The following is a 72,089-nucleotide window of genomic DNA, read 5'->3' on the forward strand; positions in this document are numbered from 1 at the left end:
AAAGTAACAGTTGCAAGGCTATATACAGACAGCGGTTAGTCAGGCTGATTGAGGTAGTATGTACATGTAGGTATGGTAAAAAGTGGATTTAGTGCATATATGATGAATAGAGAGTAACAGTAGCGTAACAGAGGGGTTGGCAGGTAGGGATACATGCATATATTATTATTATTATTAATATTATTATAATATGTCAAAAAGGTAGGCAATAGTACGCAATCCACAGTAAAAGAGTCCTATATCGACATAACCTGAAAGGTCGCTCAGCAAGGAAGAAGCCACTGCTCCAATACCCCGCCCATAAAAAAGCCAGACTATGGTTTGCAACTGCATATGGGGACAAAGATCGCACTTTTTGGAGAAATGTCCTTGGTCTGATGAAACAAAAAAAAAACTGTTTGTCCATAGACCATCTGTTTGTCCATAATGACCATCATTATGTTTGGAGGAAAAATGGGGGAGGCTTGCAAATCTCAAGTCGAAGAACACCATCCCAACCGTGAATCACAGGGGTGGCTATAGAAAATGCATCATGTTGTGGCGGTGCTTTTCTGCAGGAGGGTCTGTGGTGCACTGTGGAAGGCTACCTGGAAATGTTTTTTATTTTAATTTAACCTTTATTTAACCAGGCAAGTCAGTTGGCTTATCATGACGGCCTAGAAACAGTGGGTTAACTGCCCGTTCAAGGGCAGAACGACAGATTTGTACCTTGTTAGCTCGGGGGTTTATCAAAGTCCAACACTCTAACCACTAGGTCTTGAGGTTAAATAATTTAAAGGCAATGCTACCAAATAGCTGAGTGTATGTCTGACCCACTGGGAATGTGATGAAAGAAATGAAATAAGGTGACATTTTCTCAAATGGACTAACTGACCTAATTCAGGTAATTGTACTAGGATTAAATGTCATTGAAAACTGAGTTTAAATGTATTTGGCTGGTATACAAATCTTTTCTGAAAGTCCTCAGAGTCTGCAACACCAAAGGCACCAGAACAAAGTCAAAAAGGTCAGGGACAAAGTTGTGGAGGAAGTACAGATCTGCCATCACAAAGCCCCGTATTGCGTCAGACAACAACATTCAATACGCTGATACGGTGCGAGTTCATTAGAACGTGCGTTGAAGATGTCGGTTCCCATAGCAGAATTCCCTGGAAAAGTGTGAAACTGAAGGTGAACCAGCAAAGAGCTAACCTGAATACAAACAGTGCAGCTATTCTCTTCCAGTAAAGGCTATCAAACAAGCTAAGCGCCTGTCAGGAGGAATCTCAATTCAACGGCTCACCAAGAGGTAGCAGGGTCTACAGTCACGGAGGAGCCCAGTCACGGACCAGGATGTCTTGCTCCCAGGCAGACATTCACCCAATACAGTTATTGCCCTTCACTGCAGCCGAAGTGAGTAAGACATTTAAACGTGTTAACCGCAAGGCTACCTGAAATGTTTTTTATTTTATTTATTTTTTTACCTTTATTTAACCAGGCAAAATTTTATTTTCAATGACGGCCTAGGAACAGTGGGTTAACTGCCTGTAACCCATCAAGAGGCAGAACGACAGATTTGTACCTTGTTAGCTCGGGGGTTTGAACTTGCAACCTTCCAGTTACTAGTCCAACATCTCCTCCCCGCTGATCTCAAACTGGGGCCCCACTAGGCTACTCCTGTACTCCCTTTGACCCAAGTTCAAACAATTTGGCGGAAAGGCAATGCTACAACAAATACTAATTGAGTGTCACACTGTAAAACAGATTTGGACTGACCCACTGGGAAGTAGTGATGAAAGAAATAAAAGCTCACACAGAAATAGCAGCGCCTTCAACCTCAGGAGGCTCTTGTACTGGCAAATTTTTCTGACATTTCACGTTAAGGCTCTAAAATAAAGTGGTGATCCTAACTGACCTAATTCAGGTAATTGTACCCCGCTGCCATCCAGAAGGCGATTAAATGTCAGAAAAACAGATTTGTGAAAAACTGAGTTTAAATGTATTTGGCTGGGAAAGGTATATTTAACCACCGACTTCAACTGTATATACACCTTTTCTGAAAGTCCTCAGAGTCTGCAACACCACTAAGCATCGGCACCATGAAGACCAAGGAGCTTTCCAAAAGGTCAGGGACAAAGTTGTGGAGGAAGATTTACAGATCAGGGCTGGGTTATAAAAACACTTTGAACATCCCAAGGAGCACCATTAAATCCATTATTAAAATATTGAAAGAATATGGCATCACAACAAACCTGCTGTCAGGTGTGCGCTACTGGTAGCGAAGTCAGGTGCAGGAGAGCAGAGAGTTGTGAATAGGCGCACACTTTAATGAGGCAGGAGAAACCAACAGATGGACGCAACTGCATCTAAACCTCCAGCCCATAGACAAAAGTGAAAAACACGCAAAAACAGTCACAATTATTTATGTTTAACAATAAACATGTGAACAAACACGGTAAAAGCAAACCAGTCAACAATAAACACGTAACACAAACAATTCCACACAAAGACATGAGGAATAAATACATGTAGATTGATTGGGGAATGAAAACCAGGTGTGCAGAGAACAAGACAAAACAAATGGATAAATGAAAAACGGAGCGGCGATGGCTAGAAAGCCGGTGACGTCGACCGCCGAACACTGCCTGAACAAGGAGAGGAGCCGACTTCGGCGGAAGTCGTGACACCTGCCAAGAGAATGCCGCCCACCAAAACTCACAGACCAGTCAAGGAAGGCATTAATCAGAGAGGCAACAAAGAGACCAAAGATAACCCTGAAGGAGCTGCAAAGCTCTACCGCGGAGATTGGAGTATTTGCCCATAGGACAACTTTCAGCCGTACACTCCACAGAGCTGGGCTTTAGGGAAGAGTGGCCAGAAAAAAGTAATTGCTTAAAAGAAAATATAAGCAAACACATTTGGTGTTCGCCAAAAGGCAAGTGGGAGACACCCCAAACATATGGAAGAAGGTACTCTGGTACTCTACTCTGGCGCAACCCCAATACCTCTCATCACCCCGAGAACACCATCTCCACAGTGAAGCATGATGGTGGCAGCATCATGCCGGGGGACGTGTTTTTCATCAGCATGGACTGGGAAACTGGTCAGAATTGAAGGAATGATGGACGGCGCTAAATACAGGGAAGTTCTTGAGGGAAACGTGTTTCAGTCTTCCAGAGATTTGTGACTGGGACGTAGGTTCACCTTCCAGCAGGACAATGACCCTGAGCATACTGCTAAAGCAAAACTTGAATGGTTTAACAATCCAATTGAGAAACTGTGGTATGACTTAAAGATTGCTGTATACCAGCGGAACCCATCCAACTTGAAGGAGCTGGAGCAGTTTTGCCTTGAAGAATGGGAATAATTCCCAGTGGCTGGATGTGCCAAGCTTATAGAGACATACCCCAAGAGACTTGCAAAAGGTGGCTCTATGAAGTATTGACTTTGGGAGGGATGAACAGTTATGCACGCTCAAGTCTTATTTCTTGTTTGTTTCATAATAAAAAAAAATATTTTGCATCTTCAAAGTGGTAGGCATGTTGTGTACATCAAATTATATTAACAGCCCCAAAAATCTATGTTAATTCCAGGTTGTAAGGCAACAAAATAGGAAAAATGCCAAGGGGGGTGAATACTTTGGCAAGCCACTGTAGCCTAGGCCTATGGCCTATAGTAATCAACACCACACTAACAGAACTTGATACTGAGCGTCCAGCAGAGAATCAGGGATTGGGGTCATCATCGAGCACACATGAGATACTATAACAAGCAACTCATTATCAACCCCTTAGCGATATGACATTTAATCTAAATTCAAATTTAAAATGGATGACCCTCCCCCATTTTCCTCTGGGTAATTGTGTACATTTCGACCACTCTTTTCGTCAACAATGTATATGGATTTGAAGCTACCCCACCTAGCATCAGATTGACTGGTTCATTCTTTACTCACCTTAAAGATATGTAGCGACAGTAATGTAGTGACAATAATGGAGTGACAGTAATGTAGTGACAGTATTGTTGTGACAGTATTGTAGTGTCAGTAATGTAGTGACAGTAATGTAGTGACAGTAATGTTGTGACAGTGTTGTTGTGACAGTATTGCAGTGACAGTATTGTAGTGACAGTAATGTAGTGACAGTAATGTAGTGACAGTAATGTATTGACAGAATTGTTGTGTGTTCTGTGCAGGGCATGTTTTGATGAGCTTCAGACGAGTGGTGCCATCGTGTGGCTGGTGTTGGACTACCTGTGTGACGGTCTCTACATCTTGGACACAGCCGTCAGGCTACGCACAGGTCAGAGGTCAATTCTCCACAATTTGTTTCTGTCGTGTTTCTGTTCTCTTTCTTTGATTCCTCACGTTCCCCCTGTTCTCACCTCCTGAAAGAGTCTGTCTGCCTACCCTGAGTCTGTCTGCCTACCCTGAGTCTGTCTGCCTACCCTGAGTCTGTCTGCCTACCCTGAGTCTGTCTGCCTACCCTGAGTCTGTCAGCCTACCCTGAATCTGTCTGCCTACCCTGAGCCTGTGCCCTAACACTGACTGTGTAACTCTACCTGTTTGTTTATCAGGTTTCCTGGAGCAGGGTCTGTTGGTGAAGGACCTCTCTAAGCTGAGAGACAGTTATCTGAAGACGGTTCAGTTTAAACTAGACCTGTTGTCTATCCTGCCTACTGACCTGTTCTACCTATCTCTGGGAATACACACTCCTCTCCTCCGCTTCAACAGACTTCTGCGGTTCAACCGCATGTTCGAGTTCTTCGACCGTACAGAGACCAGGACCAGTTACCCCAACGCCTTCCGCATCACTAACCTGGTCCTTTACATACTGGTACGTGCACACACACGCACACCCACACACTGGTGGGAGATATGTGGTACACACACAAGCATGCATGTGTAACCAAGTTGAATTAGTTAAACTAACAGCTCAGCTAAAAATACCACCACCTGCGCCATTTTTTGGTGGCGCAGCTGTCTAAGGTGTTTCAAACAGGGTGGTCACATGGGTTTGCGAGGCTGAGGATTCAACATGGCATACCAGTTTAGGCTCATCAGGAAGGAAGCTATACTGATAAGCAAACAGCATTAAACCAATATATAAACACACACAGACTCTAACATCAAAAAGGAGCTGATCGTGGACCACAGGAAACGGGGGAGCGAGCACACCCATATCCACATCAATGGGGTTGTATTAGTTTCTCAGTGTCCACATTATTAAGGAATTATCATGGTCCACACACACTCACACAGTTGTGAAGAGGGCACAACAGCGCCTCGTCCCTCTCACTAGGCTGAAAATATTGGCATGGGCCCTCGGATCTTCACAAGATTCTACAGCTGCATCTTGACTAGCTGCGCCACCGTTTGGTAAGGCAACTGCAATGCACCCAACCGTAAGGCGCTGTTGTGACAGTAATGATGTGACTTCAAAGGGTGGTGTGATCGACCCAGTACATCACTGGGAAGGTGGTGTGAACCACCCAGTACATCACTGGGAAGGTGATGTGAACGGCCCAGTACATCACTGGAAATGGTGGTGTGAACGACCCAGTACATCACTGGAAATGGTGGTGTGATCGACCCAGTACATCACTGGGAAGGTGATGTGAACGGCCCAGTACATCACTGGAAATGGTGGTGTGAACGACCCAGTACATCACTGGAAATAGACCGCTAAATAGCTCATCAAATGGCTACCTCGGACTACCTGCATTGACCCTTTTTCCAGCTAACTCTTTTACACTGACTCTACCCACACACTCAGACATACATACACACATACATATACTGACACCCCAACACACACACACTTGAGTAATTTAGCAGACCCTCTTATTCAGAGTGACTTACAAGTGCGATTAGGTTAAGTGCCTTGCTCATGGGCACATCGGCAGATTTTTTTACAAACCAGCAACCTTTCGGTTACTGGCCCAACTCCTGACCGCTAGGCTACCTATCATTGGATTTAGGGTAAAAAGTTGGTTGAAAAAAATACTGAAATGCCCTTACGTTGATGACTTTTTGCAAATCCAATGATTAATCTAATACCCTGAGTCTGTCTGCCACTGATTCAATGTTATCGCATGGATTTGAGGGGTTGAAATGTCTAGGAAACAATCTTGATTCAACCATTTTCTGCCCAGTGGGTTGTTGGAAAAGGACCCATGAGTTAGCTTTTCCTGTTAGTCTGTTAGTCTGATCACCTGTTGACTAATTCATGTTGATTTGATTTAACCCTGCTGTCTCTCCTCCAGGTGATCATCCACTGGAATGCCTGTATGTACTACTCATTCTCCAAGGCCCTGGGACTGGGGTCTGACTCCTGGGTGTATCCCAACCAGACAACTCTGTCGCGGGGTTACATCTACTGCCTCTACTGGTCCACCCTCACCCTCACCACCATAGGAGAGACACCGCCACCCGTACGAGATGAGGAGTTCCTCTTTGTGGTCTTTGACTTCCTGGTGAGTGTATAATGTAACCGTATACCATATACCCTATTCCATAGATAGTGTACCATTTTATTTCTGACAAGGAACCAATTGACCTAGATAGTGGATTACTTTATGTCTGACATTGAACCCTATCCCCTAGATAGTGCACTACTTTGTCTGACATGGAACCCTGTTCCCTAGATAGTGCACTACTTTGTCTGACATGGAACCCTGTTCCCTAGATAACGGACTACTTTGTCTGACATGGAACCCTGTTCCCTAGATAGAGGACTACTTTGACTGACATGGAACCCTGTTCCCTAGATAACGGACTACTTTGTCTGACATGGAACCCTGTTCCCTAGATAGTGCAGTACCAAGGCTATTGAGTCAATAAGAATGCAGTGATTGACAGAGTCGAAAGCCTTGGTCAGGTCGATGAAGACGGTTGCACAGTATTGTCTTGATTATGATATTATTTAGGTTATGATATTTGGTTACGATATTGTTTAGGACCTTGAGCATGGCTGAGGTGCACCCATGACCAGCTCTGAAACCAGATTGCATAGCGGAGAAGGTATGGTGGGATTCGAAATGGTCAGTAATCTGTTTGTTGACTTGGCTTTCGAAGACCTTAGAAAGGCAGGGTAGGATAGATATAGGTCTGTAGCAGTTTGGGTCTAGAGTGTCTAGCACTTTGAAGAGGGGGATGACCGCAGCTGCTTTCCAATCTTTGGGGATCTCAGATGATACGACAGAGAGGTTGAACAGGCTAGTAATAAGGGTTGCAACAATTTTGGTGGATCATTTTAGAAAGAGATGGTCCAGATTGTCTAGCCCGGCTGATTTGTAGGGTTCCAGATTTTGCAGCTCTTACAGAACATCAGCTGTCTGGATTTGGGTGAAAGAGAAGTCGGGGAGGCTTGGGCAAGTTGCTGTGGGGGGTGATGAAATGTTGGCCGGGGTAGGGGTAGCCAGGTGGAAAGCATGGCCAGCCGTAGAAAAATGCTTATTGAAATGATCGATTGTCGTAGATTTATCGGTGGTGACAATGTTTCCTATCCTCAGTGCAGTGGGCAGCTGGGAGGAGGTGCTCTTATTCTCCATGGACTTTACAGTGTCCCAAAGAGGTAGAGACCCCTTATCTTGGTGCTAGGTGCAGAGGAATCCTCTTATCTTGGTGTACTCTGCAGCGCAGCTAAGACCTGTGTTAACCCTAACAAGCTGCTTATTACTTTCAGTCTGCTATTCTGTGGTGATGTTCTGGCCCAAACACCACAAAGCAAGCTAAAAAACTATGCCCAAACTGCGGTGAGTCCTTAAGGAAGAATTCAAATGCGGTGGCTAATGACATTTGTGATTTGTTTGATCTTAAAGTGTGGAGATATCCAACACTTGTTATATGATGAATCTGTACAGTCTCAAAGTAACATTTCACTTGTTTGTAATGTATGCTGGGTAAATGTGGTTCCAAACATTGGAATGCTGGACACAAGCGGGGATGATGAGTGAAATCTAGATGAGATAGTCGATGTATCAGCAGTGGGCACAGAAGATGACATGTTTGACTGCTTCAATCAGAGGTCTTCACTTTATCCATGTGAACGCACGGAGCCTGCTGACGAAATTAGAGGAATTAAACCTACTGGCTTCTAACACCCGGGCTTCAGTAGTTGCTGTGACTGAGAATTGATGGGTCAACTGAGGACAATGAGGTTGAGCCACCAGGTTTTAGTATTTATAGAATCATCTGAAACTGAAACGGTGGCAGTGTGTTTTTACTAGGAAGAATGTGCATTTTAACCCTCGTTCAGATCTGAAAATGGATGGTCTTGAGGTTGTATGTGTAAAAACACTTCTTCCTGAATGTCATCCTGTACTTGTTGGTCTGTGCTATCGGCCTCCTAAGCAGAATCATTTCCATGATTGGATTGAATTGCTGTGATCACAATGTATTGACTGATAGAGAATGTATTCTGCTTGGTGGTTTTAATACAAATGTGCAGTTACCACCACAGAGACATACACTAGTAAATGCCCTGTATGACTTTAATCAGTTATTTGGACTAAAACAACTGATTGTTGAGCCAACCCGGATGTGTATTGACAGTAAATCAACTTTGGATTTGATTATTGTATCAGACCAAGAGAACATCTGTCAGTCAGTAGTCTTAAATATTGGTTTTAGTGATTATATGGTATCCTGCTGTACCCGTAAGGCATCCTAAATGCTACTTGAGCAAGGTAATAACTACATGAAGGTACGGTTTATGTCACAATACTCAATGGAACGTTTTGTAGAAGGACTTGGAAATTTGGATTGGTCTCATGTACTGTGATGTCACGTCCCTCAACTAACCTGTACCCCCACACACTGACTCGGTACTAGTGCCCTTTGTATATAGACTCATTATTGTTATGTTGCTGTGTTACTTTTTATGATTTTTTACTTTAGTCTATTGGGTAAATATTTTCTTAACTCTTCTTGAACTGCACTGTTAAGGGCTTGGAAGTAAGTACTTCACGGTTGTTGTATTCGGCACATGTCAAATCAAATCAAATCAAATTTTATTTGTCACATACACATGGTTAGCAGATGTTAATGCGAGTGTAGCGAAATGCTTGTGCTTCTAGTTCCGAAAATGCAGTAATAACCAACAAGTAATCTAACTAACAATTCCAAAACTACTGTCTTATACACAGTGTAAGGGGATAAAGAATATGTACATAAGGATATATGAATGAGTGATGGTACAGAGCAGCATAGGCAAGATACAGTAGCTGATATCGAGTACAGTATATACATATGAGATGAGTATGTAAACAAAGTGGCATAGTGAAAGTGGCTAGTGATACATGTATTACATAAGGATGCAGTCGATGATATAGAGTACAGTATCTACGTATGCATATGAGATGAATAATGTAGGGTATGTAAACATTATATAAGGTAGCATTGTTTAAAGTGGCTAGTGATATATTTACATCATTTCCCATCAATTCCCATTATTAAAGTGGCTGGAGTTGTGTCAGTGTGTTGGCAGCAGCCACTCAATGTTAGTGGTGGCTGTTTAACAGTCTGATGTGACAACTTAAAGTTTGATGTTGATCAAGCTTGGTATCTTTTAAAGATCTGTTTCTGTCTGCACTCAACTCTCTGACTCCAATGAAACAAATTAGAATCAAACAGCGGTCAGGGAAATGGATCACTTGGAAGATCTTAGACCTCATAAGGAAAAGGGAATAGCCACCTGGCCAGATTCAGAAGGACACATCTACTTCAAGATTATGATGGTTAAAGTAACTGTAGAAACCAGGCAAGATACAAAATGGATAAGGCCAAATCCTAACATTACATAGACACTGTGAATGACACCTTACATCAGCCTCGTAAAATGTGGAACATTTTCAAAGACATTGGCTCAAAAGCTCCCCAAACTGTAAAATCCTGTAGTAATGGCCTGGATATTGATGATGTTTCATGTTATGACCAGGCAAAGGTTGCTAATTACTTTAACCCATTTTTAACCACTATAGCCTCATCTGCTCTGGACACTATGGCCAGTCTTTATTATCAACTTTTACCACAGCAAAGGATCACTAATGATTTGTTTGAGATGTGCATGGTAACAGAGGACAACATTTCCAATCTACTATGCTTAATGAGCACCAACAAAGCAACTGGGCTGGATAACCTTCCTGCAAGATTCATAAAGGATAATGGTGGTGTCACTGCTAAAATTATAACTCATATTGTAAACCTTTCTATTACTAGTGGTACGTTTCCCAAGCATCTCAAAACAGCCCGGATGGTTCCACTCCACAAGAAGAGCAGTAAAACAAATGTAGGAAACTACAGGCCCGTGTCAATCCTCAGAACCTCATCCAAAGTTGTTGAGAGATGAGTTTTTAATCAACTTGAAGGATACCTTCTGGAGAACAATCTTCTTTATGAACTCCAGTCTGACTTTAGAACAGCTCATTCCACTGATACGGACGACACAACAGTGGTAGGCTTGATTACCAACAACGACGAGACGGCCTACAGGGAGGAGGTGAGGGCCCTCGGAGTGTGGTGTCAGGAAAATAACCTCACACTCAACGTCAACAAAACTAAGGAGATTGACTTCAGATTGTGGACTTCAGGAAACAGCAGAGGGAACACCCCCATCCACATCGATGGAACAGTAGTGGAGAGGGTAGCAAGTTTTAAGTTCCTCGGCATACACATCACAGACAAACTGAATTGGTCCACTCACACAGACAGCATCGTGAGGAAGGCGCAGCAGCGCCTCTTCAACCTCAGGAGGCTGAAGAAATTTGGCTTGTCACCAAAAGCACTCACAAACTTCTACAGATGCACAATCGAGAGCATCCTGGCGGGCTGTATCACCGCCTGGTATGGCAACTGCACCGCCCTCAACCGTAAGGCTCTCCAGAGGGTAGTGAGGTCTGCACAACGCATCACCGGGGGCAAACTACCTGCCCTCCAAGACACCTACACCACCCGATGCTACAGGAAGGCCATAAAGATCATCAAGGACATCAACCACCCGAGCCACTGCCTGTTCACCCCGCTGCCATCCAGAAGGCGAGGTCAGTACAGGTGCATCAAAGCTGGGACCGAGAGACTGAAAAACAGCTTCTATCTCAAGGCCATCAGACTGTTAAACAGCCACCACTAACATTGAGTGGCTACTGCCAACACACTGTCAATGACACTGACTCTACTCCAGCCACTTTAATCATGGGAATCGATGGGAAATGATGTAAATATATCACTAGCCACTTTAAACAATGCTACCTTATATAATGTTACTTACCCTACATTGTTCATCTCATATGCATACGTTGATACTGTACTCTATATCATCGACTGCATCCTTATGTAATACATGTATCACTAGCCACTTTAACTATGCCACTTGGTTTACATACATCTCATATGTATATACTGTACTCGATATCATCTACTGTATCTTGCCTATGCTGCTCTGTACCATCACTCATTCATATATCCTTATGTACATATTCTTTATCCCCTTACACTGTGTATGACAGTAGTTTTTTTGGAATTGTTAGTTAGATTACTTGCTCGTTATTACTGCATTGTCGGAACTAGAAGCACAAGCATTTCGCTACACTCGCATTAACATCTGCTAACCATGTGTATGTGACAAATAAAATTTGATTTGATTTGATTTACTTGCCGTATCCACCTTTTTGACCACATTAAGCAGGAAGAGACAACAGCTAATCAGCTAGCATAACAACAGCAGGTAAAATGGCGTTGACTAGACAACGGGGCCGACAGATAAAACATAAACAAGCAGAATGGAGTACCGTGATTAATGGACAGTCCAGCGTGCATCAGCTATGTAGCCAAGAGATCAGTGTCCAGGGGGCAGCGGTGGATGGGGCAGGGAGCTGGACAGGCGAGTGTTATCCAGGTTGAAAAAAAAGTTAACAATGACTAAATAGCTTGTAGCTAGTTAGCTGGTTGGCTTCTGGAGGTTCTTGAGTGTGTTCTAAAAATTAAAAATAATAGCGATTCCGTGTCACATTGGGTGAGGCAGGTTTCCGGAAAGGTATAAACAGATTAAAAATCAAAAAGAGATAGAAAGTGAGTATGGGTCCGGTGCGTGTTTGGGACGCGGCGATTCAGACGGTTAGCAGGCCTGTGCTAACAAGCTAACAGTTCGTAGGCCCGGGCTAAACAAGGTAGCAGTTAGCGGACCGGGGCTAGACAAGCTAGCAGTTAGCAGGCCGAGTTTAGCAAGCAGGGAGATAGCGAGGGCTAGAGAGTTGGCCTTTGGGGGACGTCGTGATGGGGTGAGTCTGTTTATTCCTCTTCATGCGGTGACATCGATAGACCGGTCGTGGGCCCGGGTATTGTAGCCCAGGAGTATGCTACGGTGGTAGTACAGGTGCGCTGGCCAGGCTAGCTTCATGCTAAGTGGGTGGAAGCGCTAGCCAGGAGTAATCATCCGGGGTTGCGGTTTAGCTAGATAGCTAGTTGTGAAGATCCAGCTGAAAAATGTTCCGTTTGCGGTGGGAATCCGGGGATGAATCCGGGGATGAAAAATAAATAGGTCCGTTATGCTCTGGTTAGAGTCGCGTTGTTCGAGCTGGCGAGAGCTTTCCGAGCTAAAGGTTAGCTTAGCTGATGACCGGTTAGCTGAAGACCGCTAGCATAGCTGGTGGTTAGCTGGCTAGCTTCAGTTGAGGGGTTCCGGTTCAAGTAAATATAAATACTTTAGGAAAAATAGCTACATTGGGTGAGGTGGGTTGCAGGAGAGTATTTGGAAGCTTAGGTTTAGCAAAATGTTTTTGAAGAGATATGCGAAGAAAATATGTAAAAAACGAAAAATATACGATATATACAAGGGACACGAGACAGGACGACTTACTGCTACGCCATCTTGGAAACCAAGGAAGCCGCTCCACTGCCCCTTGTGCCCCTACTGCTGGCCAGGTGTAATCATATGAATGATAGGTATGATGGGCAATTATAGATTGTTTTTTAAGGTCGAAATGTGAAATTTGATTTTTAAGGTTAGGGACAACTACAGCGAATTGTGACACTTTTAAACATGTCAATATAAATTAATGTATTTATGTTTATTTGTAATTTAGTCTTGCCTTTTAATCATTATATGTGTTATTGTTTTTACCATCGACGACCACTTTGGAAACAACCGTGTAAATTAATACATTCAAGTGATATCCTCTGGGTCCACATTGTATATTTTGTCATATGTCTGTTACTCAAAATTAATAATATTAAAATCAATATCCTAGATAGTGCTCTCTATTCCCTAGATAGCGCTCCCTATTCCCTAGATAGTACACCTTATTCCCCAGATCAGATATACTCTTAGGAAAAAGTGTTCCAAAATGGTCCTTTTTGTTTCCAGGGAGAATCCTTTTTTTGGTTCCAGGTAGAACCCTCTGTGGAAACTTTCACATATTGGGTGTCTTAATCCTAGAATATTAACATATTGGGTGTCTTAATCCTAGAACATTAACATATTGGGTGTCTTAATCCTAGAATATTAACATATTGGGTATGTTTATTTTAGGTGGGTGTGTTGATCTTCGCCAGCATCGTGGGGAACGTGGGAGCCATGATCTCCAATATGAACGCTACGCGGGCAGAGTTCCAGAGCCGCATCGACCAGGTCAAACACTACATGCAGTTCAGACACGTCAGCCGTGACCTGGAGCACCGTGTCATTCGCTGGTTCGACTACCTCTGGACCAATCAGAAGGCGGTAGACGAACAGGAAGTTCTGAAGAGCCTGCCCAATAAACTGAGGGCTGAGATCGCTATCAATGTGCACCTGGAAACTTTAAAGAAGGTAGAACACACACATGCACAGACACACACGCACACACACCCACAAACACATACTCGCACACACTTGTTGTCCCATCTCCTCGCCTCCCTCTCTTTCTCTCTCCCTGTCTCTCGAGGTGTGCAACTTCCTTGACTGTGAGGAAGTAGAGTTGGTATTGAAGCTGTTTCTGCTTCTCTCTTTCTCTCTCTCTCTCTCTCTCTCTCTCTCTCTCTCTCTCTCTCTCTCTCTCTCTCTCTCTCTCTTTCTATCTCTCTCTCTCTCTCTCTCTCTCTCTCTCTCTCTCTTACTCTCTCTCTCTCTCTGCCTCTCTCACGGCCTCTCCCTCGGACTGCCTGCCTGCCTCTCTCTCTCTCCTCCTCTCTCTTTTCCTCCTCTCTCTATCTGTTCCCCACCCTCTCCCCCACTCCTCTAGGTGCGTATCTTCCAGGACTGTGAAGCGGGCCTGCTAGTAGAGTTGGTATTGAAGCTGCGTCCCCAGGTCTTCTCTCCAGGAGATTATATCTGTCGTAAAGGAGATATTGGGAAGGAGATGTACATTATTAAAGATGGCCGCCTGGCGGTGGTGGGAGATGATGGAGCTACTCAGCTGGCCATGCTCACTTCAGGAAGCTGCTTCGGGGAGATCAGGTAGGTGGGGGTGGGGGAGTGGGGGTGGGAGTGTGTGCACGACTGTGGGTGTTTCTGTCTAATTGTTGTTACATAAATACTATAATGTTTGTGTGTTTTCCTCTGTCAGCATCCTGAACATCCGGGGCAGTAAGATGGGAAACAGGAGAACAGCTAACATCCGTAGCCTTGGTTACTCTGACCTGTTCTGTCTGTCTAAGAGAGATCTGACCGAGGCACTCAGCGACTTCCCTCATGCTAGAACCCAGTTGGAGCAGAGGGGGCGGGATATCCTCAGGAAGGAGGGGCTACTGGATGAAGTGGGAGGAGATAGCCTGGGAGTGGAGGAAATGGAGGAGAAGGTGTGTGTTTGTTTGTTTGTAAGGAAGCACAACGTGCAGATGATTGAGGTGGACACATTAAAGACCTATGTGTTTCCTGAATGGTCCCATAGGACTCTAGCCTCAACGAGTGCCCCCATAGCAATCTAACCTCAAGGAGTGTCCCCATAGGACTCTAACCTCAAGGAATGCCCCCATAGAACTCTAACCTCAAGGAGTGCCCCCATAGGACTCTAACCTCAAGGAGTGTCCCCATAGGACTCTAACCTCAAGGCGTGCCCCCATAGAACTCTAACCTCAAGGGGTGCCCACAAAGCACTCTAATCTCAAGGAGTGCCCCCATAGAACTCTAGCCTCAAGGAATGCCCCCATAGGACTCTAGCCTCAAGGAATGCCCCCATAGGACTCTAACCTCAAGGAGTGCCCCCATAGAACTCTAGCCTCAAGGAATGCCCCCATAGGACTCTAACCTCAAGGAGTGCCCCCGTAGAACTCTAAACTCAAGGAGTGCCCCTGTAGAACTCTAAACTCAAGGAGTGCCCCCATAGGACACTAACCTCAAGGAGTGCCCTCATAGAACTCTAGCCTCAAGGAATGCCCCCATAGGACTCTAGCCTGAAGGAATGCCCCCATAGTACTCTAACCTCAAGGAGTGCCCCCATAGGACTCTAACCTCAAGGTGTGCCCCCATAGAACTCTAACCTCAAGGAGTGCCCCGTTAGAACTCTAACCTCAAGGAGTGCCCCCATAGAACTCTAACATCAAGGAGTGCCCCCATAGGACTCTAACCTCAAGGAGTGCCCCCATAGAACTCTAGCCTCAAGGAATGCCCCCATAGGACTGTAGCCTCAAGGAGTGCCCCCATAGCACTCTAATCTCAAGGAGTGCCCCCATATAACTCTAGCCTCAAGGAATGCCCCCATAGAACTCCAACCTCAAGGAGTGCCCCCATAGGACTCTAACCTCAAGGAGTGCCCCCATAGGACTGTAGCCTCAAGGAGTGCCCCCATAGCACTCTAATCTCAAGGAGTGCCCCCATAGAACTCCAACCTCAAGGAGTGCCCCCATAGGACTCTAGCCTCAAGGAGTGCCCCCATAGCACTCTAATCTCAAGGAGTGCCCCCATAGGACTGTAGCCTCAAGGAGTGCCCCCATAGCACTCTAATCTCAAGGAGTGCCCCCATAGAACTCCAACCTCAAGGAGTGCCCCCATAGGACTCTAGCCTCAAGGAGTGCCCCCATAGCACTCTAATCTCAAGGAGTGCCCCCATAGAACTCTAGCCTCAAGGAATGCCCCCATAGGACTCTAGCCTCATGGAGTGCCCCCATAGAACTCTAACCTCAAGGAGTGCACCGCTAAGAGTATACGGAATACTAATTTTCCTCATGGGCCTCACATGGAAGAGTGTGTGAACCGAGTGTTTGAACTGGGTACAGAATTATAATACTAATCATCATCATCTTAACTGCTGTCCTCTTATAGGTGGAGAAGTTGGAGGCGTGTGTGGATCGTCTCCAGACGCGGTTGGCACGTTTACAAATGGAGTATGCCACCGCGCAGCAACGTCTGAAGCAGCGAATCACGGCTCTGGAACACAGCGTCGGCACCACGGTTACCGTCGGAAGCGGTTTCCTGTCGGACGCCGATGGCAATGAGAGTGGCGGTGACGACGGAGCACGCAGTGAGATCAACATCAGACTGTGACAACAACGCTGTATCGCCATAGAGACAGCTGGAAGAGCATTTATCTTATTTACTCTGTTTTATTTAGTTAGATTTAATATTTTGTGGCAGATTTGATATCTGTTGTTGTTGTTGTTTTTGTCTGTCAGCAGGGTGTCGCTGTGTTTAATGATGGTGTAACGCTGAGTCTACCTGTAAGCTACTGTATGTTCAACAATGTAAAAACAAAACTGTCTCTTGAAAAACATGTTGAAAAAATTATTTCACCTTAAATTCCTGTTAATGACAACCCAAATAATAACTTCCAATAGTTTTTTTACTTGATGGTTATTTTTTGAAATAACTGAGCTCTCTACCAGGCGGTTGAGAAGTCAACAGGAAATAACAGAGCTCTCTACCAGGCGGTTGAGAAGTCAACAGGAAATAACAGAGCTCTCTCTACCAGGCAGTTGAGAAGTCAACAGGAAATAACAGAGCTCTCTCTACCAGGCAGTTGAGAAGTCAACAGGAAATAACAGAGCTCTCTACCAGGCAGTTGAGAAGTCAACAGGAAATAACAGAGCTCTCTCTACCAGGCGGTTGAGAAGTCAACAGGAAATAACAGAGCTCTCTCTACCAGGCAGTTGAGAAGTCAACAGGAAATAACAGAGCTCTCTCTAGCAGGCGGTTGAGAAGTCAACAGGAAATAACAGAGCTCTCTACCAGGCAGTTGAGAAGTCAACAGGAAATAACAGAGCTGTGATACTGCCTGGATTTGAACCGGGGATTGTAGTGATGCCTTTTGCACTGAGATGCAGTGCCTTAGACCGCTGCTCCACATACATATCAGTACATACACACAACAAGTAGGTCACATGGAGGAGAGTCGTTGTGCCATGAAGGAAAGGGAAAGGGGGATACCTTGTCAGTTGTACAACTGAATGCATTCAACTGAAATTATTTGTTGTTTTATTCGTTTTTGAAACCAGGTATGCTGTTCACTATATAAGAAGGGAGTCCCATGCACTCATGGCTCTGTATAATACTGTATGTATCCTTGAATTTGTTCTGGACCTGGGGTCTGTGAAAAGACCCCTGGTGGCATGTTTGCTGGGATAAGTGTGTGTGTCAGTGCTGTGTGGAAGTTGACTATGCAAACAATTTTGAATTTCCTTCACATGAATGTTTCTTATAAAAACAAGATGTGACACAGTCAGTCTTCCTCGACTCTTAGCTGAGAGAGACTGGCATGCACGGTGTTGATACAGTATAGCCATCTGATTACGATGAAGAGCAAGACGTGCAGCTCTATTCTGGATCAGCTGCAGCTTAACTAGGTATTTTATTGCAGCACTTGACCATATGACTGGACAATAATCAAGATAAGATAAAACTAGAGCCTGCAGAACTTGCTTTGTGGTGTGTGGTGTCAAAAAGCAAAGCATTTTTTCTCCCCATCTTTACAACCATTGAATCAATATATTTTGACCATGACGGTTTACAATTTAAGGTAATATCAAGTAATTTAGTCTCCTCAATTTGTTCAACAGCCACACCATTCATTACCAGATTCACCTGAGGTCTAGAACTTAAGGAATTATTTGTACCAAATACAATACTCTTAGTTTTACAGATGTTCAGGACCAGTTTATTACTGGCCACCCATTCCAAAACAGACCTCAACTCTTTGTTAAGGGTTTCAGTGACTTCATCTGCGGTTGCTGATGGGTATATGTTTGAATCATCAGTATACATAGACACACATGCTTTGTTTAATGCCAGTGTCAGGTCATTGGTAAAAAATAGAAAAGAGTAGAGGGCCTAGAGAGCTTCCCTGCGGTACACCCCACTTTACATGTTTGACATTAGAGAAGCTTCCATTAAAGAAAACCCTCTGTTCTGTTAGATAGCTCTCAATCCACAATATGGCAGAGGTTGAAAACCCATAACACACGCTTTCTCATTATTGACCATAGGTTATGGTATATTGTCGACAATTCAATAATACTTTTCACCAAAATAAGTATATAAAAAAATAAAAGTACCTTATTATTAGTCTACCTTTTATTGACATATCAACCACTTGTTTGAGCACAGATTATTTTTTATCTATCTTTTTTTCTTTTAGTCTTTTAAATTGGTACTTTTATTTTAATATTCATACTCTTCAAGGTCTCTCCTAACAGGAATGGTTTTGCTAGCACAGACTGGAATATGTTCTGGGATTCTTCAAATGGCATTGAGCAGTACATCACATCAAGCACTGGCTTCATCAATAAGTGTGTCGACGACTTTGCACACACAGTGACTGTACGTACATACCCCAACCAGAAGCCATGGATTACAGGCAACATTCGCACTGAGCCAAAGGGTAGAGCTGCCGCTTTCCGACAAACCATCAAACAGACAAAGCGTCAATATAAAACTAAGATCGGCAGGGCTTGCAAACTATAACAGACTACAAAGGGAAACACAAACGAGAGCTGCCGAGTGACACGAGCCTACCAGACGAGCTAAATAACTTCTATGTTTGCTTCGAGGCAAGTAACACTGAAACATGCATGAGAGCATCAGCTATTTTGGACGACTGTGTGATCCTGCTTACCGCAGCCAATGTGAGTAAGACCTTTAAACGGATCAACATTCACACAGCCGCAGGGGCAGATGGACTACTAGGACGTGTACTCCGAGCATGAGCTGACCAACTGGCAAGTGTCTTCACTGACATTTTCAACCTCTCCCTGTCTGAGTTTGTAATACCAACATTCTTCAAGTAGACCACCATAGTATTCTTGGGCACAGGGACTAAGGTAACCTGCCTAAATGACTACCGACCCATAGCCATGAAATGCTTTGAAAGGCTGGTCATGGCTCACATCAACACCAAAACCCTAGACTCGCCCCAACAGATCCACAGATGATGCATTCTCTATTGCACTCCACACTGCCCTTTCACACCTGAGAATGCTATTAATTGACTACAGCTCAGCATTCAACACCATAGTGTCCTCAAAGCTCATCACTAAGCTAAGCTTTTTATGGCTAGGGGTTCCGCTCGACAACATTCCGCTGAAAAGGCAGCGTGCGAAATTCAAAAATATTTTTTAGAAATATGCAACTTTCACACATTAACAAGTCCAATACACCAAATGAAAGATAAACTTCTTGTTAATCTCCCCATCGACTAATCTGGTACGGGTATACCAATAAATTGGAGTGATCCAATATAGTGAAACATAATGAAGGTTATGTATGTAACCACGGTTATGAGCTATATGAATCACTCCAATCCTCTACGGTGCTAGAGGCGCCTCAATGATGTGGAGAACGTGTGTCGCTGCCATGGGGTCTATACATAGGGGCGGACCTAACCGTGACACAGGTGTACACAGGAGTAAATCGGTAAATCCTCACCTCGGATGTATCCCTCCGCCGCGGAGTGACACAAATATAATGGAGTGATCCATATAGCTCACATAACCTTGGTTACATACGTAACCTTTGTTTTACATCACTAAATAATGATGACCAATACAGATTAAACTGGTTTTACATCACTAAATAATGATGACCAATACAAATTAAACTGGTTTTACATTACTAAATAATGATGACCAATACAAATTAAACTGGTTTTATTTTACTAAATAATGATGACCAATACAGATTCAACTGGTTTTACGTCACTAAATAATGATGACCAATACAGATTCAACTGGTTTTACGTCACTAAATAATGATGACCAATACAGATTAAACTGCAGCACCTGATGTCAATCCCACAGTGCATTGCTGCTCTTAATGCCTTAATGGTGACAAAGCTCATTGGTTGCTAAGAGATGGCTGACTGACTGAGGAGGGTCAGAGTCCAGCTGTAATTACACGAACACTTTGAGGAAGTCTGTTTCCCACCGAGCCACCAGTCTCTGAGAACCTCGTCTGACCAGGTAAACACTCACAATTATTATAAGTGTATTAACAGGTAAACACCTGTATGTTTTTTTTTTTTACACACATGGTGATTATGTACTGTATCTTTTTGGAGTGGCGGGGTTTGTAGGTTATAGGATCTGTTGTGTTGATACAGTATCTGATATCTAGTAGCTAGCGACGTAACCCTTTTACGAGAGGGAAACATGGTTATGTATTGTGTGTCTGTGTGTGTCTGTGTGTGCGTGCGTGCGTGTGAAACAGACATGATGTTCGGCCGCCTGCTGCTTGCCTGTGTGTGTTTAACCCCGGCGGATCCAGTTCAGGTCAGGCTCTGCTAATATCATTCAAACTAGATATATGGCCTGGATTACTGTCATTTATACTAGATATATGGCCTGGATTACTGTCATTCATACTAGATATATGGCCTGGATTACTGTCATTCATACTAGATATATGGCCTGGATTACTGTCATTCAAACTAGATATATGGCCTGGATTACTGTCATTCATACTAGATATATGGCCTGGATTACTGTCATTCAAACTAGATATAGGGCCTGGATTACTGTCATTCATACTAGATATATGGCCTGGATTACTGTCATTCATACTAGAAATATGACCTGGATTACTGTCATTCATACTAGATATATGGCCTGGATTACTGTCATTCATACTAGATATATGGCCTGGATTACTGTCATTCATACTAGATATATGGCCTGGATTACTGTCATTCATACTAGATATATGACCTGGATTACTGTCATTCATACTAGAAATATGACCTGGATTACTCTCATTCATACTATATATATGGACTGGATTACTATAATGTCTACTACATGTGCCATATTATTAGAGTTATTGAGTGCTGTTCTCCTGTCATTGTTTTATTAACTGAGGTGACACTGACCTCTTTACTCTTTAACTACCCTGTTAACCTATAAACTGTTGTTTACCCCTCTCTCTCTCTGTCTCTCTCTCTCTCATCTCTCTCTGTCCCTGTCTCTGTCTCTCTCTCTTTCTGTCTCTCTTATCTCTCTCTCTCTCTCTCTCCCTTCTCTCTTTCTCACTTCTCTCTCTCTCTGTCTTTCTCTCTCTCTCCCTTCTCTCTCTCTGTCTCTCTCTCTCTCATCTCTCTCTGCCTCTCTCCCTTCTCTCTCTCTCTCTCTCTCTATTCTCTCTCTCTCTCTCTCTCTCTCACTCTATTCCCCTCTCTCTCCCCCTATCTCTCTCTCTTTCAGGATACCTACAGACTTGTTCAGGTTCCAGAAGAAGCACATTTTGCAGAGACGTTTGACTCAGATCCTCTAGATAGGTGACGTGATCTGTTTAAATCTGTATTCTACATTCACCATATAGTAATGTCTTAGTAATAGTAGTTAGTAATAGTAGTTAGTAATAATATTGTCTTAGTAATAGTAGTTACTAAAATTAGTGTCTTAGTAATAGTAGTTAGTAATAGTATTGTCTTAGTAATAGTAGTTAGTAATAGTATTGTCTTAGTAATAGTAGTTAGTAATAGTATTGTCTTAGTAATAGTAGTTAGTAATAGTAATGTCTTAGTAATAGTAGTTAGTAATAGTATTGTCTTAGTAATAGTAGTTAGTAATAGTAATATCTAGTAATAGTAATATCTTAGTAATAATAGGTAGAATTAGTAGTTAGTAATAGGATTTTCTTAGTAATAGTAGTTAGTAATATTAATGTCTTAGTAATAGTAGTTAGTAATAGTATTGTCTTAGTAATAGTAGTTAGTAATAGTAATATCTAGTAATAGTAATATCTTAGTAATAATAGGTAGAATTAGTAGTTAGTAATAGTATTGTCTTAGTAACGGTAGTTAGTAATAGTAATATCTTAGTAATAATAGATAGAATTAGTAGTTAGTAATAGTATTGTCTTAGTAATAGTAGTTAGTAATAGTACTATCTAGTAATAGTAATATCTAGTAATAGTAATATCTTAGTAATAATAGGTAGAATTAGTAGTTAGTAATAGGATTGTCTTAGTAATAGTAGTTAGTAATATTAATGTCTTAGTAATAGTAGTTAGTAATAGTATTGTCTTAGTAATAGTAGTTAGTAATAGTAATATCTAGTAATAGTAATATCTTAGTAATAATAGGTAGAATTAGTAGTTAGTAATAGTATTGTCTTAGTAACGGTAGTTAGCAATAGTAATATCTTAGTAGTAATAGATAGAATTAGTAGTTAGTAATAGTATTGTCTTAGTAATAGTAGTTAGTAATAGTAATGTCTTAGTAATATTAGTTAGTAATAGTATTGTCTTAGTAATACTAGTTAGTAATAGTATTGTCTTAGTAATAGTAGTTAGTAATAGTAATATCTTAGTAATAATAGGTAGAATTAGTAGTTAGTAATAGTATTGTCTTAGTAATAGTAGTTAGTAATAGTAATAATAGATAGAATTAGTAGTTAGTAATAGTATTGTCTTAGTAATAGTAGTTAGTAATAGTACTATCTAGTAATAGTAATATCTTAGTAATAATAGGTAGAATTAGTAGTTAGTAATAGTATTGTCTTAGTAACGGTAGTTAGTAATAGTAATATCTTAGTAATAATAGGTAGAATTAGTAGTTAGTAATAGGATTGTCTTAGTAATAGTAGTTAGTAATATTAATGTCTTAGTAATAGTAGTTAGTAATAGTATTGTCTTAGTAATAGTAGTTAGTAATAGTAATATCTAGTAATAGTAATATCTTAGTAATAATAGGTAGAATTAGTAGTTAGTAATAGTATTGTCTTAGTAACGGTAGTTAGTAATAGTAATATCTTAGTAATAATAGGTAGAATTAGTAGTTAGTAATAGTATTGTCTTAGTAACGGTAGTTAGTAATAGTAATATCTTAGTAATAATAGGTAGAATTAGTAGTTAGTAATAGTATTGTCTTAGTAACGGTAGTTAGTAATAGTAATATCTTAGTAATAATAGGTAGAATTAGTAGTTAGTAATAGGATTGTCTTAGTAATAGTAGTTAGTAATATTAATGTCTTAGTAATAGTAGTTAGTAATAGTATTGTCTTAGTAATAGTAGTTAGTAATAGTAATATCTAGTAATAGTAATATCTTAGTAATAATAGGTAGAATTAGTAGTTAGTAATAGTATTGTCTTAGTAACGGTAGTTAGTAATAGTAATATCTTAGTAATAATAGGTAGAATTAGTAGTTAGTAATAGTATTGTCTTAGTAACGGTAGTTAGTAATAGTAATATCTTAGTAATAATAGGTAGAATTAGTAGTTAGTAATAGTATTGTCTTAGTAACGGTAGTTAGTAATAGTAATATCTTAGTAATAATAGGTAGAATTAGTAGTTAGTAATAGGATTGTCTTAGTAATAGTAGTTAGTAATATTAATGTCTTAGTAATAGTAGTTAGTAATAGTAATATCTTAGTAATAATAGGTAGAATTAGTAGTTAGTAATAGGATTGTCTTAGTAATGGTAGTTAGTAATAGTAATGTCTTAGTAATAGTAGGTAGTAATAATATCGTCTTAGTAATAGTAGTTAATAATAGTATTGTCTTAGTAACAGTAGTTAGTGATAGTAATGTCTTAGTAATAGTAGTTAGTAATAGTATTGTCTTAGTAATAGTAGTTAGTAATAGTAATATCTAGTAATAGTAATATCTTAGTAATAATAGGTAGAATTAGTAGTTAGTAATAGTATTGTCTTAGTAATGGTAGTTAGTAATAGTAATATCTTAGTAATAATAGATATAATTAGTAGTTAGTAATAGTATTGTCTTAGTAATAGTAGTTAGTAATAGTACTATCTAGTAATAGTAATATCTTAGTAATAATAGGTAGAATTAGTAGTTAGTAATAGTATTGTCTTAGTAACGGTAGTTAGTAATAGTAATATCTTAGTAATAATGGGTAGAATTAGTAGTTAGTAATAGGATTGTCTTAGTAATAGTAGTTAGTAATATTAATGTCTTAGTAATAGTAGTTAGTAATAGTATTGTCTTAGTAATATTAGTTAGTAATATTATTATCTTAGTAATAGTAGTTAGCAATAGTAATATCTTAGTAAAAGTAGTTAGTAATAGTAATGTCTTAGTAATAGTAGTTAGTAATAGTACTATCTAGTAATAGTAATATCTTAGTAATAATAGGTAGAATTAGTAGTTAGTAATAGTATTGTCTTAGTAACGGTAGTTAGTAATAGTAACAGTAATATATTGGTAAAAGTAGGTGGTAATAGGAATATATTGGTAATAGTAGGTAGTAATAAGAATATCTTGGTTATAGTAGTTAGTAATAGTATTATCTTAGTAACAGTAGTAAGTAATGGTAATGTCTTAGTAATAGTATTGTCAAGGTAATAGTAGTTAGTAATAGTATTGTCAAGGTAATAGTAGTTAGTAATAGTAGTGTCTTAGTAATATAACTAATATCGTATTAGTAAGACAATGTGTCATGTGTTTTACAGGAGATGGGTCCAATCCAAGGCTGTGAAAGAGACAGATGCTGAGGCTCTCAAATACGATGGTATGTAGACTACAATGTGACAGTATGATGGAGGTAGACAGAGTACTGACAGTATGATGGGAGGTAGACAGAGTACTGACAGTATGATGGGAGGTAGACAGAGTACTGCAGTATGATGGGAGGTAGACAGAGTACTGACAGTATGATGGGAGGTAGACAGAGTACTGCAGTATGATGGGAGGTAGACAGAGTACTGCAGCATGATAGGAGGTAGAGTACTGACAGTTTGATGGTAGGTAGACTACACCAGGAGCTGTCACCGATGTTAAGTGTACAATTTCAGGGGTTAAAAGTCATCGATGTGTTTTCCTACAGGGCAGGAGGCAGTAGAGTATCCAGAGGTTAGAGCCAGGGGTTAAAGGTCATCTGTGTGTTTTCCTACAGGTCAGCAGGCAGTAGAGTATCCAGAGGTTAGCGTTAGAGCCAGGGGTTAAAGGTGTGTTTCCTCCAGGCCAATGGGTGGTGGAAGAGCCAGCGGCTGCAATGTATCCTGGGAACAGAGCACTGGTGATGAAGTCATCAGGACAACACCATGCCATCGCTGCCTACCTACACACACCCTTCAACTTCATACACACACCTCTCTGCCTGCAGTGAGTACACACACCCTTCACTGTCATACACACACCACTCTGCCTGCAGTGAGTACACACACCCTTCACTGTCATACACACACCTCTCTGCCTGCAGTGAGTACACACACCCTTCACTGTCATACACACACCGCTCTGCCTGCAGTGAGTACACACACCCTTCACTGTCATACACACACCGCTCTGCCTGCAGTGAGTACACACACCCTTCACTGTCATACACACACCGCTCTGCCTGCAGTGAGTACACACACCCTTCACTGTCATACACACACCACTCTGCCTGCAGTGAGTACACACACCCTTCACTGTCATACACACACCTCTCTGCCTGCAGTGAGTACACACACCCTTCACTGTCATACACACACCACTCTGCCTGCAGTGAGTACACACACCCTTCACTGTCATACACACACCGCTCTGCCTGCAGTGAGTACACACACCCTTCACTGTCATACACACACCGCTCTGCCTGCAGTGAGTACACACACCCTTCACTGTCATACACACACCGCTCTGCCTGCAGTGAGTACACACACCCTTCACTGTCATACACACACCGCTCTGCCTGCAGTGAGTACACACACCCTTCACTGTCATACACACACCACTCTGCCTGCAGTGAGTACACACACCCTTCACTGTCATACACACACCTCTCTGCCTGCAGTGAGTACACACACCGCTCTGCCTGCAGTGAGTACACACACCACTCTGCCTGCAGTGAGTACACACACCACTCTGCCTGCAGTGAGTACACACACCGCTCTGCCTGCAGTGAGTACACACACCCGTCACTGTCATACACACACCGCTCTGCCTGCAGTGAGTACACACACCGCTCTGCCTGCAGTGAGTATACACACCGCTCTGCCTGCAGTGAGTACACACACCACTCTGCCTGCAGTGAGTACACACACCCTTCACTGTCATACACACACCTTTCTGCCTGCAGTGAGTACACACACCACTCTGCCTGCAGTGAGTACACACACCACTCTGCCTGCAGTGAGTACACACACCACTCTGCCTGCAGTGAGTACACACACCACTCTGCCTGCAGTGAGTACACACACCGCTCTGCCTGCAGTGAGTACACACACCGCTCTGCCTGCAGTGAGTACACACACCACTCTGCCTGCAGTGAGTACACACACCACTCTGCCTGCAGTGAGTACACACACCGCTCTGCCTGCAGTGAGTACACACACCCGTCACTGTCATACACACACCGCTCTGCCTGCAGTGAGTACACACACATATGTATGCACGACACGCCCACATCAGTTGAGTCTTTTCAAACTACTTACTACTGTGTGTGTGTACAGGTATGAGGTTCGGTTCGGGAGAGATGTAGAGTGCAGTGGAGCCTACATCAAACTGCTGACTAAGACCCATCTGCTACGACTGGTGAGTTGACCCAACTGCTGCTGCTCAACATCTACTCGTCCTCTATAACAATGCTCCTTGTTCTGTTCTTATTTCGTATGGTGGAAGTTGTATGATGTTGTGTGTGTGCATGTGTCAAAGTGTGTGTGTGTGTATTTTATATATATATATATATATATATATATATATATATATATATATATATATATATATATATATATATATATATATATATATATCTCTGTGTATGTGCTTAGAGCCAGTTCAGTGAGTCCACTCCGTACTCTGTGATGTTTGGTCCTGATAAGTGCGGCACCAGCCACCGCCTCCATCTCATCATCAGGGTAACGGACTCTAGCAACGGCCGTAACCAAGAGATACACGCCCCCCAACCCGTCGATGACCTGACGGTGTACTTCACCGACCGACAACCACACCTCTATACACTACGTTAGTATGCATCCTAACCACTAAACCCTACCTCTACACACTACGTTAGTATGAAGCCTAACCACTAAATACTACACAGTAAACCTCACATCTGTGTGTGAAACACATGGCTTTCCTATAGAAAGTTCCATTCAGGATTGCCGCCACTCTACTCCATTTCCCTGGATCTCCGGAGGAGACAAACATGGTTTTCTCCTGGAGCAGTTTAGTGTCTAGGATTTTTCTCATGAGTCTGCCATTGTTTCCATTCATGTTGCGACAGTCGATGTTCATACCCAGAGAAATGACTCTCACATGACTGGCTTGTTGACCTGATAGCCAGCGAGGTGAGACAAGTGGTCTCACCAACAACACACATGCATGAACATTTTTGTATAAAGGGAAGCTGGTGTGATGTTTATGATGTGTTTTTCTGTGTGCCAAATACACCAGATATTGTTGTTGTGGGGAGGCCAGGGGGAGGTGCTCATTTTGGAAGTGGGCTGCTCATTGGATGGCTACATGGAAAAGGCCTTGGCAGAGAATCTGCTTAAATACCAGCCCCTCATGGCACGCTGGGACAGCCTCAGGGTGGAGGTGCAAGCTGGAGGTGATGATATGTGGCAGTCTCTGCCACGCTCACAGGCTTGCAGTGTGTGGCCACCAGATTGTGGGCCTGACAACAACTAGGGCAAAGCAGGCTGGGTACTGGGTACTGCTCTGTTTCAGATGCCGTGGGCATCCTAGCTGCTTGGAGAAGGAGGTGCTCTCTGGACCCTTGAGGGACATGCAGACAGAGACATTTGATTGGTGGATTCAAATAAAGTATTTAACATGTGTGTGTGTGTGTGTGTGTGTGTGTGTGTGTGTGTGTGTGTGTGTGTGTGTGTGTGTGTGTGTGTGTGTGTGTGTGTGTGTGTGTGTGTGTGTGTGTGCGTGCGTGTGTAGAATTGTATCAAGACAGCAGGTATGAGATTTTCATTGACCAATCGCTGATCAGTCAAGGCCGCCTGCTGACAGACGAAGTCCAGTACACAGAATCCCCTGAGTCCCCGGTGTCTGGATTATGGGTGGGGTCAGTCGCGGCGCTGGGTCTGGAACTGTGGTCATTATCGGGGGAAGTTATGTTTGACAATTTCCTGTTGACTGATGACCTGAAGCTGGCTGAGAGATGGACACAGGACACCTGGGGACAGAAACAAGTACGTCTCTCTCTTTCTCTGTTTCACTCATCTCTCTCAATCTGTACGTCTCTCTTTGTGATACTCCACTCGGAAATAACTGTGTGCGTGCGGTTTGTGTGTGTGTGCGTGCGGTTTGTGTGTGTGTGTGCGGTGTGTGTGCGTTTGTGCGGTGTCCGTGCGCTGTGTGTTCTCCCAGCCCGGCCTGTTGGAGCGACTCCTGATAGCAACTAACTCTCATCCCTGGCTCTGGGGTGTCTACATCTTCACGGTGGGATTACCCATCACCCTCTTCATCAGCTACATGTGGCCGGACAAGGTACACACACACACACACACACACACACACACACACACACACACACACACACACACACACACACACACACACACACACACACACACACACAAACACAAACACAAACACAAACACAAACACAAACACACACACAAACACAAACAAACAAAAATCCAATAGTACTATGTTTGTCAGAGATTCGGGCCCCCTGACCAGGACTACTACTATAAGAAGTCTGATGAACCTCAGCCAGAGAGAGACCAGCCAGACAGACCAACCAGCCTCTCAGACTATGGTGAGACACACACCAACACACTGTAGGCAGACACATTACACGTTTAAGATGTGCTGTATGTGTGTGTAGGTGCGATGAGCAGAGAGGGGGCCAGGAGGAGAGAAACTCAGAAGGTTCAGAGGAAGTCAGACCTGGAGGTTGAGGTGAAGACATGACCTTTAACCTCTCACCTTTATGTGTTAGACGTCTTTCTACAGACATCACTGATGTGATGTGTCTTTGTGTTTGTCTACAGAATGAGTGACAATCCCTGGCCAGCCTGAGGACTAACCAACCCTAACCAGCCTGAGGACTAACTAGAGCTGTGGCGGTCACGAAATTTCGTCAGCCAGTGATTGTCAAGCAAATAACTGTCGGTCTCACGGTTATTGCCGCTGACACAGACCTTTGGAACGTCTACATTTTAAAATGTCTAATAAATCCATATAATATAGCCTACACCACAATAAATCCATTATTTATTTTAGACAGGTCTAAAGAAACATGATATGAAGAAAATGTAGTCTATTTCAGAAGAACAGAATAACATACTCTGAGTTGTCCTCATGTTAGGCCCTGATCTGGCTGTGCCATATGGCTGTGGGCTACACTAGTTCATTTAGCAGACAAGATTTGCTTAGAATTCCATTGCATTATCTTCTAATATGTTATAGTATGAAGAATACAGTTGAACAAAACTGAATAAAATAGAAAGGATATGTTCTCCAAACAGTTTGATGGAGTGCAACTATTCTGTGTTGAGCGGTTCACAAAGAAATAGGTCCTCCTAGATGCTACATTTAGAGACATTAATGTAACTTTAGTTGTTCTACAAACGTTGGCCTGTATGTTTTGATTTAATATATTGTAAGGCTGCATGATGAGACTCTAATGATGATTTGAAACAAGTTGCTTGAAAGGCATAATCTCTGCTTTGTATTTTGAGAAGGCTGTACACCAGGGGTTCTTAAGCCTGAGACCAAAATGAGAAATTATGTGTTTTGCTGGGACCCAAGCTTAGGAAAATGTGGAACTATACGTAAATATCGGAACATTTCATTGCCCTTATGCCTAAAAAATGCAATGAAATACCCATAAATATATTTACATGTCTATTTTTATTTACTTTATTCTTATGTACCTGTCTAGGTTGGAACTGTTTCTGTTAAAATACAAGACATCATTTCATTCTGACCTGAAATAAATGGATTGATCACATCACACAGATGTAGACCAGAACACACAGTCCTGATGAGAGGTGTGTGGCTGGTTGACGTTTTAAACAAGCAGGTCTATTCTGGGCTCTGCTTTAGACAGTGCAACACGGAGGTCATGCTCAGCATTGAAACTGTTTCTGTACTTGAGAACCCTGACTTGCATAGGTGTGTGGTGCCAAACTGGATCAGAACATCTACTGCTTTCTCAGTCAGGCAGGAGACCACTTCCTGCTGTAGATGAACAACCCAGAACTGTGTGAGTCAGGCAGGAGACCACTTCCTGCTGTAGATGAACAACCCAGAACTGTGTGAGTCAGGCAGGAGACCACTTCCTGCTGTAGATGAACATCCCAGAACTGTGTGAGTCAGGCAGGAGACCACTTCCTGCTGTAGATGAACAACCCATAACTGTGTGAGTGGGTTCTCAGTCAGGAGACCACTTCCTGTTGTAGATGAACAACCCAGAACTGTGAGAGTCAGGCAGGAGACCACTTCCTGTTGTAGATGATCAACCCAGAATCTACAGTAGGCCTGGTCATTTCTACGTCAATATGTACAGTAGGCATGGTCATTTCTCCAGTAATATGTACAGTAGGGCTGGCCATTTCTACAGTGACATGTACAGTAGGCCTGGTCATTTCTACAGTGAGATGTACAGTAGGCTTGGTCATTTCTACAGTGAGATGTACAGTAGGCCTGGTCATTTCTACAGTGAGATGTACAGTAGGCCTGGACATTTCTACAGTGAGATGTACAGTAGGCTTGGTAATTTCTACAGTGAGATGTACAGTAGGCCTGGTCATTTCTACAGTGAGATGTACAGTAGGCCTGGTCATTTCTACAGTATATGTACAGTAGGCCTTATAATTTTTATCTGTACTGTTACTTAGGGTTGCACTATCAATAGTTAGTTAGCTATTAGCTGTGTACCATTACAAGGCCAGGGGATTGTTTGAAAGAGGAACTCACATCTACTACTATGAGATAGTACTCCCTTATTTCTACTGATCATCACCCCAGGCCTTTAATAGCACCCCAGGCCTTTACCTGCCCTTTAATAGCACCCCAGGCCTTTAATAGCACCCCAGGCCTTTAATAGCACCCCAGGCCTTTAATAACACCAGCGGTAAACAATCCACCCAAGATGTCTTGGTGGATTGGCATGTCTTCGCTAACCCTTGTTTAATGGATTGGTTAGCTCTCGGTAACCCCATTACTCTGGGGGTGGTAGATGGACACAAATGTCTGGTCCAGTCCCATCATTATGGCTAAATACTTGACTACATCACCAGTGGAGTGGGTAACATTGTCTGCAGATAAAACCTCAGGAACAACAAATCTAGGTATTATCTCCCTCACTAGTAGCTTTGCTACTGTCTTAGCATCACAGTGTGTGGTGAGAAATGCCTCCACCCACCTGGTGAACCTGTCAGTAAGGACTAAACAGTACATTTTCCTTTCTTATCTTAATGAAAGATCTATAAAATCCATGGCAAGATGGGAGAATGGTCCTCTTGACGTAGGGACATGACCTGGTTTCAGAGGTGTCCCTTTGGCAATGTTAAATTGCATGCACATCTCACATGCTGAGTGAAAATTTGGACAAAACAAATCCAAAGAAATTGCCTCCATTATATCCCCCCTTGACAAATAAGCCATACCATGGGCCACTTGGCAATCAGAGGCGATAAGACAAGCTGGCAGACACGGTCTGCCAGACAGAGACTGTCTCCAAATCTTTTGAAACGGGGTCAAGTTTACAACCCCCCTGTTGCCATACCAAATGAGAACCAACATCCAAAGCCTATTTAGATGCCAAATCATCAGTGTCTTTCCCAACAGTAGCACAGAAGAACATGGAGTGGCTATGACACTCGGAGGCAGCCAATTTAGCAGCCTCATCTGCCATGGTGTTACCCATACTGACAAAATCTTTCCCCCCAGTGTGAGCAGCAACCCTCTCAAAGCAGAGGGCAGCATCATAGCCTCCAAGAAATCTAAAACCATAGTTCTATTACGAATAGGACTTTTACAAGAATTGTGAAAACCCCTACTCTTCCACACACACCACACAGGAGGCAAACCCCTACTCCTCCAGACACCACACCAGGAGAGACAAATCCCCAACTCCTCCAGACACCACACCAGGAGAGACAAACCCTTATTCCTCCAGACACCACACCATAAGAGACAAACCACCTACTCCTCCAGACACCACACCAGGAGAGACAAAACCCCAACTCCTCTAGACACCACACCAGGAGAGACAAACCACCTACTCCTCCATACCAGGAGAGACAAACCCCTACTCCTCTAGACAAACCCTTATTCCTCCAGACACCACACCAGGAGAGACAAACCCCTAGTCCTCCAGACACCAGGAGAAACAAACCCCGACTCCTCCAGACACCACACCAGGAGAGACAAACCCTACTCCTCCAGACACCACAACAGGAGAGACAAACCCCTACTCCTCTAGACACCACACCAGGAGAGACAAACCTCTACACCTCTAGACACCACACCAGGAGAGACAAACCCCTACTCCTCCAGACACCACACCAGGAGAGACAAACCCCTACACCTCCAGACACCAGGAGAGACAAACCCCCACTCCTCCAGACACCACACCAGGATAGAAAACCCCTACTCCTTCAGACACCACACCAGGAGAGACAAACCCCTACTCCTAGAAACCAGGAGAGACAAACCCCTACTCCTCTAGACACAACACCAGCAGAGACAAACCCCAACTCCTCCAGACACCACACCAGGAGAGACAACCCCTACTCCTCTAGACACCACACCAATAGAGACAAAGCCCCTACTCCTCCAGACAGCACACCAGGAGAGAAACCCCCTACTCCTCTAGACACCACACCAGGGAGAGACAAACCCCTACTCCTCCAGATACTACATCAGGAAAGACAAACCCCTACTCCTCCAGACACCACACCAGGAGAGACAAACCCCTACTCCTCCAGACACCACACCAGGAGAGACAAACCCCCTACTCCTCCAGACACCACACCAGGAGAGACAAAACCCTACACCTCCAGACACCACACCAGGAGAGACAAAACCCCAATTCCTCCAGACCCTACACCAGGAGAGACAAACCCTGATTCCTCCAGAGAGGGGCGAGAGGTCCCGTGTTCAAATCCCGGACGAGCCCCCATTATGTTACGCACGCCTCTATGAAGAGGGAACGCAACACCCTGCTACAACTAAACACTCCGTGAAGCAAAAAAGGTATGGACTGTAGGTGCGAGTAAGGATGACAACAGGCAGAATGTGGTACCGTTTACAAGGACTTTATTCCTTTACACGGTAATATGGGGAAAAGGGGCTGGACGGAACCAAAGCAAAGAAAGTAAATCTCAAAGCCCCCCCCGCTCTCCTATCTTACCTGCCTACCCACTACTTACCTAATTTAGCACCACCTGGTGCCCTAACCAAAATACAAGGGGTGGTCCGCCCAGGTCTTACCTAGTGTGTCTAGACAGCGAATATGCTACGGGTATATGTATGCCCGCGGGCCTCTTGCCTAAGCACTCCCTAGGTGCCTTCCCTTTCCCCCTGGGAACAAATGAAACAGAATATTAAACAATTTTAAACAAACTAAGAAACAAAAGGATGTCAAATAAGCTCTTTCTGAGCAACAAACTCAGCAATGTACTCCCAGCAAAATCAACCTCTATCACAATCTCTACAATGACCTCCCAGCAAATCTCTCTAGCAAAAAGAAAAACTCCTGAACAGAACACTGGCTTTTTATATAGCTTCTGAAGGAATGGGTAATTGGAGACAGCTGTGTCTTGACGAGGGGCGGGGTCAGCTCTCCAATTAGCCCTGGAGTCGACCAATCAGCTGCTTGAGGAATTTCAGGAAGCCATTTCCTGAAATAAACACATGCAAATACACAATCTACAACACATAATCTGGGAACGTAACAATGAGAGACAAACCACCTACTCCTCCAGACACCACACCGGGAGAGACAAAACCCTACACCTCCAGACACCACACCAGGAGAGACAAAACCCCAACTCCTCCAGACACCACACCAGGAGAGACAAACCCTTATTCCTCCAGACACCACACCATAAGAGACAAACCACCTACTCCTCCAGACACCACACCAGGAGAGACAAAACCCCAACTCCTCTAGACACCACACCAGGAGAGACAAACCACCTACTCATCCAGACACCAGACCAGGAGAGACAAACCCCTACTCCTCTAGACAGCACACCAGGAGAGACAAACCCCCTACTCCTCCAGACACCAGGAGAGACAAACCCCAACTCCTCTAGACACCGCACCAGGAGAGACAAACCCCGACTCCTCCAGACACAACACCAGGAGAGACAAACCCCTACTCTTCCAGACACCACAACAGGAAAGACAAACCCCCTGCTCCTTCAGACACCACACCAGGAGAGACAAACCCCTACTCCTCCAGACACCACACCAGGATAGACAAACCCCTACACCTCCATACAACACACCAGGAGAGACAAATCCCCTACTCCTCCAGACACCACACCAGGAGAGACAAACCCCTACACCTCCAGACACCACACCAGGAGAGACAAAACCCCAACTCCTCTAGACACCACACCAGGAGAGACAAACCCTTATTCCTCCAGACACCACACCAGGAGAGACAAACCACCTACTCCTCCAGACACCAGACCAGGAGAGACAACCCCTACTCCTCTAGACACCACACCAGGAGAGAGAAAGCTCTACATCTCTACACCAGGAGAGACAATCCCCCTACTCCTCCAGACACCACATCAGGAAAGACAAAACCCCTACTCCTTCAGACACCACACCAGGAGAGACAAACCCCTACTCCTCCAGACACCACACCAGGAGAGACAAACCCTACACCTCCAGACAACACACCAGGAGAGACAAATCCTCTACTCCTCCAGACACCACACCAGGAGAACAAACCCCCTACTCCTCCAGACACCAGGAGAGACAAACCCCAACTCCTCTAGACACCACACCAGGAGAGAGAACCCCTACTCCTCTAGACACCACAACAGGAGAGACAAACCCTTATTCCTCCAGACACCACACCAGGAGAGACAAACCACCTACTCCTCCAGACACCACACCAGGAGAGACAAACCCCTACTCCTTCAGACACACAGCAGGAGAGACAAACCCTCTACTCCTCCAGACACCAGTAGAGACAAACCCCTACTCCTCTAGACACCACACCAGGAGAGGCAAACCCCGACTCCTCCAGACACCACACCAGGAGAGACAAACGCCTACTCCTCCAGACACCAGGAGAGACAAACCCCTACTCCTCTAGACACCACACCAGGAGAGACAACCCCTACTCCTCCAGAAACCACAACAGGAGAGACAAACCCCTACTCCTCCAGACACCACACCAGGAAAGACAAAACCCTACACCTCCAGACACCACACCAGGAGAGACAAATCCCCTACTCCTCCAGACACCAGGAGAGACAAACCCCTACTCCTCTAGACACCAGGAGAGACAAACCCCTACTCCTCTAGACACCACACCAGGAGAGGCAAACCCCAACTCCTCCAGACACCACACCAGGAGAGACAAACCCCTACTCCTCCAGACACCACACCAGGAGAGACAAACCCCTACTCCTCCAGACACCACAACAGGAGAGACAAACCCCTACTCCTCTAGACACCACACCAGGAGAGACAAACCTCTACACCTCTAGACACCACACCAGGAGAGACAAACCCCTACTCCTCCAGACACCACACCAGGAGAGACAAACCCCTACACCTCCAGACACCAGGAGAGACAAACCCCCACTCCTCCAGACACCACACCAGGATAGAAAACCCCTACTCCTTCAGACACCACACCAGGAGAGACAAACCCCTACTCCTAGAAACCAGGAGAGACAAACCCCTACTCCTCTAGACACAACACCAGCAGAGACAAACCCCAACTCCTCCAGACACCACACCAGGAGAGACAACCCCTACTCCTCTAGACACCACACCAATAGAGACAAAGCCCCTACTCCTCCAGACAGCACACCAGGAGAGAAACCCCTACTCCTCTAGACACCACACCAGGAGAGACAAACCCCTACTCCTCCAGATACTACATCAGGAAAGACAAACCCCCTACTCCTCCAGACACCACACCAGGAGAGACAAACCCCCTACTCCTCCAGACACCACACCAGGAGAGACAAACCCCCTACTCCTCCAGACACCACACCAGGAGAGACAAAACCCTACTCCTCCAGACACCACAACAGGAGAGACAAACCCCCTACTCCTCTAGACACCACACCAGGAGAGACAAACCTCTACACCTCTAGACACCACACCAGGAGAGACAAACCCCTACTCCTCCAGACACCACACCAGGAGAGACAAACCCCTACACCTCCAGACACCAGGAGAGACAAACCCCCACTCCTCCAGACACCACACCAGGATAGAAAACCCCCTACTCCTTCAGACACCACACCAGGAGAGACAAACCCCTACTCCTAGAAACCAGGAGAGACAAACCCCCTACTCCTCTAGACACATCACCAGCAGAGACAAACCCCAACTCCTCCAGACACCACACCAGAAGAGACAACCCCCTACTCCTCTAGACACAACACCAATAGAGACAAAGCCCCTACTCCTCCAGACAGCACACCAGGAGAGAAACCCCCTACTCCTCTAGACACCACACCAGGAGAGACAAACCCCTACTCCTCCAGATACTACATCAGGAAAGACAAACCCCTACTCCTCCAGACACCACACCAGGAGAGACAAACCCCTACTCCTCCAGACACCACACCAGGAGAGACAAACCCCTACTCCTCCAGACACCACACCAGGAGAGACAAAACCCTACACCTCCAGACACCACACCAGGAGAGACAAAACCCCAATTCCTCCAGACCCTACACCAGGAGAGACAAACCCTGATTCCTCCAGAGAGGGGCGAGAGGTCCCGTGTTCAAATCCCGGACGAGCCCCCATTATGTTACGCACGCCTCTATGAAGAGGGAACGCAACACCCTGCTACAACTAAACACTCCGTGAAGCGAAAAAAAAGGTATGGACTGTAGGTGCGAGTAAGGATGACAACAGGCAGAATGTGGTACCGTTTACAAGGACTTTATTCCTTTACACGGTAATATGGGGAAAAGGGGCTGGACGGAACCAAAGCAAAGAAAGTAAATCTCAAAGCCCCCCTCTCCTATCTTACCTGCCTACCCACTACTTACCTAATTTAGCACCACCTGGTGCCCTAACCAAAATACAAGGGGTGGTCCGCCCAGGTCTTACCTAGTGTGTCTAGACAGCGAATATGCTACGGGTATATGTATGCCCGCGGGCCTCTTGCCTAAGCACTCCCTAGGTGCCTTCCCTTTCCCCCTGGGAACAAATGAAACAGAATATTAAACAATTTTAAACAAACTAAGAAACAAAAGGATGTCAAATAAGCTCTTTCTGAGCAACAAACTCAGCAATGTACTCCCAGCAAAATCAACCTCTATCACAATCTCTACAATGACCTCCCAGCAAATCTCTCTAGCAAAAAGAAAAACTCCTGAACAGAACACTGGCTTTTATATAGCTTCTGAAGGAATGGGTAATTGGAGACAGCTGTGTCTTGACGAGGGGGCGGGGTCAGCTCTCCAATTAGCCCTGGAGTCGACCAATCAGCTGCTTGAGGAATTTCAGGAAGCCATTTCCTGAAATAAACACATGCAAATACACAATCTACAACACATAATCTGGGGAACGTAACAATGAGAGACAAACCACCTACTCCTCCAGACACCACACCGGGAGAGACAAAACCCTACACCTCCAGACACCACACCAGGAGAGACAAAACCCCAACTCCTCCAGACACCACACCAGGAGAGACAAACCCTTATTCCTCCAGACACCACACCATAAGAGACAAACCACCTACTCCTCCAGACACCAGACCAGGAGAGACAAACCCCTACTCCTCTAGACAGCACACCAGGAGAGACAAACCCCTACTCCTCCAGACACCAGGAGAGACAAACCCCAACTCCTCTAGACACCGCACCAGGAGAGACAAACCCCGACTCCTCCAGACACAACACCAGGAGAGACAAACCCCTACTCTTCCAGACACCACAACAGGAAAGACAAACCCCCTGCTCCTTCAGACACCACACCAGGAGAGACAAACCCCTACTCCTCCAGACACCACACCAGGATAGACAAACCCCTACACCTCCATACAACACACCAGGAGAGACAAATCCCCTACTCCTCCAGACACCACACCAGGAGAGACAAACCCCTACACCTCCAGACACCACACCAGGAGAGACAAAACCCCAACTCCTCTAGACACCACACCAGGAGAGACAAACCCTTATTCCTCCAGACACCACACCAGGAGAGACAAACCACCTACTCCTCCAGACACCAGACCAGGAGAGACAACCCCCTACTCCTCTAGACACCACACCAGGAGAGAGAAAGCTCTACATCTCTACACCAGGAGAGACAATCCCCCTACTCCTCCAGACACCACATCAGGAAAGACAAAACCCCTACTCCTTCAGACACCACACCAGGAGAGACAAACCCCTACTCCTCCAGACACCACACCAGGAGAGACAAACCCTACACCTCCAGACAACACACCAGGAGAGACAAATCCTCTACTCCTCCAGACACCACACCAGGAGAACAAACCCCCTACTCCTCCAGACACCAGGAGAGACAAACCCCAACTCCTCTAGACACCACACCAGGAGAGAGAACCCCTACTCCTCTAGACACCACAACAGGAGAGACAAACCCTTATTCCTCCAGACACCACACCAGGAGAGACAAACCACCTACTCCTCCAGACACCACACCAGGAGAGACAAACCCCTACTCCTTCAGACACACAGCAGGAGAGACAAACCCTCTACTCCTCCAGACACCAGTAGAGACAAACCCTACTCCTCTAGACACCACACCAGGAGAGGCAAACCCCGACTCCTCCAGACACCACACCAGGAGAGACAAACGCCTACTCCTCCAGACACCAGGAGAGACAAACCCCTACTCCTCTAGACACCACACCAGGAGAGACAACCCCTACTCCTCCAGAAACCACAACAGGAGAGACAAACCCCCTACTCCTCCAGACACCACACCAGGAAAGACAAAACCCTACACCTCCAGACACCACACCAGGAGAGACAAATCCCCTACTCCTCCAGACACCAGGAGAGACAAACCCCTACTCCTCTAGACACCAGGAGAGACAAACCCCTACTCCTCTAGACACCACACCAGGAGAGGCAAACCCCAACTCCTCCAGACACCACACCAGGAGAGACAAACCCGTACTCCTCCAGACACCACACCAGGAGAGACAAATCCCTACTCCTCTAGACACCACACCAGGAGAGACAAACCCCTAGTCCTCTAGACACCACCCCAGGAGAGGCAAACCCCCAACTCCTCCAGACACCACACCAGGAGAGACAAATCCCCTACTCCTCTAGACACCACACCAGGATAGACAAACCCCTACTCCTCTAGACACCACACCAGGAGAGACAAACCCCTACTCCTCCACACCAGGAGAGGCAACCCCCTACTCCTCCAGACACCACACCAGGAGAGACAAACCCCTACACCTCCAGACACCACACCAGGAGAGACAAACACCCTACTCCTCCAGACACCACACCAGGAGAGACAAACCCCTACTCCTCCAGACACCACACCAGGAGAGACAAACCCCTATTGCATAAGCAGGATCAGAGAAAATTGTATTTTCCCTCCTCCCATTTACAGGCAGGTGGTTTGTTTCAGTAGTTCAGCCTGTTGAGCTGAGAAAGTATCTGGTTGTTGTGTGTGAGTGGTTCTATCAACTGTCACAATACCAAACCCTGCAGTTTGATCTATCTATCTATCTATCTATCTATCTATCTATCTATCTATCTATCTATCTATCTATCTATCTATCTATCTATCTATCTATATATATATATATATCTATATATATATATATATATATATATATATATATATATATATATATATATATATATATATATATATATATATATATATATATATACACTGCTCAAAAAAATAAAGGGAACACTTAAACAACACAATGTAACTCCAAGTCAATCACACTTCTGTGAAATCAAACTGTCCACTTAGGAAGCAACACTGATTGACAATAAATTTCACATGCTGTTGTGCAAATGGAATAGACAACGGGTGAAAATTATAGGCATTTAGCAAGACACCCCCAATAAAGGAGTGGTTCTACAGTTGGTGACCAGGCCACTTCTCAGTTGCTATGCTTCCTGGCTGATGTTTTGGTCGCTTTTGAATGCTGGCGTTGCTTTCACTCTAGTAGTAGCATGAGACGGAGTCTACAACCCACACAAGTGGCTCAGGTAGTGCAGCTCATCCAGGATGGGACATCAATGCGAGCTGTGGCAAGAAGGTTTGCTGTGTCTGTCAGCGCAGTGTCCAGAGCATGGAGGTGCTACCAGGAGACAGGCCAGTACATCAGGAGACGTGGAGGAGGCCGTAGGAGGGCAACAACCCAGCAGCAGGACCGCTACCTCCGCCTTTGTGCAAGGAGGAGCAGGAGGAGCACTGCCAGAGCCCTGCAAAATGACCTCCAGCAGGCCACAAATGTGCATGTGTCTGCTCAAACGGTCAGAAAGAGACTCCATGAGGGTGGTATGAGGGCCTGACGTCCACAGGTGGGGGTTGTGCTTACAGCACAACACCGTGCAGGACGTTTGGCATTTGCCAGAGAACACCAAGATTGGCAAATTCGCCACTGGCGCCCTGTGCTCTTCACAGCTGAAAGCAGGTTCACACTGAGCACGTGACAGACGTGACAGAGTCTGGAGATGCCGTGGAGAACATTCTGCTGCCTGCAACATCCTCCAGCATGACCAGTTTGGCGGTGGGTCAGTCATGGTGTGGGGTGGCATTTCTTTGGGGGCCGTACAGCCCTCCATGTGCTTGCCAGAGGTAGCCTGACTGCCATTAGGTACCGAGATGAGATCCTCAGACCCCTTGTGAGACCATTTGCTGGTGCGGTTGGCCCTGGGTTCTTCCTAATGCAAGACAATGCTAGACCTCATGTGGCTGGAGTGTGTCAGCAGTTCCTGCAAGAGGAAGGCATTGATGCTATGGACTGGCCCGCCCGTTCCCCAGACCTGAATCCAATTGAGCACATCTGGGACATCATGTCTAGCTCCATTCACCGATGCCACGTTGCACCACAGACTGTCCAGGAGTTTGCAGATGCTTTAGTCCAGGTCTGGGAGGAGATCCTTAAGGAGACCATCCGCCACCTCATCAGGAGCATGTCCAGGCATTGTAGGGAGGTCATACAGGCACGTGGAGGCCACACACACTACTGAGCCTCATTTTGACTTGTTTTAAGGACATTACATCAAAGTTGGATCAGCCTGTAGTGTGATTTTCCACTTTAATTTTGAGTGTGACTCCAAATCCAGACCTCCATGAGTTGATCAATTTGATTTCCATTGATAATTTTTGTGTGATCTTGTTGTCAGCACATTCAACTATGTAAAGAAAAAAAGTATTTAATAAGAAGATTTAATTCATTCAGATCTAGGATGTTATTTTAGTGTTCCCTTTATTTTTTTGAGCAGTGTATATATATATCTATGTGTATCTATCTATCTCAGTGTATCTATCTATATATGAGGTCAGGCTGAGCAAAAACAGTGGGATCCAGTGTCAATGGGACAGTTCTTCCATGTACCTGAAGTTTAATTTTTGGGTCCATCTTTCCCATCTTTGAATATGTACTGGGGACGTTGGAGAAAAAGGCCTCTTCATTGCTGATCGTCAGGAAAATAGGAACTGTTGGTGTTCTGATTTCCTTGTGGCTAGACACCTCCTCTTCCCCCTCTCTGTGGTTGATTTTCTCTGTGTCCTTCTTGGTGGCCAGGACCAGGCTGATAACCTCCTTGTGCCTGCTGGGGAGGTCCTCCATAGGTTTGGGGTTGCTGCTGATATCCACCTTGTTGTTGGTATTCTCCTCTATGTCCTACTCTGAAATTTACTCTCCCTCTTCGGTTCACTCCAGGTGTTGTGGCCCATAGTTGATATTGAGGATTTTGTGGACATTGATTCCTCATGTGTCCACACCCTCAGCATTGCATAGGTGGCATTCTGGGTGAGCCCCGTGGTTGTGGGTTCCAATACGTCTGAGGGAGAAATTGTACATAAGGCACTATGGACTCAGCGCAGGTCCACTTGGAGGCGCTGTAGGAGCAGGAGTGTTCATCACCATGTCAGGCTCACCTCCTTTATTCTATATTCATGTTTGTTTGTAGACCCCTCCTTCATAAAACTCTTTAGTAATAAAATGCAATTGCAGACAGAGATTCACATACAGAGTAACAGAGTAGTCTAAAGTACAGATCTTTGTGGTGAAACAGGAGACAATGCTCTTTATACAACCTACCGTCAATCATATCTTAACATTGTTGCATTGGATTAGAGACAAAGTATCTAAGATGAGTAAAACATGTGCAGACTGTGGTTTCTCTCTCTGCTACCTTGGCCTTGAGGCTGGGTGACTATCAGCAGGTGCAGGTAGCTCTCAGCCTGAGAACTGAAGCAGTACATCTCCATTTCCCAGTACTTTTCCACCATTGCAAGCATACAAATGTTATCACATATACAGTTGAAGTCGGAAGTTTACATACACTTAGGTTGGAGTCATTAAATCTAGTTTTCAACCACTCCACAAATGTATTGTTAACAAACTATAGTTTTGGCAAATCGGTTAAGACATCTACTTTGTGCTTGACACAAGTAATTTTTCCAACAATTGTTTACAGACTTATAATTCACTGTATCACAATTCTAGTGGGTTTACATATACAAAATTGAAGTTTACATATACAAAATTGACTGTGCCTTTAAACAGCTTGGAAAATTCTAGAAAATGTCATGGCTTTAGAAGATTCTGATAGGCCAATTGACATCATTTGACTCAATTGGAGGTGTTGGATGTATTTCAAGGCCGGCCTTCAAACTCAGTGCCTCTTTGCTTGACATCATGGGAAAATCAAAATAAATCAGCCAAGACATCAGAAAACAAATTTTAGACCTCCACAAGTCTGGTTCATCCTTGGGAGCAATTTCCAAAAGCCTGAAGGTACCACATTGACCTGTACAAACAATAGTACGCAAGTATAAACACCATGGGACCGTGCAGCCGTCATACCGCTCAGGAAGGAGATGCCTTCTGTCTCCTAGAGATTAACGTACTTTGTTGTGAAAAGTGCAAATCAATCCCAGAACAACAGCAAAGGACCTTGTGAAGATGCTGGAGGAAACAGGTACAAAAGTATCTATATCCACAGTAAAACGAGTCCTATATCGACATAACCTGAAAGGCTGCTCAGCAACGAAGAAGCCACTGCTCCAAAACCGCCATAAAAAAAAGCCAGACTACGGGTTGCAACTGCACATGGGGACAAAGAGAGTACAATTTGGAAAATGTCCTCTGGTCTGATGAATCAAAAATTGAACTGTTTGGCCATAATGACCATCGTTATGTTTGGAGGAAAAGGGGAGGCCTGCAAGCCGAAGAAAACCATCCCAACCGTGAAGCACGGGGGTGGCAGCATCATGTTGTGGGGGTGCTTTGCTGCAGGAGGGACTGGTGCACTTCACAAAACAGATGGCATCATGGGGAAAGAAGATTATGTGGATATATTGAAGCAACATCTCAAGACATCAGTCAGGAAGTTAAAGCTTGGTCGCAAATGGGTCTTCCAACTGGACATTGACCCCAAACATACTTCCAAAGTTGTGGCAAAATGGCTTAAGGACAACAAAGTCAAGGTATTGGAGTGGCCATCACAAAGCCCTGACCTCAATCTTATAGAACATTTGTGGGCAGAACTTAAAAAGTGTGTGCGAGCAAGGAGGCCTACAAACCTGACTCAGTTACACCAGCTCTGTCAGGAGGAATGGGACAAATACACCCAAACTATTGTGGGAAGTTTGTGGAAGGCTACCCAAATAGTTTGACCCAAGTTAAACAATTTAAAGCCAATGCTGCCGAATACTAATTGAGTGTATGTAAACTTCTGACCCACTGGGAATGTGATGAAGGAAATAAAAGCTGAAATGAATCATTCTCTCTACTATTCTGACATTTCACATTGTTACAATAAAGTGGTGATCCTAACTGACCTAAAACAGAGAATTCTTACTAGGATTACGTGTCAGGAATTGTGAAAACTGAGTTTAAATGTATTTGGCTAAGGTGTATGTAAATTCCGACTTCAACTGTATATAGCATATAAGACAGGCATGCTTCTCTGACATGTAGAGTAATGAAGCATGTCAGTTCTATTCAAGACATTTCTGTCAGTACGCTAAGCCTTTCCAACTGCGTGCCATGTCCCACTGTCAAGCTCTGTACAGTACTACTGCAGTACTACAAGAGCAAAACTATAGTACCGTACTCCTGAGTCAAGGCCAGGTGGCTGAACCAGAATGGAGGCTGTGGACGAGAGGCTGAGCTGAAGCGCCCTATCAGAGTAAGGGAAGGGTCAACCTATCATAGAGGATGAAGGGAGAGAGTAGCCTATCAGGGAAGAGGGAAGGATCTGGTTAGAAGTATAAACTATTTTATTTAACATAATTAAATATTGGCTATTGATTCGTAGCAGACTTTTCTTCAATCAATCTTATTTCTAATCTAATTTCCTGTAACAACTGAACAGAGAGACATTGTAACTGTGTCTGAATAATAACTAAACAAGCCATCACAGCAGAGTGTGTATAGAACAGGGGAGACACACCTGTAATGTACCATGTCCTGATCTCCATGGTGATAAGACATTACAGGTGTAGTTTAGTATCACTAGGTATGTAGGTAGGTACAGACTGAACCTTACAGAGTAGGTACACTGAGACAGACAGATACACATTATACATGTCTCTGTCTGGATACAGACTGAACCTTACAGAGTAGGTACACAGAGACAGACAGAGACATATTATACATGTCTATGTCTGGATACAGACTGAACCTTACAGAGTAGGTACACAGAGACAGACAGAGACATATTATACATGTCTATGTCTGGATACAGACTGAACCTTACAGAGTAGGTACACAGAGACAGACAGACAGACAGAGACACATTATACATGTCTCTGTCTGGATACAGACTGAACCTTACAGAGTAGGTACACAGAGACAGACAGAGACATATTATACATGTCTATGTCTGGATACAGACTGAACCTTACAGAGTAGGTACACTGAGACAGACAGAGACATATTATACATGTCTATGTCTGGATACAGACTGAACCTTACAGAGTAGGTACATAGAGACAGACAGAGACATATTATACATGTCTATGTCTGGATACAGACTGAACCTTACAGAGTAGGTACATAGAGACAGACAGACAGAGACATATAATACATGTCTATGTCTGGATACAGACTGAACCTTACAGAGTAGGTACATAGAGACAGACAGACAGACAGAGACACATTATACATGTCTATGTCTGGATACAGACTGAACCTTACAGAGTAGGTACATAGAGACGGACAGACAGAGACATATTATACATGTCTATGTCTGGATACAGACTGAACCTTACAGAGTAGGTACATAGAGACAGACAGAGACATATTATACATGTCTATGTCTGGATACAGACTGAACCTTACAGAGTAGGTACATAGAGACAGACAGACAGACAGAGACATATTATACATGTCTATGTCTGGATACAGACTGAACCTTACAGAGTAGGTACATAGAGACAGACAGACAGACAGAGACACATTATACATGTCTCTGTCTGGATACAGACTGAACCTTACAGAGTAGGTACACTGAGACAGACAGAGACATATTATACATGTCTATGTCTGGGTACAGACCTTACAGGTAGGGGTGGGCGGTATACCGTATTTTACGATATACAGGTATTGATGGATAAGTTTGGGTTTTACCTTCCCTTATTACTGTATTTGAATGTTTGGTTTGTTACATGTGATACACTGTGTGTAACGTCCATGTTTATAATTTACTCCGCACCTTGAGTCATCCCTCTCAGCTCTCCCCATGCCGTTTTCCACACAGACCTGGTCCCACCCATCACTCAAGGAGCGCCTTTGTTGTTGCTTGACTACGAGACACTTTCCCTCAGTCTGCATGGTCACTGCAGCACATGGAGACACTTTCCCTCAGTCTGCATGGTCAATGCAGCACATGGAGACACTTTCCCTCAGTCTGCATGGTCACTGCAGCACATGGAGACACGTGTGATCAGTCTGCATGGTCACTGCAGCACATGGAGACACGTGTGATCAGTCTGCATGGTCACTGCAGCACATGGAGACACGTGTGATCAGTCTGCATGGTCGATGCAGCACATGGAGACACTTTCCCTCAGTCTGGATGGTCACTGCAGCACATGGAGACACGTGTGATCAGTCTGCATGGTCACTGCAGCACATGGAGACACGTGTGATCAGTCTGCATGGTCACTGCAGCACATGGAGACACGTGTGATCAGTCTGCATGGTCGATGCAGCACATGGAGACACTTTCCCTCAGTCTGCATGGTCACTGCAGCAGATGGAGACACTTTCCCTCAGTCTGCATGGTCAATGCAGCACATGGATACACTTTCTCTCAGTCTGCATGGTCACTGCAGCACATGGAGACACTTTCCCTCAGTCTGCATGGTCACTGCAGCACATGGAGACACTTTCCATTGGTCTGCATGGTCACTGCAGCACATGGAGACACTTTCCCTCAGTCTGCATGGTCACTGCAGCACATGGAGACACTTTCCCTCAGTCTGCATGGTCGATGCAGCACATGGAGACACTTTCCCTCAGTCTGCATGGTCAATGCAGCACATGGAGACACTTTCCCTCAGTCTGCATGGTCAATGCAGCACATGGAGACACTTTCCCTCAGTCTGCATGGTCACTGCAGCACATGGAGACACTTTCCCTCAGTCTGCATGGTCACTGCAGCACATGGAGACACTTTCCCTCAGTCTGCATGGTCGATGCAGCACATGGAGACACTTTCCCTCAGTCTGCATGGTCAATGCAGCACATGGAGACACTTTCCCTCAGTCTGCATGGTCACTGCAGCACATGGAGACACTTTCCCTCAGTCTGCATGGTCACTGCAGCACATGGAGACACGTGTGATCAGTCTGCATGGTCACTGCAGCACATGGAAACACGTGTGATCAGTCTGCATGGTCACTGCAGCACATGGAGACACTTTCCCTCAGTCTGCATGGTCACTGCAGCACATGGAGACACGTGTGATCAGTCTGCATGGTCACTGCAGCACATGGAGACACGTGTGATCAGTCTGCATGGTCACTGCAGCACATGGAGACACTTTCCCTCAGTCTGCATGGTCACTGCAGCACATGGAGACACTTTCCCTCAGTCTGCATGGTCAATGCAGCACATGGAGACACTTTCCCTCAGTCTGCATGGTCACTGCAGCACATGGAGACACGTGTGATCAGTCTGCATGGTCACTGCAGCACATGGAGACACTTTCCCTCAGTCTGCATGGTCACTGCAGCACATGGAGACACTTTCCCTCAGTCTGCATGGCCACTGCAGCACATGGAGACACTTTCCCTCAGTCTGCATGGTCGATGCAGCACATGGAGACACTTTCCCTCAGTCTGCATGGTCACTGCAGCACATGGAGACGCTTTCCCTCAGTCTGCATGGTCAATGCAGCACATGGAGACACGTGTGATCCGTCTGCATGGTCACTGCAGCACATGGAGACACGTGTGATCAGTATGCATGGTCACTGCAGCACATGGAGACACGTGTGATCAGTCTGCATGGTCGATGCAGCACATGGAGACACTTTCCCTCAGTCTGCATGGTCACTGCAGCACATGGAGACACTTTCCCTCAGTCTGCATGGTCAATGCAGCACATAGAGACACTTTCCATCAGTCTGCATGGTCACTGCAGCACATGGAGACACTTTCCCTCAGTCTGCTTGGTCAATGCAGCACATGGAGACACTTTCCCTCAGTCTGCTTGGTCAATGCAGCACATGGAGACACTTTCCCTCAGTCTGCTTGGTCAATGCAGCACATGGAGACACTTTCCCTCAGTCTGCATGGTCAATGCAGCACATGGAGACACTTTCCCTCAGTCTGCATGGTCAATGCAGCACATGGAGACACGTGCGATCAGTCTGCATGGTCACTGCAGCACATGGAGACACGTGTGATCAGTCTGCATGGTCACTGCAGCACATGGAGACACGTGTGATCAGTCTGCATGGTCACTGAAGCACATGGAGATGCGTGTGATCAGTCTGCATGGTCGATGCAGCACATGGAGACACTTTCCCTCAGTCTGCATGGTCAATGCAGCACATGGAGACATGTGTGATCAGTCCGCATGGTCACTGCAGCACATGGAGACACGTGTGATCAGTCTGCATGGTCACTGCAGCACATGGAGACACGTGTGATCAGTCTGCATGGTCACTGAAGCACATGGAGACGCGTGTGATCAGTCTGCATGGTCACTGCAGCACATGGAGACACTTTCCCTCAGTCTGCATGGTCACTGCAGCACATGGAGACACGTGTGATCAGTCTGCATGGTCACTGCAGCACATGGAGACACGTGTGATCAGTCTGCATGGTCACTGCAGCACATGGAGACACTTTCCCTCAGTCTGCATGGTCACTGCAGCACATGGAGACACGTGTGATCAGTCTGCATGGTCACTGCAGCACATGGAGACACGTGTGATCAGTCTGCATGGTCACTGCAGCACATGGAGACACTTTCCCTCAGTCTGCATGGTCACTGCAGCACATGGAGACACTTTCCCTCAGTCTGCATGGTCAATGCAGCACATGGAGACACTTTCCCTCAGTCTGCATGGTCACTGCAGCACATGGAGACACTTTCCCTCAGTCTGCATGGTCACTGCAGCACATGGAGACACTTTCCCTCAGTCTGCATGGTCACTGCAGCACATGGAGACACTTTCCCTCAGTCTGCATGGTCGATGCAGCACATGGAGACACTTTCCCTCAGTCTGCATGGTCACTGCAGCACATGGAGACACGTGTGATCAGTCTGCATGGTCACTGAAGCACATGGAGATGCGTGTGATCAGTCTGCATGGTCGATGCAGCAAATGGAGACACTTTCCCTCAGTCTGCATGGTCAATGCAGCACATGGAGACACGTGTGATCAGTCTGCATGGTCACTGCAGCACATGGAGACACTTTCCCTCAGTCTGCATGGTCACTGCAGCACATGGAGACACGTGTGATCAGTCTGCATGGTCACTGCAGCACATGGAGACACGTGTGATCAGTCTGCATGGTCACTGCAGCACATGGAGACACTTTCCCTCAGTCTGCATGGTCACTGCAGCACATGGAGACACGTGTGATCAGTCTGCATGGTCACTGCAGCACATGGAGACACGTGTGATCAGTCTGCATGGTCACTGCAGCACATGGAGACACTTTCCCTCAGTCTGCATGGTCAATGCAGCACATGGAGACACTTTCCCTCAGTCTGCATGGTCACTGCAGCACATGGAGACACGTGTGATCAGTCTGCATGGTCACTGCAGCACATGGAGACACTTTCCCTCAGTCTGCATGGTCACTGCAGCACATGGAGACACTTTCCCTCAGTCTGCATGGTCACTGCAGCACATGGAGACACTTTCCCTCAGTCTGCATGGTCAATGCAGCACATGGAGACACTTTCCCTCAGTCTGCATGGTCACTGCAGCACATGGAGACACGTGTGATCAGTCTGCATGGTCACTGCAGCACATGGAGACACTTTCCCTCAGTCTGCATGGTCACTGCAGCACATGGAGACACTTTCCCTCAGTCTGCATGGTCACTGCAGCACATGGAGACACTTTCCCTCAGTCTGCATGGTCGATGCAGCACATGGAGACACTTTCCCTCAGTCTGCATGGTCACTGCAGCACATGGAGACACTTTCCCTCAGTCTGCATGGTCACTGCAGCACATGGAGACACTTTCCCTCAGTCTGCATGGTCAATGCAGCACATGGAGACACGTGCGATCAGTCCGCATGGTCACTGCAGCACATGGAGACACGTGTGATCAGTCTGCATGGTCACTGCAGCACATGGAGACACGTGTGATCAGTCTGCATGGTCACTGAAGCACATGGAGATGCGTGTGATCAGTCTGCATGGTCGATGCAGCACATGGAGACACGTGTGATCAGTATGCATGGTCACTGCAGCACATGGAGACACGTGTGATCAGTCTGCATGGTCGATGCAGCACATGGAGACACTTTCCCTCAGTCTGCATGGTCACTGCAGCACATGGAGACACGTGTGATCAGTCTGCATGGTCACTGCAGCACATGGAGACACGTGTGATCAGTCTGCATGGTCACTGAAGCACATGGAGACACGTGTGATCCGTCTGCATGGTCACTGCAGCACATGGAGACACGTGTGATCAGTATGCATGGTCACTGCAGCACATGGAGACACGTGTGATCAGTCTGCATGGTCACTGAAGCACATGGAGATGCGTGTGATCAGTCTGCATGGTCGATGCAGCACATGGAGACACTTTCCCTCAGTCTGCATGGTCAATGCAGCACATGGAGACACGTGTGATCAGTCTGCATGGTCACTGCAGCACATGGAGACACGTGTGATCAGTCTGCATGGTCACTGAAGCACATGGAGACGCGTGTGATCAGTCTGCATGGTCACTGCAGCACATGGAGACACTTTCCCTCAGTCTGCATGGTCACTGCAGCACATGGAGACACTTTCCCTCAGTCTGCATGGTCACTGCAGCACATGGAGACACTTTGCCTCAGTCTGCATGGTCAATGCAGCACATGGAGACACTTTCCCTCAGTCTGCATGGTCACTGCAGCACATGGAGACACTTTCCCTCAGTCTGCATAGTCGATGCAGCACATGGAGACACTTTCCCTCAGTCTGCATGGTCACTGCAGCACATGGAGACACTTTCCCTCAGTCTGCATGGACAATGCAGCACATGGAGACACTTTCCATCAGTCTGCATGGTCACTGCAGCACATGGAGACACTTTCCCTCAGTCTGCATGGTCACTGCAGCACAAGGAGACACTTTCCCTCAGTCTGCATGGTCACTGCAGCACATGGAGACACTTCCCCTCAGTCTGCATGGTCACTGCAGCACATGGAGACACGTGTGATCAGTCTGCATGGTCACTGAAGCACATGGAGACGCGTGTGATCAGTCTGCATGGTCACTGCAGCACATGGAGACACTTTCCCTCAGTCTGCATGGTCACTGCAGCACATGGAGACACTTTCCCTCAGTCTGCATGGTCACTGCAGCACATGGAGACACTTTGCCTCAGTCTGCATGGTCAATGCAGCACATGGAGACACTTTCCCTCAGTCTGCATGGTCACTGCAGCACATGGAGACACTTTCCCTCAGTCTGCATAGTCGATGCAGCACATGGAGACACTTTCCCTCAGTCTGCATGGTCACTGCAGCACATGGAGACACTTCCCCTCAGTCTGCATGGTCAATGCAGCACATGGAGACACTTTCCCTCAGTCTGCATGGTCACTGCAGCACATGGAGACACGTGTGATCAGTCTGCATGGTCAATGCAGAACATGGAGACACTTTCCCTCAGTCTGCATGGTCAATGCAGCACATGGAGACACGTGTGATCAGTCCGCATGGTCACTGCAGCACATGGAGACACGTGTGATCAGTCTGCATGGTCACTGCAGCACATGGAGACACGTGTGATCAGTCTGCATGGTCACTGCAGCACATGGAGACACTTTCCCTCAGTCTGCATGGTCAATGCAGCACATGGAGACACGTGTGATCAGTCTGCATGGTCACTGCAGCACATGGAGACATGTGTGATCAGTCTGCATGGTCACTGCAGCACATGGAGACACGTGTGATCAGTCTGCATGGTCACTGCAGCACATGGAGACACTTTCCCTCAGTCTGCATGGTCACTGCAGCACATGGAGACACTTTCCCTCAGTCTGCATGGTCACTGCAGCACATGGAGACACTTTGCCTCAGTCTGCATGGCCAATGCAGCACATGGAGAAACTTTCCCTCAGTCTGCATTGTCACTGCAGCACATGGAGACACTTTCCCTCAGTCTGCATGGTCACTGCAGCACATGGAGACACGTGTGATCAGTCTGCATGGTCAATGCAGCACATGGAGACACTTTCCCTCAGTCTGCATGGTCACTGCATCACATGGAGACACTTTCCCTCAATCTGCATGGTCACTGCAGCACATGGAGACACTTCCCCTCAGTCTGCATGGTCACTGCAGCACATGGAGACACGTGTGATCAGTCTGCATGGTCAATGCAGCACATGGAGACACTTTCCCTCAGTCTGCATGGTCACTGCATTACATGGAGACACTTTCCCTCAGTCTGCATGGTCAATGCAGCACATGGAGACACTTTCTCTCAGTCTGCATGGTCACTGCAGCACATGGAGACACGTGTGATCAGTCTGCATGGTCAATGCAGCACATGGAGACACTTTCCCTCAGTCTGCATGGTCACTGCAGCACATGGAGACACTTTCCCTCAGTCTGCATGGTCACTGCAGCACATGGAGACACTTTCCCTCAGTCTGCATGGTCACTGCAGCACATGGAGACACTTTCCCTCAGTCTGCATGGTCACTGCAGCACATGGAGACACTTTGCCTCAGTCTGCATGGTCAATGCAGCACATGGAGACACTTTCCCTCAGTCTGCATGGTCACTGCAGCACATGGAGACACTTTCCCTCAGTCTGCATAGTCGATGCAGCACATGGAGACACTTTCCCTCAGTCTGCATGGTCACTGCAGCACATGGAGACACTTTCCCTCAGTCTGCATGGTCAATGCAGCACATGGAGACACTTTCCCTCAGTCTGCATGGTCACTGCAGCACATGGAGACACGTGTGATCAGTCTGCATGGTCAATGCAGAACATGGAGACACTTTCCCTCAGTCTGCATGGTCAATGCAGCACATGGAGACACGTGTGATCAGTCCGCATGGTCACTGCAGCACATGGAGACACGTGTGATCAGTCTGCATGGTCACTGCAGCACATGGAGACACGTGTGATCAGTCTGCATGGTCACTGCAGCACATGGAGACGTGTGTGATCAGTCTGCATGGTCGATGCAGCACATGGAGACACTTTCCCTCAGTCTGCATGGTCAATGCAGCACATGGAGACACGTGTGATCAGTCTGCATGGTCACTGCAGCACATGGAGACATGTGTGATCAGTCTGCATGGTCACTGCAGCACATGGAGACACGTGTGATCAGTCTGCATGGTCACTGCAGCACATGGAGACACTTTCCCTCAGTCTGCATGGTCACTGCAGCACATGGAGACACTTTCCCTCAGTCTGCATGGTCACTGCAGCACATGGAGACACTTTCCCTCAGTCTGCATGGTCACTGCAGCACATGGAGACACGTGTGATCAGTCTGCATGGTCACTGCAGAACATGGAGACACTTTCCCTCAGTCTGCATGGTCAATGCAGCACATGGAGACACGTGTGATCAGTCCGCATGGTCACTGCAGCACATGGAGACACGTGTGATCAGTCTGCATGGTCACTGCAGCACATGGAGACACGTGTGATCAGTCTGCATGGTCACTGCAGCACATGGAGACGTGTGTGATCAGTCTGCATGGTCGATGCAGCACATGGAGACACTTTCCCTCAGTCTGCATGGTCAATGCAGCACATGGAGACACGTGTGATCAGTCTGCATGGTCACTGCAGCACATGGAGACATGTGTGATCAGTCTGCATGGTCACTGCAGCACATGGAGACACGTGTGATCAGTCTGCATGGTCACTGCAGCACATGGAGACACTTTCCCTCAGTCTGCATGGTCACTGCAGCACATGGAGACACTTTCCCTCAGTCTGCATGGTCGATGCAGCACATGGAGACACTTTCCCTCAGTCTGCATGGTCACTGCAGCACATGGAGACACTTTCCCTCAGTCTGCATGGTCAATGCAGCACATGGAGACACGTGTGATCAGTCTGCATGGTCACTGCAGCACATGGAGACACTTTCCCTCAGTCTGCATGGTCAATGCAGCACATGGAGACACTTTCCCTCAGTCTGCATGGTCACTGCAGCACATGGAGACACGTGTGATCAGTCTGCATGGTCACTGCAGCACATGGAGACACTTTCCCTCAGTCTGCATGGTCACTGCAGCACATGGAGACACTTTCCCTCAGTCTGCATGGTCACTGCAGCACATGGAGACACTTTCCCTCAGTCTGCATGGTCAATGCAGCACATGGAGACACTTTCCCTCAGTCTGCATGGTCACTGCAGCACATGGAGACACTTTCCCTCAGTCTGCATGGTCACTGCAGCACATGGAGACACTTTCCCTCAGTCTGCATGGTCGATGCAGCACATGGAGACACGTGCGATCAGTCCGCATGGTCACTGCAGCACATGGAGACACGTGTGATCAGTCTGCATGGTCACTGCAGCACATGGAGACACGTGTGATCAGTCTGCATGGTCACTGAAGCACATGGAGATGCGTGTGATCAGTCTGCATGGTCGATGCAGCACATGGAGACACGTGTGATCAGTCTGCATGGTCGATGCAGCACATGGAGACACTTTCCCTCAGTCTGCATGGTCACTGCAGCACATGGAGACACGTGTGATCAGTCTGCATGGTCACTGCAGCACATGGAGACACTTTCCCTCAGTCTGCATGGTCACTGCAGCACATGGAGACACTTTCCCTCAGTCTGCATGGTCACTGCAGCACATGGAGACACTTTCCCTCAGTCTGCATGGTCGATGCAGCACATGGAGACACTTTCCCTCAGTCTGCATGGTCACTGCAGCACATGGAGACACTTTCCCTCAGTCTGCATGGTCACTGCAGCACATGGAGACACTTTCCCTCAGTCTGCATGGTCAATGCAGCACATGGAGACACGTGCGATCAGTCCGCATGGTCACTGCAGCACATGGAGACACGTGTGATCAGTCTGCATGGTCACTGCAGCACATGGAGACACGTGTGATCAGTCTGCATGGTCACTGAAGCACATGGAGATGCGTGTGATCAGTCTGCATGGTCGATGCAGCACATGGAGACACGTGTGATCAGTATGCATGGTCACTGCAGCACATGGAGACACTTTCCCTCAGTCTGCATGGTCACTGCAGCACATGGAGACACTTTCTCTCAGTCTGCATGGTCAATGCAGCACATAGAGACACTTTCCATCAGTCTGCATGGTCACTGCAGCACATGGAGACACTTTCCCTCAGTCTGCTTGGTCAATGCAGCACATGGAGACACTTTCCCTCAGTCTGCTTGGTCAATGCAGCACATGGAGACACTTTCCCTCAGTCTGCTTGGTCAATGCAGCACATGGAGACACTTTCCCTCAGTCTGCATGGTCAATGCAGCACATGGAGACACTTTCCCTCAGTCTGCATGGTCAATGCAGCACATGGAGACACGTGCGATCAGTCCGCATGGTCACTGCAGCACATGGAGACACGTGTGATCAGTCTGCATGGTCACTGCAGCACATGGAGACACGTGTGATCAGTCTGCATGGTCACTGAAGCACATGGAGATGCGTGTGATCAGTCTGCATGGTCGATGCAGCACATGGAGACACTTTCCCTCAGTCTGCATGGTCAATGCAGCACATGGAGACACGTGTGATCAGTCTGCATGGTCACTGCAGCACATGGAGACACGTGTGATCAGTCTGCATGGTCACTGAAGCACATGGAGACGCGTGTGATCAGTCTGCATGGTCACTGCAGCACATGGAGACACTTTCCCTCAGTCTGCATGGTCACTGCAGCACATGGAGACACTTTCCCTCAGTCTGCATGGTCACTGCAGCACATGGAGACACTTTGCCTCAGTCTGCATGGTCAATGCAGCACATGGAGACACTTTCCCTCAGTCTGCATGGTCACTGCAGCACATGGAGACACTTTCCCTCAGTCTGCATAGTCGATGCAGCACATGGAGACACTTTCCCTCAGTCTGCATGGTCACTGCAGCACATGGAGACACTTTCCCTCAGTCTGCATGGACAATGCAGCACATGGAGACACTTTCCATCAGTCTGCATGGTCACTGCAGCACATGGAGACACTTTCCCTCAGTCTGCATGGTCACTGCAGCACAAGGAGACACTTTCCCTCAGTCTGCATGGTCACTGCAGCACATGGAGACACTTCCCCTCAGTCTGCATGGTCACTGCAGCACATGGAGACACGTGTGATCAGTCTGCATGGTCACTGAAGCACATGGAGACGCGTGTGATCAGTCTGCATGGTCACTGCAGCACATGGAGACACTTTCCCTCAGTCTGCATGGTCACTGCAGCACATGGAGACACTTTCCCTCAGTCTGCATGGTCACTGCAGCACATGGAGACACTTTGCCTCAGTCTGCATGGTCAATGCAGCACATGGAGACACTTTCCCTCAGTCTGCATGGTCACTGCAGCACATGGAGACACTTTCCCTCAGTCTGCATAGTCGATGCAGCACATGGAGACACTTTCCCTCAGTCTGCATGGTCACTGCAGCACATGGAGACACTTCCCCTCAGTCTGCATGGTCAATGCAGCACATGGAGACACTTTCCCTCAGTCTGCATGGTCACTGCAGCACATGGAGACACGTGTGATCAGTCTGCATGGTCAATGCAGAACATGGAGACACTTTCCCTCAGTCTGCATGGTCAATGCAGCACATGGAGACACGTGTGATCAGTCCGCATGGTCACTGCAGCACATGGAGACACGTGTGATCAGTCTGCATGGTCACTGCAGCACATGGAGACACGTGTGATCAGTCTGCATGGTCACTGCAGCACATGGAGACGTGTGTGATCAGTCTGCATGGTCGATGCAGCACATGGAGACACTTTCCCTCAGTCTGCATGGTCAATGCAGCACATGGAGACACGTGTGATCAGTCTGCATGGTCACTGCAGCACATGGAGACATGTGTGATCAGTCTGCATGGTCACTGCAGCACATGGAGACACGTGTGATCAGTCTGCATGGTCACTGCAGCACATGGAGACACTTTCCCTCAGTCTGCATGGTCACTGCAGCACATGGAGACACTTTCCCTCAGTCTGCATGGTCACTGCAGCACATGGAGACACTTTGCCTCAGTCTGCATGGTCAATGCAGCACATGGAGAAACTTTCCCTCAGTCTGCATTGTCACTGCAGCACATGGAGACACTTTCCCTCAGTCTGCATGGTCGATGCAGCACATGGAGACACTTTCCCTCAGTCTGCATGGTCACTGCAGCACATGGAGACACTTTCCCTCAGTCTGCATGGTCAATGCAGCACATGGAGACGCTTTCCATCAGTCTGCATGGTCACTGCATCACATGGAGACACTTTCCCTCAATCTGCATGGTCACTGCAGCACATGGAGACACTTCCCCTCAGTCTGCATGGTCACTGCAGCACATGGAGACACGTGTGATCAGTCTGCATGGTCAATGCAGCACATGGAGACACTTTCCCTCAGTCTGCATGGTCACTGCATTACATGGAGACACTTTCCCTCAGTCTGCATGGTCAATGCAGCACATGGAGACACTTTCTCTCAGTCTGCATGGTCACTGCAGCACATGGAGACACGTGTGATCAGTCTGCATGGTCAATGCAGCACATGGAGACACTTTCCCTCAGTCTGCATGGTCACTGCAGCACATGGAGACACTTTCCCTCAGTCTGCATGGTCACTGCAGCACATGGAGACACTTCCCCTCAGTCTGCATGGTCACTGCAGCACATGGAGACACGTGTGATCAGTCTGCATGGTCAATGCAGCACATGGAGACACGTGTGATCAGTCTGCATGGTCACTGCAGCACATGGAGACACTTTCCCTCAGTCTGCATGGTCACTGCAGCACATGGAGACACTTTGCCTCAGTCTGCATGGTCAATGCAGCACATGGAGACACTTTCCCTCAGTCTGCATGGTCACTGCAGCACATGGAGACACTTTCCCTCAGTCTGCATGGTCGATGCAGCACATGGAGACACTTTCCCTCAGTCTGCATGGTCACTGCAGCACATGGAGACACTTTCCCTCAGTCTGCATGGTCACTGCAGCACATGGAGACACTTTCCCTCAGTCTGCATGGTCAATGCAGCACATGGAGACACTTTCCCTCAGTCTGCATGGTCACTGCAGCACATGGAGACACTTTCCCTCAGTCTGCATGGTCAATGCAGCACATGGAGACACTTTCCCTCAGTCTGCATGGTCACTGCAGCACATGGAGACACGTGTGATCAGTCTGCATGGTCAATGCAGAACATGGAGACACTTTCCCTCAGTCTGCATGGTCAATGCAGCACATGGAGACACGTGTGATCAGTCCGCATGGTCACTGCAGCACATGGAGACACGTGTGATCAGTCTGCATGGTCACTGCAGCACATGGAGACACGTGTGATCAGTCTGCATGGTCACTGCAGCACATGGAGACGTGTGTGATCAGTCTGCATGGTCGATGCAGCACATGGAGACACTTTCCCTCAGTCTGCATGGTCAATGCAGCACATGGAGACACGTGTGATCAGTCTGCATGGTCACTGCAGCACATGGAGACATGTGTGATCAGTCTGCATGGTCACTGCAGCACATGGAGACACGTGTGATCAGTCTGCATGGTCACTGCAGCACATGGAGACACTTTCCCTCAGTCTGCATGGTCACTGCAGCACATGGAGACACTTTCCCTCAGTCTGCATGGTCAATGCAGCACATGGAGACGCTTTCCATCAGTCTGCATGGTCACTGCAGCACATGGAGACACTTTCCCTCAGTCTGCATGGTCACTGCAGCACATGGAGACACTTCCCCTCAGTCTGCATGGTCACTGCAGCACATGGAGACACGTGTGATCAGTCTGCATGGTCAATGCAGCACATGGAGACACTTTCCCTCAGTCTGCATGGTCACTGCATTACATGGAGACACTTTCCCTCAGTCTGCATGGTCAATGCAGCACATGGAGACACTTTCTCTCAGTCTGCATGGTCACTGCAGCACATGGAGACACGTGTGATCAGTCTGCATGGTCAATGCAGCACATGGAGACACTTTCCCTCAGTCTGCATGGTCAATGCAGCACATGGAGACACTTTCCCTCAGTCTGCTTGGTCAATGCAGCACATGGAGACACTTTCCCTCAGTCTGCTTGGTCAATGCAGCACATGGAGACACTTTCCCTCAGTCTGCATGGTCAATGCAGCACATGGAGACACTTTCCCTCAGTCTGCTTGGTCAATGCAGCACATGGAGACACTTTCCCTCAGTCTGCTTGGTCAATGCAGCACATGGAGACACTTTCCCTCAGTCTGCATGGTCAATGCAGCACATGGAGACACTTTCCCTCAGTCTGCATGGTCACTGCAGCACATGGAGACACTTTCCCTCAGTCTGCATGGTCAATGCAGCACATGGAGACACGTGCGATCAGTCCGCATGGTCACTGCAGCACATGGAGACACGTGTGATCAGTCTGCATGGTCACTGCAGCACATGGAGACACGTGTGATCAGTCTGCATGGTCACTGCAGCACATGGAGACGCGTGTGATCAGTCTGCATGGTTGATGCAGCACATGGAGACACTTTCCCTCAGTCTGCATGGTCAATGCAGCACATGGAGACACGTGTGATCAGTCTGCATGGTCACTGCAGCACATGGAGACACGTGTGATCAGTCTGCATGGTCACTGCAGCACATGGAGACACTTTGCAGAAAGCAAGACAATAACAACGTTGTTGAGCTGAGTCCTCTGCAGGCTGCAGACACAACTACATAGAGGCTCTTATACTCGGACCTTTGTGCTGTTGTCTGGCCCATTAATGTTTGTACCATGTTTTTGTGCTGCTACCATGTTGTGCTGCTACCATGTTGTGCTGCTACCATGTTGTGCTGCTACCACATTGTGCTGCTACCACATTGTGCTGCTACCACATTGAGCTGCTACCACATTGATCTGCTACCACGTTGTGCTGCTGCTATGCTGTTGTCTTAGGTGTCTCTTTATGTAGTGTTATGCTGTCTCTCTTGTCGTGATGCGTGTTTTGTCCTATATTTTAAATCAAATCAAATCAAATCAAATTTTATTTGTCACATACACATTGGTTAGCAGATGTTAATGCGAGTGTAGCGAAATGCTTGTGCTTCTAGTTCCGACAGTGCAGTAATAACGAACAAGTAATCTAACTAACAATTCCAAAAACTACTGTCTTATACACAGTGTAAGGGGATAAAGAATATGTACATAAGGATATATGAATGAGTGATGGTACAGAGCAGCATAGGCAAGATACAGTAGATGATATCGAGTACAGTATATACATATGAGATGAGTATGTAAACCAAGTGGCATAGTTAAAGTGGCTAGTGATACATGTATTACATAAGGATGCAGTCGATGATATAGAGTACAGTATCTATGTATGCATATGAGATGAATAATGTAGGGTAAGTAACATTATATAAGGCTTTATTTTTTTATTGATTGGTGGAGTGCTGCAGAGATGGTTGTCCTTCTAGAAGGTTCTCCCATCTCTACAGAGGAACTCTAGAGCTCTGTCAGAGTACCCATCGGGATCTTGGCCACCTCCCTGACCAAGGCCCTTCACCCCGATTGCTCAGTTTGGCCGGGCGGCCAGCTCTAGGAAGAGTGTTGGTGGTTCCAAACTTCTTCCATTGAAGAATGATGGAGGCCACTGTTCTTGGGGACCTTCAATGTTGTGCCTTTCCAAATCATGTCCAATCAATTTAAATTTACCACAGGTGGACTCCAATCAAGTTGTAGAAACAGGATGCACCTGAGCTCAATTTGGAGTCTCATAGCAAAGGGTCTGAATACTTTTGTAAATAAGGTATTTCTGGGGGTTCAAACCTGTTTCAATTTGTCATTATGGGGTATTGTGATGTCATTATGGGGTATTGTGTGTAGATTGATGAGGATTTGTATTTATTTAATCCATTTCAGAATAAGGTTGTAATGTAACAAAATGTGGAAAAAGAGGGAGGCAGGGAAGGGGGCAGGGAGGGAAGGGGGCAGGGAGGGAAGGGGGCAGGGAGGGAAGGGGGCAGGGAGGGTGGTGCAGCAGTCAGCCGAGTCACTTGAGTGAGAGGAGAGCAGCGTTATCAATGTGACTTGTGTTAATTGAGCCTTGCGGGCGAGTTTTTGATTGATCATTATTCTGGAAATTTCAGCTACACCTGGCAACCCTGTCTCACAGCCTGTTCTGACCACTCACTACCATACCAAGATATTACAGGATTAGTTCTCATCATCGGAGTAGCCAGAGTGGAGGATAACTAACTCACCATCTGATCAGGGAGTGTGTGTGTGTGTGTCTCACCATCTGAGCCATCAGAGTGGAGGAGAGCTCCGCGTTCGTTGCGTAGGGAAGGGCTGTCTGAGCTCTGGAATCATACGTCACCTGGAAACGCTTCTTCACCTCTCCCAGGAAGCTGAACGCACGTGACCGCTCAAAGTCCTAACAGACAGACAAACAATACACACTGCAGTCCCAACAGACAGACAGACAATACACACTACAGTCCCAACAGACAGACAGACAATACACACTACAGTCCCAACAGACAGACAGACAGACAGACAGACAATACACACTACAGTCCCAACAGACAGACAGACAATACACACTAGTCCTTACAGACAGACAATACACACTAGTCCATACAGACAGACAAACAATACACACTACAGCCCCAACAGACAGACAGACAATACACACTAGTCCTTACAGACAGACAATACATTCCCAACAGACAGACAGACCTTAATCCTTAGGACTCTAGGGAGAGGTGGTTAATTTAGACCCTTTAGGACTCTAGGGAGAGGTGGTTAATTTAGACCCTTTAGGACTCTAGGGAGCGTTGGTTAATTTAGACCCTTTAGGACTCTAGGGAGAGGTGGTTAATTTAGAGCCTTTAGGACTCTAGGGGGCGGGGTTAATTTAGACCCTTTAGGACTCTAGGGAGAGGTGGTTAATTTAGACCCATTAGGACTCTAGTGGGGGCGGGGTTAATTTAGACCCTTTAGGACTCTAGGGGGCGGGGTTAATTTAGACCCTTTAGGACTCTAGGGAGAGGTGGTTAATTTAGACCCTTTAGGACTCTAGGGAGCGGTGGTTAATTTAGATCCTTTAGGACTCTAGGGGGCGGTGGTTAATTTAGACCCTTTAGGACTCTAGAGGGCGGTGTTTAATTTAGAGCCTTTAGGACTCTAGGGAGCGTTGGTTAATTTAGACCCTTTAGGACTCTAGGGGGCGTGGGTTAACTTAGACCCTTTAGGACTCTAGGGGTCCGGTGGTTAATTTAGACCCTTTAGGACTCTAGGGAGAGGTGGTTAATTTAGACCCTTTAGGACTCTAGGGGGCGTGGGTTAACTTAGACCCTTTAGGACTCTAGGGGTCCGATGGTTAATTTAGACCCTTTAGGACTCTAGGGAGAGGTGGTTAATTTAGACCCTTTAGGACTCTAGGGAGCGTTGGTTAATTTAGACCCTTTAGGACTCTAGGGAGCGTTGGTTAATTTAGACCCTTTAGGACTCTAGGGAGCGTTGGTTAATTTAGACCCTTTAGGACTCTAGGGAGCGGTGGTTAATTTAGAACCTTTAGGACTCTAGGGAGCGGTGGTTAATTTAGACCCTTTAGGACTCTAGGGAGCGTTGGTTAATTTAGACCCTTTAGGACTCTAGGGAGCGTTGGTTAATTTAGACCCTTTAGGACTCTAGGGAGCGGTGGTTAATTTAGACCCTTTAGGACTCTAGGGAGCGTTGGTTAATTTAGACCCTTTAGGACTCTAGGGGGCGGTGTTTAATTTAGAGCCTTTAGGACTCTAGGGAGCGTTGGTTAATTTAGACCCTTTAGGACTCTAGGGGGCGTGGGTTAACTTAGACCCTTTAGGACTCTAGGGGTCCGGTGGTTAATTTAGACCCTTTAGGACTCTAGGGAGCGGTGGTTAATTTAGACCCTTTAGGACTCTAGGGAGCGGTGGTTAATTTAGACCCTTTAGGACTCTAGGGGGTCCGGTGGTTAATTTAGACCCTTTAGGACTCTAGGGAGCGGTGGTTAATTTAGACCCTTTAGGACTCCAGGGGGCAGTGTTTAATTTAGAGCCTTTAGGACTCTAGGGAGCGTTGGTTAATTTAGACCCTTTAGGACTCTAGGGGGCGTGGGTTAACTTAGACCCTTTAGGACTCTAGGAGGTCCGGTGGTTAATTTAGACCCTTTAGGACTCTAGGGGGCAGGTGGTTAATTTAGCACCCCTTTAGGACTCTAGGGAGCGGTGGTTCATTTAGACCCTTTAGGATTCTAGGGAGCGGTGGTTAATTTAGACCCTTTAGGACTCTAGGGAGAGGTGGTTAATTTAGACCCTTTAGGACTCTAGGGGGCGGGGGTTAATTTAGACCCTTTAGGACTCTAGGGAGAGGTGGTTAATTTAGCACCCCTTTAGGACTCTAGGGAGCGGTGGTTCATTTAGACCCTTTAGGACTCTAGGGAGCGGTGGTTAATTTAGACCCTTTAGGACTCTAGGGGGCCGGTGGTTAATTTAGCACCCCTTTAGGACTCTAGGGATCGGTGGTTCATTTAGACCCTTTAGGACTCTAGGGAGCGGTGGTTAATTTAGACCCTTTAGGACTCTAGGGAGCGGTGGTTAATTTAGACCCTTTAGGACTCTAGGGAGCGGTGGTTAATTTAGACCCTTTAGGACTCTAGGGAGCGGTGGTTAATTTAGACCCTTTAGGACTCTAGGGAGCGGTGGTTAATTTAGACCCTTTAGGACTCCTAGGGGGCGGGGGTTAATTTAGACCCTTTAGGACTCTAGGGGGCGGGGTTAATTTAGACCCTTTAGGACTCTAGGGGGCAGGGGTTAATTTAGACCCTTTAGGACTCTAGTGGGGGGGGGGGGCGGGGTTAATTTAGACCCTTTAGGACTGTAGGGGGGCAGGGGTTCATTTAGACCCTTTAGGACTCTAGGGGGCGGGGTTAATTTAGACCCTTTAGGACTCTAGGGGGCAGGGGTTAATTTAGACCCTTTAGGTATAAAACATGTTTGATGAAACATTGAATTTCCTTACTGCTATTAGCCCATAGAAACACATTGGATAACAGATTCATACAGTCCAAAAAATTATCAAAAAAGGAAGTTTTAAAGGGTCTGTCCTATATCTGAGAGAGAACAATTATTTAATGATCGTTCTTATATATATATATATTTTTTTTTTTTTGGGGGCTTAACTACTTCCATTTACACTGAGTGTACAAAACATGAAGAACATCTGCTCTGTCCATGACAGACTGAACAGGTGAAAGCTATGATCCCTTAGTGATGTCACCTGTTAAATCCACTTCTATCAGTGTAGATGAAGGGGAGGAGACAGGTTATAGAAGGTTTATGCCTGGAGACAAACCAGACATGGATTCTGTATGTGTACCATTCAGAGGGTGAATGGACAAGACAAAATATTTAAGCGCCTTTGAAGGGGGTAGTAGGCTACAGTTAGTCAACTGACAGTCCAGTACAACATTGGTGCCCAAAGACCCATAAAAGAATGCACAACTCATCGTACCTTGACATTGATGGGGTATGGCAACCAACGACCTTAAAGTGTTCCAATTCTTTCAGTAAAAAACTAAAAACTGCTGTTGCAGTGGGCTAAGGAATGAAAGCACAGGACAACAGAGAATTGGAAAAACATTGCCTGGTCTGATGAATCCTGGTTCCTGCTGTTTTACTCTGATGGGAGGACTAGGGTATAGAGAATACCATGAGTACATCATGTTGTTATGGGAGGACTAGGGTATGGAGAATACCATGAGTACATCATGTTGTTATGGGAGGACTAGGGTATGGAGAATACCATGAGTACATGTATCCATCATGTTGTGATGGGAGGACTAGGGTATGGAGAATACCATGAGTACATCATGTTGTTATGGGAGGACTAGGGTATAGAGAATACCATGAGTACATGCATCCATCATGCCACGTGTCAACATTGCAGGCTGGTGGTGTGTTTTCATGGCACACATTTGGCCCCTTGATAAAAGTGGAGCAACGTTTGAATGCCACAAGATATCTGATCAATGCCAATCAGGTGTGTCCCTTCATGGCAGCAGTGTATCCATCTGCAAATAGATTTTTTCAACAGGATAATGCCCCATGCCACAAGGCGAGGACTATACAGGAATGGTTCCACAAACTGTTTTGTTAGCAGTAATAAACAATAAAACATCATTATACATACCTGCAAGGCTCTGCAGTCTTCAAAACGATGTGTTTTCAACATTTAAACAAAGATTTCGATAGTCCTATCGAATGACTTCTGCTTTCCAGATCCTTCATTAGAAGCTTTCTCCGATTCCATCTTGGGAAATGTGGTTATTTTTACTAGGAACTACTGCTTACAATGAATATGCATGAGAAATATTTGAACTACGCTTCTTTGTGTACAACTACTTTCTGGTTGTGTCTCTTAGTAACGTCACGTGTTTTTCAATATACGTCACATTTACGCGACGAAACAGGAAGCGTTGCAGTTAAGAGATGCAACCAAAGATTTATATCTAAACCAAGATAGACCACTGCCTGTCGTTTCCAATAAGAAAACATTAGTCATAGTCATAATGGAAGGCTCAAATCGTCTTACCCGGAACACGTTTTAACACTTGTAATGATCATTTTTCACTTTCTTTTTTCAAGTGTCAAATGTAGTTTTTGGTACATGTGATTTTTTTCACCTGTCTAGTGTGTGTTCAAAGGTGATTTGAACACCTGTTATGATAATTTTCACGTACTTTTTTCAAGTGTCAAATGTCATTTTTGAACACGTGTTCGTTACACTTGTTCCGTGTGCATTTACAGGTAATTAGAACGCTTGTTATGGTCATTGTTTCACGCGTTCATTAGACCTGTTCAGTGTGCATTACACCTGTTCAGTGTGCATTTACAGGTAATTAGAATGCCGGTTATGGTCATTGTTACACGCGTTCATTAGACCTGTGTGCATTTACAGGTGATGTTAATGCTCTAACTCAGAGACTATGTCTAGTCTCGCTCCAGAGACTGGGTGGACCGACCCTCCCCCCCTTCCCCAGGGATATTGGTGGCAAGGGCCGGAGAGGACTGAGACTGACCCCCGGTGGGTGGTGCCTACCTCCCCCAAAGCCACCAGGGGGCACCAGCACATCCAGCCAGCTCCCTGCACCGGGGATATGGGGGGAGAGGGCTAAAGGGCTAAAGAGATGGCATATTTTTGTCGGTATTAACTCTGCCATGGTTCGTTCGACAGTCTATAGGGTAATAAATGGTGTTTTTGTAGTTTTTTTGTATTATTGCCGAAAATGACTTATTTGGTAAATACAGGGACATTTTTGGTAAATACAAGGAAATGTTATACGTTTTGTTCTATGAGATAATCTTCATCAGCTAATGTCACATTTTGTGTTTTTTTAAGCATTTGTGCACATAAAGCACATAAAGGCTTCATAATTGATCATGTTAAATGGCTGATATTATCTCATAAAAGGAAATGTATAAGACCTCCTAAGCTCATCTTAACCTGACCTTATTTTCAGCTTTTTATAATATTTCTACCATTATTACATTTACATTTGAGTAATTTAGCAGACACTCTGGAAATATTTTACTAACTACATATACTGGGACATCTTTTAGCATTTTCCTCACAGTAACACACATTTTCAAGCTTTATTAGTCTTATTACACCAATTATTTACAGGATCGGTGGAACAGTTGAGCTAACGTAGGCTAATGTGATAAGCATGAGGTTGTAAGTAACAAGAACATTTCCCATAGACATATCTCATATGAGCAGAAAGCTTAAATTCTTGTTAATCTAACTGCAATGTCCAATTTACAGTTATGAACTCACTTCCGGCGCCAACAGAGATGGCTGCCTCGCTTCGCGTTCTTAGGAAACTATGTAGTATTTAGATTTTTTATGTATTATTTCTTACATTGTTACCCCAGGAAATCTTAAGTCTTATTACATACAGCCAGGAGGAACTATTGGATAATTAGAGCAACGTGAATTTACCAACATTATGACCAGGAATACGACTTTCCCGAAGCGGATCCTCTATTTGGTCCACCAACCAGGACAATGGATCGGATCCCAGCAGGTGACCCAAAACAACGACGCCGCAGAAAGGGCAGACGGAAGGGGAAGGGGCAGCGGTCTTCTGGTCAGGCTCCATAGACGGGCACATCGCCCACCGCTCCCGAGTATACTACTAGCCAATGTCCAGTCTCTTGACAGCAAGGTAGACGAAATCCAAGCAAGGGTTGCCCTCCAGAGAGACATCAGAGATTGTAACATGGCTCACTCGTGATACGTTATCAGAGTCGGTACAGCCACCTTGTTTCTTCACGCATCGCGCTGACAGAAACAAACATCTCTCTTGTAAGAAGAAGGGTGGGGGTGTATGCCTTATGATTAACGAGTCATGGTGTGATCATAACAGCTTACAGGAACTCAAGTCCTTTTGTTCACCTGACCTAGAATTCCTTACAATCAAATGCCGACCGCATTATCTACCAAGAGAATTGTCTTCGATTATAATCACAGTCGTGTATACCCCCCCCCAAGCAGACACATCGACGGCCCTGAAAGAACTTCATTGGACCCTATGTAAACTGGAAACCACATATCCTGAGGATGAATTTATTGTAGCTGGGGATTTTAGGGAGTCCCATTGCTTTAAGACTTGGTCAGGTGGTTTTGTCCACGTTTAGGTCACCTATCAGGACAAATTCAGACTTAGTGTATGAGGCAAGGAGAGAGCTTAGGTCCGGTAGGGTACAGGCTGGTGCTGTTGGAGGCCGATAGCACACAGCAAAAGTCAACAAAGAGCTACTTGAAAGTTTAATGCTTAAAACCAGCAAATTAAATTGTTTGGGGACAGACTTGGTGGAGATGGGCCAGAGTGTACATATACATTTCCAGATATCATCCACAGTAATACAATCAAGGCACTGCAGAGGACAGGGAGAGTTCTTCAGTGCTGATTTATGACATCTGAATGTGCATTAGATGGCAACAAGATCATATTGTACAGCAATTTATTCAGGTAACATGAATACAAAGCCAGCGAGAGGTGGTTAGAATAGGATGGGAGGCCAAAAGTCTGTGTAACCCATAGAGTCCTGAGGGCGGGAACAAATATAGTCTGTCCCACGTTTGGGTAAAGAAGGTTTGTAGTCAACAAAGTATCGAGGAGTCATGAGGCAAATAGCAAAATACACAATCATTAAAAATATAGATAACTACTTGGGGCTAGCCATTGTAAGTTCAGAGTCACTCACCCCAACAGTGCGCGTGTGCTGGAGGAGAGCGAAAGCTCGGGAGAGAGGGGGAGTGTGGTGGGGGTCCAGACAGGGGAGACAGGCCAGGGCAGACAGTTAACAGAGAGGGGTGAGTGTGGTGGGGGTCCAGACAGGGGAGACAGGCCAGGGCAGACAGTTAACAGAGGGGGAGTGTGGTGGGGGTCCAGACAGGGGGAGACAGGCCAGGGAGAGAGGGGGAGTGTGGTGGAGGTACGTGTACCAGACAGGGGGAGACAGACCAGGGAGAGAGGGGTGAGTGTGGTGGAGGTACGTGTACCAGACAGGGGAGACAGACCAGGGCAGACAGTTAACAGAGAGGGGGAGTGTGGTGGGGGTCCAGACAGGGGGAGACAGGCCAGGGCAGACAGTTAACAGAGAGGGGTGAGTGTGGTGGAGGTACGTGTACCAGACAGGGGGAGACAGACCAGGGAGAGAGGGGGAGTGTGGTGGAGGTACGTGTACCAGACAGGGGAGACAGACCAGGGAGAGAGGGGTGAGTGTGGTGGAGGTACGTGTACCAGACAGGGGGAGACAGACCAGGGCAGACGGGGAACAGAGAGGGGTGAGTGTGGTGGGGGTACCTGTACCAGACAGGGGGAGACAGACCAAAAACAGCATAGAGTCAGTCTGGAGGGCAAAAACAGCATAGAGTCAGTCTGGAGGGCAAAAACAGCATAGAGTCAGTCTGGTGGGCAAAAACAGCATAGAGTCAGTCTGGAGGGCAAAAACAGCATAGAGTCAGTCTGGTGGGCAAAAACATCATAAAGTCAGTCTGGAGGGCAAAAACAGCATAGAGTCAGTCTGGTGGGCAAAAACATCATAAAGTCAGTCTGGAGGGCAAAAACAGCATAGAGTCAGTGGCAGTCTGGAGGGCAAAAACAGCATAGAGTCAGTCTGGAGGGCAAAAACAGCATAGAGTCAGTCTGGAGGGCAAAAACAGCATAGAGTCAGTATGGAGGTCAAAAACAGCATAGAGTCAGTCTGGAGGGCAAAAACAGCATAGAGTCAGTCTGGAGGGCAAAAACAGCATAGAGTCAGCCTGGAGGGCAAAAACAGCATAGAGTCAGTCTGGAGGGCAAAAACAGCATAGAGTCAGTCTGGAGGGCAATAACAGCATAGAGTCAGTGGCAGTCTGGAGGGCAAACACAGCATAGAGTCAGTGGCAGTCTGGAGGGCAAAAACAGCATAGAGTCAGTCTGGAGGGCAAAAACAGCATAGAGTCAGTCTGGAGGGCAAAAACAGCATAGAGTCAGTCTGGAGGGCAAAAACAGCATAGTCAGTCTGGAGGGCAAAAACAGCATAGAGTCAGCCTGGAGGGCAAAAACAGCATAGAGTCAGTCTGGAGGGCAAAAACAGCATAGAGTCAGTCTGGAGGGCAAAAACAGCATAGAGTCAGTCTGGAGGGCAAAAACAGCATAGAGTCAGTCTGGTGGGCAAAAACAGCATAGAGTCAGTCTGGTGGGCAAAAACAGCATAAAGTCAGTCTGGAGGGCAAAAACAGCATAGAGTCAGTCTGGTGGGCAAAAACATCATAAAGTCAGTCTGGAGGGCAAAAACAGCATAGAGTCAGTGGCAGTCTGGAGGGCAAAAACAGCATAGAGTCAGTCTGGAGGGCAAAAACAGCATAGAGTCAGTCTGGAGGGCAAAAACAGCATAGAGTCAGTCCGGAGGGCAAAAACAGCATAGAGTCAGTCTGGAGGGCAAAAACAGCATAGAGTCAGTCTGGAGGGCAAAAACAGCATAGAGTCAGCCTGGAGGGCAAAAACAGCATAGAGTCAGTCTGGAGGGCAAAAACAGCATAGAGTCAGTCTGGAGGGCAAAACAGCATAGAGTCAGTGGCAGTCTGGAGGGCAAAAACAGCATAGAGTCAGTCTGGAGGGCAAAAACAGCATAGAGTCAGTCTGGAGGGCAAAAACAGCATAGAGTCAGTCCGGAGGGCAAAAACAGCATAGAGTCAGTCTGGAGGGCAAAAACAGCATAGAGTCAGTCTGGAGGGCAAAAACAGCATAGAGTCAGCCTGGAGGGCAAAAACAGCATAGAGTCAGTCTGGAGGGCAAAAACAGCATAGAGTCAGTCTGGAGGGCAATAACAGCATAGAGTCAGTGGCAGTCTGGAGGGCAAACACAGCATAGAGTCAGTGGCAGTCTGGAGGGCAAAAACAGCATAGAGTCAGTCTGGAGGGCAAAAACAGCATAGAGTCAGTCTGGAGGGCAAAAACAGCATAGAGTCAGTCTGGAGGGCAAAAACAGCATAGAGTCAGCCTGGAGGGCAAAAACAGCATAGAGTCAGTCTGGAGGGCAAAAACAGCATAGAGTCAGCCTGGAGGGCAAAAACAGCTTAGAGTCAGTCTGGAGGGCAAAAACAGCATAGAGTCAGTCTGGAGGCAAAAACATCATAAAGTCAGTCTGGAGGGCAAAAACAGCATAGAGTCAGTGGCAGTCTGGAGGGCAAAAACAGCATAGAGTCAGTCTGGAGGGCAAAAACAGCATAGAGTCAGTCTGGAGGGCAAAAACAGCATAGAGTCAGTCCGGAGGGCAAAAACAGCATAGAGTCAGTCTGGAGGGCAAAAACAGCATAGAGTCAGTCTGGAGGGCAAAAACAGCATAGAGTCAGCCTGGAGGGCAAAAACAGCATAGAGTCAGTCTGGAGGGCAAAAACAGCATAGAGTCAGTCTGGAGGGCAATAACAGCATAGAGTCAGTGGCAGTCTGGAGGGCAAACACAGCATAGAGTCAGTGGCAGTCTGGAGGGCAAAAACAGCATAGAGTCAGTCTGGAGGGCAAAAACAGCATAGAGTCAGTCTGGAGGGCAAAAACAGCATAGAGTCAGTCTGGAGGGCAAAACAGCATAGTCAGTGGCAGTCTGGAGGGCAAACACAGCATAGAGTCAGTGGCAGTCTAGATGGCAAAAACAGCATAGAGTCAGTCTGGAGGGCAAAAACAGCATAGAGTCAGTCTGGAGGGCAAAAACAGCATAGAGTCAGTCTGGAGGGCAAAAACAGCATAGAGTCAGCCTGGAGGGCAAAAACAGCATAGAGTCAGTCTGGAGGGCAAAAACAGCATAGAGTCAGTCTGGAGGGCAAAAACAGCATAGAGTCAGTCTGGAGGGCAAAAACAGCATAGAGTCAGTCTGGAGGGCAAAAACAGCATAGAGTCAGTCTGGAGGGCAAAAACAGCATAGAGTCAGTGGCAGTCTGGAGGGCAAAAACAGCATAGAGTCAGTCTGAAGGGCAAAAACAGCATAG

At 46.1% G+C, this 72,089-nt stretch overlaps 2 protein-coding genes across 6 annotated transcripts; both read left to right on the plus strand.

Annotated features, from left to right (window-relative positions):
- Window positions 1–3,039: 3,039 nt before the first annotated feature.
- On the plus strand, window positions 3,040–16,710 carry LOC121844323 (cyclic nucleotide-gated cation channel-like). Its single transcript, XM_042314292.1, has 8 exons — window positions 3,040–3,082; window positions 4,152–4,280; window positions 4,555–4,814; window positions 6,244–6,453; window positions 13,506–13,784; window positions 14,197–14,411; window positions 14,521–14,752; window positions 16,215–16,710. Exons 1-8 carry the CDS (start codon window positions 3,040–3,042, stop codon window positions 16,434–16,436), a joined length of 1,590 nt encoding a protein of 529 aa, XP_042170226.1. The 3' UTR covers window positions 16,437–16,710.
- Window positions 16,711–20,253: 3,543 nt separating this feature from the next.
- LOC121838645 (calnexin-like) lies at window positions 20,254–29,508 on the plus strand. 5 transcript variants are annotated; one of them, XM_042314286.1, is made up of 12 exons: window positions 20,254–20,341; window positions 20,589–20,650; window positions 21,578–21,651; window positions 24,790–24,848; window positions 25,300–25,441; window positions 26,773–26,854; window positions 27,091–27,283; window positions 28,211–28,464; window positions 28,643–28,762; window positions 28,922–29,036; window positions 29,085–29,179; window positions 29,272–29,508. In XM_042314286.1, exons 2-12 carry the CDS (start codon window positions 20,591–20,593, stop codon window positions 29,278–29,280), a joined length of 1,203 nt encoding a protein of 400 aa, XP_042170220.1. In that variant the 5' UTR covers window positions 20,254–20,341; window positions 20,589–20,590; the 3' UTR covers window positions 29,281–29,508. The 5 variants fall into 5 exon arrangements, with proteins under 5 accessions (XP_042170220.1, XP_042170222.1, XP_042170221.1 ...); XM_042314288.1 differs by having other exon boundaries at window positions 29,106–29,179; XM_042314287.1 differs by having other exon boundaries at window positions 28,937–29,036.
- The last annotated feature ends 42,581 nt before the right edge of the window (window positions 29,509–72,089 follow it).

The sequence above is a fragment of the Oncorhynchus tshawytscha genome, unplaced genomic scaffold (assembly GCF_018296145.1).
Source record: "Oncorhynchus tshawytscha isolate Ot180627B unplaced genomic scaffold, Otsh_v2.0 Un_contig_299_pilon_pilon, whole genome shotgun sequence".
In the NCBI taxonomy this organism is placed as follows: domain Eukaryota; kingdom Metazoa; phylum Chordata; class Actinopteri; order Salmoniformes; family Salmonidae; genus Oncorhynchus; species Oncorhynchus tshawytscha.

Excerpts from the sequence above, each read along its gene's own strand:
- LOC121844323 (XM_042314292.1), top strand. The coding sequence starts at position 3,040 with ATGCCGGGGGACGTGTTTTTCATCAGCATGGACTGGGAAACTG. Across the intron at positions 6,454-13,505 it reads TTGTGGTCTTTGACTTCCTG|GTGGGTGTGTTGATCTTCGC; the intron begins GTGAGTGTATAA and ends TGTTTATTTTAG. Across the intron at positions 14,412-14,520 it reads AGCTGCTTCGGGGAGATCAG|CATCCTGAACATCCGGGGCA; the intron begins GTAGGTGGGGGT and ends TTCCTCTGTCAG.
- LOC121838645 (XM_042314286.1), top strand. The coding sequence starts at position 20,591 with ATGATGTTCGGCCGCCTGCTGCTTGCCTGTGTGTGTTTAACCCCGGCG. Across the intron at positions 25,442-26,772 it reads CACACACCTCTCTGCCTGCA|GTATGAGGTTCGGTTCGGGA; the intron begins GTGAGTACACAC and ends GTGTGTGTACAG. Across the intron at positions 29,037-29,084 it reads AACCAGCCTCTCAGACTATG|ATGTGCTGTATGTGTGTGTA; the intron begins GTGAGACACACA and ends TACACGTTTAAG.